This window comes from Procambarus clarkii, chromosome 46, assembly GCF_040958095.1.
Source record: "Procambarus clarkii isolate CNS0578487 chromosome 46, FALCON_Pclarkii_2.0, whole genome shotgun sequence".
NCBI lineage: Eukaryota > Metazoa > Arthropoda > Malacostraca > Decapoda > Cambaridae > Procambarus > Procambarus clarkii.
The window spans coordinates 13,627,187-13,699,275 of record NC_091195.1 but is presented as its reverse complement, the minus strand read 5'-3'; the positions used below and the strand labels follow the sequence as shown (position 1 = coordinate 13,699,275).

Sequence of the window (72,089 nt, the reverse complement as noted above, 5' to 3'; positions counted from 1 at the left end):
GGCGGCTGTTGTGTTGTTAGGAGACAGGTAGGCCAACGAGTCCATGGACATGTGGACAGGCCATTGTGCCTCTTGTTGGTTGGGGTTACCCCTGGCGTTTACTGGTAGAGGAGGGGCAGGAATGGTGATTGCTGCTTGTTGACGGGCTGTTGTCACCGTTTCCCTTGCTTGCTTGATTGCATCCTGTTTATGGGGGACACAAATGAGAGATTGCAATGTGTGCACCATTGCATAGTGCACATTTGGGTGTTGGGCTTGTGCATTCCCTGTAGTTGTGTTCCCCTGCACATCTGCTGCACTTGGAGATTTCAATGTTGCATGCACTGGAATAGTGGTCATACAGGAAGTATTTGAAGCATTGTTTGAGCTTGTGAAACCTCTGTAGGGTGATTTTGTCAGGGCCAGACTTGATGCCAAATGCAGAAAACCACCAATCAGGATGCAATCAATGGTGGAATCACCATTCCTGCCCCTCCTCTACCAGTAAACGCCTGGGGGTAACCCCAACCAACAAGAGGCACAATGGCCTGTCCACATGTCCATGGACTCGTTGGCCTACCTGTCTCCTAACAACACAACAGCCGCCGGCCAGGCCCAAGCACAAACAGGCAGGCAGGGAGAGAATAAGGAGGATGAGGATGGGTGGGATGGGTTTATTTGGACATCATTCTGCTGTAAGCGTCTGTAGAGCTGGGTTGGGTCACAGTTCAATTGCCAAGGCCTCAACGGCGCGAATTGGCGACGAGAGAACTTGTAGCTGACTGAGAGCGAGTCTGGCTGCTGAGCGGCCGGCCGGCTGTGATTGGCTGGCTGGCGCACCAATCCTGAGAGAGGTGGGCGGGGCCAAGGCGCGGACGTCCCTGTAGATGGCGGGAGCTCCTGGGCTTTATGTCGTTGTGTGTTTATGCCTTTATGCTCTAAGTGGGCTCCCATACGAGGAATAGTTGAGAGTTTACAGGGTTAACAACACTGTAAACCAGACATGACACGGCTGAACTCATCGAAACTTAAAATGTTGAAGAATTTGTTGATCATTCTGTCCTCGTCGAGGCTACTCGAGAGATAGTGGCCAGAATCAGAATCAGAATAATACAGGAGAAGATGCCCATTGGGGCGAGCTTGGAAGTGGGGACAGAAGAAGATAAGGGGGGGTGAGAGGAAGAAGATTTGTAGGAGAAAAAGTGCCAGGGCTAAACCCAGCTGCGTGTCGTTAGGTTGCGGCATTCGAGGCAGGGACTCAGTCGGGTGTTTTCAGTGACAACAGCAGGGACATCACAAACTCACAACATCACAGTGATTGGCTCAAGTGCGTCAGGGCTGAACTTTTTACGGATGGTTTGTGCTGGTTGTTGAGAGCTGAATATGTAATGATGGTGGATGCTGGGTGTTGAGAGCTAAAGTTTAACGAAATACAGAGTTAGGAGGAGGATCATGGATGGTAGAGAAGAGGTCATGATTGTTTCGTGGTAGTCTGAGAGTGTAATGGAGAAAATCAATGTGTTGTTCATGATAAGTGAGTAGTCTATCAATTTGTTTGTCTGATACAGTTTTCCAGTAGGTATTTAGGGCAGGAATGTTCGTACTTTCATGGAGACTTTGACTGGTATTTAACTCTTGCCATCGGGTGTTGAGTACCCATCCTAGTGCTCTATTCTGTATTCTTTGAAGCTTTATTTTGTTAGTACGTGCAGATAGAGAAAGAGCTAGTGACGCATATGTTAGGAGAGGTCTAATAAGTGCTTTGTAAAGGTGCATTTTTGTGTCAGGTTTTGCAAATCTAAGTCTGTACAGTTTTTTCATGGCTTGAAGAGCTATTGCATGTTTCTGTGTAATGTGTGTGTGAAAGAGTAGTTGTCGATCAAATGTGAGTCCAGGGACTGTGGAGGAGGGAGATACAGAGATATAAGTAGGATTTTGAGTGTATGAATAGAGTTTAAGAGGAATAGGGCGAATACTTCTTTTGCAGAAAAAGTAGGTGATTTTAGATTTGCTGGAGTTGGTTTTTATACGCCATTTGTACTCCCACTCAGTCACAACATCAAGTTCTGTTTGTGCTCTGTTTGTTAGTGTATCAATGGTGTTGCTGGTGACAAGGTGAGAGACATCATCGGCGTAGCATATGGTTAATGAAGTGTGATGAACAGGGTCAGGAATGTCGTTTATGTATAGGATGTAGAGTGTTGGGGCAAGAACAGAACCTTGGGAAACACCGGCATGTAAGTTGAAGTAGTCAGAGTGTTGTCGGAGGAACTTAATTCTCATTGTCCTATTGTCTAAGTAGTTAGAAAGAAGTTTGGTGGTGATAAGAGGAAGATTAAAGTTGTTGCATAGTTTGAATTTTAAGCCGTCATGCCAAACAGTGTCAAAGGCCTTCTCAACGTCCTTAGTGATGAGTGCAGTCTTAAGTCTTTGGTGCTGATTGATACTGAGGTAGTTAGTCATGATGTTTAAGGCGTCATGAGTGGACCGGTGAGGCCGAAATCCAAACTGTTTGTTAGTGAGTAAGTCATTGTATTCAAGGTGGGTTCTAAGTCTCTGGTTGATCAGCCTTTCAAAGACTTTGCCAAGTGTCTCTAGAAGGCTGATGGGTCTGAAGTTCTTTGGGTCAGTGTGGGGTTTCCCAGGTTTTGGAATAAGAACGGCTGTGGCAGACTTAAAGTTGAGTGGAAAGTATCCAGAGGCAAGGGAGGCGTTGAATAGGTTAGTGATAGCAGTAATGATAGAAGCAGGGAGTTGTCTAAGAAGGATATGTCCAATGCCAGACGCACCAGGGGCTCTACGACGAGTGCCCATGAGAGCTGTCTTGACATCAGCTAGAGTTAGGGGAGTCTGTAGTTCAGTGTTTGAATTGAGATTTTCAAGGTGGATGAGGTCGTCTGGTGTAGTTGCTTGTCTATTTTGGTGTATCCAGTCTTCGACTATTTCAATGTTGGGGCGTGCAAATGGTTCAGGAGGATGTGGGTGAAAGATTTGTTCCCAATGGTGTTTAAAAATGTTGAGTACTTCATCAGGATCAGTGATTTTGTTGTTATTATGTAGAAGGTATTTAAACGGTGTGTGAGTTGATCCTTGTAATCGTTTGATTTGTTTCCAGAATTCTTGAGGTGTCAGTTTTCTGTATTGTTCTGCTTGTTCTATGAGGTGTTTCCAATGTTTTGTGTGATCTTCATCTAGGCTGTTAAGGATGTGGTTTTTTAATGCTGTTAGGTCCCATAGTATTTGTCCATGATGATGTATGTTTTGTAAGAATCTAGTGTGATAGCAAGCTAAGAGGCGTTTTGAGCGAATGGAGGGGGTGAAAGTGAAATGTGGTTTGTGTGTTGTTTTAGGAATATAGATGTTTGCTGCATGAATGATGGTGTCTTCTATGTTGCGTGCTTGTGTGTCGATGTCAGTGTGATGTTTGTCATTGTATTCATAAGTGAGATCAGTGTCATCAATGTGTTGTTTGAACATGTCCCAGTTTGCCCTAAGGTATGAGAATTGAGGAGTGCTGGGGATGAGAATAGGATTTGTGGAGACTGTGAGAATTAAGGGAATATGATCAGAGCCCGTAATGAGCCCTGGTGAAATGAAGTGTTGCAAGTTGCTGCCATGTCTGTTAGTGAATATGAGATCAGGCCTGCCAGAACCTGTATGTGTGAAACAAGTGGGGAAATTAGGGCCAAGAAAGAATAGATGTTTTTGGGTGTATATTTGGTGAAGCTGTCTGCCATGCTGATTTGTGGTATTGTGGTGGAATGTAGGATGTTGTGCATTGAGGTCTGCAAGCAGAAAAACAGGCAAGTGAGTGTGGTTGAAGAGAGTTATGAAATCTTGCATGGGAATGTCGGTGTTAGGACGGGTGTAGGTTGTGCAGATGATGAGAGACCCCATTTGTGTGTGAACTTTAATGGCTAGGAAATGTTTGTGAAGCCAATGAGTGTGTAGGAGTTCGTGTTTGTATGAAGAACGGATGAGTATTGCAACTCCTTCATGTGCTTCATCTGGTGACTGGTATGAGGAGTAGATATAATGTTTGATTTTATATGAGTTCGTAATGTATGTGCTATTTAATAATAGCACATCAGGTCTCTCGATCTCAATAAAATCTGACACCATGTGTCTAATGGAGAAATATGCCCGAACATTAAATTGGATGATCTTTATGAATTTTTAGGTTTTGATGGGGTGCTGGTGGGGTTTTGTGCATGTACAGGAGCATGAGGTTTGCGTGATTCAATGACTTGGGCAGTTACTGAGGAGGGTGCATCTTGGAGGAGGGTGGTAGGAATTGTGGGAAATTGACAGCGGGAGGTGGGAGTAAGAGAACGGGTTGCTGAGCGGGCTCGGGACGAGATGAGATGAGTTACAGAAGAAATGACTGTAGTTGTTGGGGGATGGAGGAAGGCAGAAGGCTTGTTGGCAGGAACCGGGTGAGAGGTATCAGAGGTTGTAGTGTTTGAAGTCAGATTAGAAGTGGAGGGGACAATGTTGGGAGAAGAGGGTGAAGGTGCTTTTGACATGGATGATTCAGTTTGGGATAGTCCAGGATGTGCTGTTTGGTCAGTGGCACCGTTTTCTGTAGCAGTCAGGAGTGGGTTGGGAGGACATTGTGGGGGAACTGTAGAATTTTCCTCAGCTGAAGTCGTGGTGTTTTGTGGAGTGAGGACTGTAGGCGAGAATGGAGCAGAGCGCAATAGCTGAGTAGGAGGAACAGAGATACTAGGAAGGCCGTTATGAGTGAGAAAAATAGGAAGATAGTCAGCAAAGTCACGGCCATCGTCCTTGGCCTTCAAGTAAGCAGCTTGTACACAGGCAGTGACTCGTTCATATGAAAGGTTCTGAAGAGGAGAATAAGGTGAAGGTGGTGGGTGAGGGAAGAGAGGTGGAGAGGACTGAGTTTGTTGTGCAGTATTATGGAGATGATGTTGCTGGTGAGGTGAAGCATTAAGGACACTGGCATAGAACATTGAGGTGGCTGATGCTGTTTGGTGATGAGATAAGTTATGGGAGGTTGAAGAAGAATGAGGTTGTGCTTGAGTGCGAGGTTGGTTATAGCGAAGAGATTTTAGGGTTTGCTTTCTCAAAGTGCAAGATTTGTCAACTGCTGAGTGAGCACCTTGGCAATTGGTGCATTTTAGGATAGGGGCAGAGCACGGAGTATAAAAATGACCTTCAGCATAGCATTTGGAGCAAATTTTTGGGCTTTTACATTTTCGTGTTTCGTGATTATAATTGTAACATTTGAAACATTGTAGCAAAGGAAGATAGTCAACTGGACTAATGAGATAGGGAGGAGTGCTGGTGTTGAGGATTTTAATTCCATGGTGCAAGAGTTTTTGAGCTTCTGTAGGGGAGGAACATTGGATCTTGAGGTGTTTTGTATTGGGCACTGGGTATATCTCCATTACAGTAATAGCATTTCTGTGTGAGATGTCTTGAGAGAGATTGATAGTATTAGGTGCTGATAGGACAGAGCTGTCGACATTTCTTACAAGGACAGAGCATTTAGTTTTTTGTTCAATAGTGCGGACAGGAGTCAGTGAAGCTTGTGTGAGTTTACTGAAAGTAGGTTCCTTGAAACAGGCAAAAAGGTCGTCTTCTGAGGCAATGAGAAATTTGATGGTGTTTGTGTTGGCGTGTTTGATATGGTTAGTGGCTGGTGTGCCAGTGGCATTGTAAAAGGTAGTGATGCAGTCAATAGTGTCTATGGGTGTATTCCCAGTGTAGGTCATCCGTAGACAGTGAGCCATTGTGACTCACTATCTACTGAGAGTCCCGTGTTTTGTGCTAATCACTGTGATTCCATAAGCTCAGTGGGGGTCAGTGTGTAGGCCAGGTCTAAGACCTGGCCTAAGGGTCTCACCACGAACAAACACCGTGTTCCGGAAGGTTGCAACCCCCAGTTATGGTGGGCTCGCACGATCACGAGATTCCACAACTGGCTCGGCAGTGTCAGAAACGGAAGAATTTTAGGAGAGGAGAAAAAGAATGCACCTATGCCATGACGCAGCTGCAAAAGGTGAACTTCCGTCTTCTCACCTGGGCCTGTTCTGGCTCGAAGTGGGGCTGTTCACCTAAATGCAGTCCGACCTGGACACAAGCACATTGGACAACACACAGAAGATGCCACGAGGAAGATGTCACTGCTTAGGACTAGATGGTGGCTGGGAAGCGCCTGGTTCTGCTCCAATACACTGCTGGCTGGAACTGGTTTTTGGCTGCACCGAAGTGCTCGACGAGGCTGGAGATAACAGCTGCTGTAGGACAGCGAGACGATGCTGGCTTGCTTTATGGCTGGCGAGCTGATCGATCCATCCACTCACGCACTCTAAGAGGTATCAGACGTTGGTAGAGTGGGCGTGCGTAGCGCTCAAGCAGAGGGCCGCCTAAGTCACACTGCGAGCGAGACGATGCTACTCTTGCAACGATGCTGATTGGTTTGAAGTAGTGGCCCTAAGGCAAATTCAGGTAAATATGAAGACGTTGGACTTGACGGTGTGAGAATAGCTTGAGCTGCTTCAACTCTACGTGTGTAAATCATATCTCAATAAATTTATTTTAATTTCAAAACAAGAAATACATTTTGAAATAAATTTATTTATATATTAAAACATTAGTAGCCAAATATAAACAGATCTAACAGAGAACTGTAGTAAGATCAGGTTCAGTCTCGTGTCCTGTATACAGCTCTGCTGTATTGTGTTGAATACTTATCTCTGAAAGTATTACATGTAATACAGGCCCAGAGGAATCTTTACCGACCTTCCTTTCTCTCTCATAATTTTATAATTTCATCACGAAATTCATTAACCGTTTTGTCTTTTAAGGCAATCAGAAATCACTTGATTGTAAAATATTTGTTTTGTCTTAAATCCTGTTAATAATATGATGGTTAGAGCACTAGTTCTTGGTCTGGTCTGGGACAGGCAGCCATCTCTGGGACACCCAGCATCTTGCCACAGAGTATCCCAGCCATCTCTGGGACACCCAGCATCTTGCCACAGGGTATCCCAGCCATCTCTGGGGCACCCAGCATCTTGCCACAGGGTATCCCAGCCATCTCTGGGGCACCCAGCATCTTGCCACAGGGTATCCCAGCCATCTCTGGGACACCCAGCATCTTGCCACAGAGTATCCCAGCCATCTCTGGGGCACCCAGCATCTTGCCACAGGGTATCCCAGCCATCTCTGGGACACCCAGCATCTTGCCACAGAGTATCCCAGCCATCTCTGGGGCACCCAGCATCTTGCCACAGGGTATCCCAGCCATCTCTGGGACACCCAGCATCTTGCCACAGGGTATCCCAGCCATCTCTGGGACACCCATCATCTTGCCACAGGGTATCCCAGCCATCTCTGGGGCACCCAGCATCTTGCCACAGGGTATCCCAGCCATCTCTGGGACACCCAGCATCTTGCCACAGGGTATCCCAGCCATCTCTGGGGCACCCAGCATCCTGCAACAGAGTATCCCAGCCATCTCTGGGACACCCAGCATCTTGCCACAGAGTATCCCAGCCATCTCTGGGACACCCAGCATCTTGCCACAGAGTATCCCAGCCATCTCTGGGGCACCCAGCATCTTGCCACAGGGTATCCCAGCCATCTCTGGGGCACCCAGCATCTTGCCACAGAGTATCCCAGCCATCTCTGGGACACCCAGCATCTTGCCACAGGGTATCCCAGCCATCTCTGGGGCACCCAGCATCTTGCCACAGGGTATCCCAGCCATCTCTGGGGCACCCAGCATCTTGCCACAGGGTATCCCAGCCATCTCTGGGACACCCAGCATCTTGCCACAGAGTATCCCAGCCATCTCTGGGGCACCCAGCATCTTGCCACAGAGTATCCCAGCCATCTCTGGGACACCCAGCACCTTGCCACAGAGTATCCCAGCCATCTCTGGGACACCCATCATCTTGCCACAGGGTATCCCAGCCATCTCTGGGACACCCAGCATCTTGCCACAGGGTATCCCAGCCATCTCTGGGACACCCATCATCTTGCCACAGGGTATCCCAGCCATCTCTGGGACACCCATCATCTTGCCACAGGGTATCCCAGCCATCTCTGGGACACCCAGCATCTTGCCACAGGGTATCCCAGCCATCTCTGGGACACCCAGCATCTTGCCACAGGGTATCCCAATAATAGATGTAATTTGGAATGCTTTAACGTGACAATAGGACCATAGGATTAAGGACTTGCCCGAAACGCTACGCGTACTAGTGGCTGTACAAGAATGTAACAACTCTTGTATATATCTCAAAAAAAAAAAAAAACGTAATATTAAACTGAGCATAAACAGTTTTGACCAGCACATGCAAAAGTTTTGTTAAATTTTAAAAGCTCAAGTCTTCTTGTATCGTACTAAGTTTTTCTTAATTTATTAAGAAAATTAATATATTTTTTATCTACGTGGTTTATATACTTTAAACAAGACAGGTCTCAGGCCAGAGTCCTGAGGACCATTGGCAACTATGGTAATGTTGCACTTGAGTGTTGTATCTACGTGGTTTATATATACGGTAAACAAGACAGGTCTCAGGCCAGAGTCCTGAGGACCATTGACAACGTTTACCACTCGGATTTGTCTTACTCTGTTTCTGTTGAAAAAGTCATATCATATACCACTAGCAAGTTAATACCTCCAAACAACAGGCCTTAGAAAATGAGGGCAAATAAAAGTGTTTATATTGTTTAAAGTTATATGTTACTGTATTTCAAATAATGCATGTATTGACTTTAATAGTTGTAGTACTTTACTATATAAAATATAGTACAGTACTACTTACAGTATCAAAGCAGGCGTAGATATGGTAGTTTCTTTACTAAAGAAATTGTTCATTTAAGTGTGTAGAAGGACACTTACTGTATTAAACTACTTGAACAGTAAGCTGCTTACTGTACAAAAGATCTTGTACAGTACGTTACTTACTGTAATAAAGTAAGTGCCCAAAAGGCTTCCTACTGTATTAGAGCAAGTTTACAATTGGATACTGATAATATGAAAGTGCATATACGGTAAGCTGCTTAATGCATAATTGTAAGTTACAGTCGGCAACTTACTGTATTTAGTTGTACATTAAGCAACTTACAATAACACAGGTGTATATATGCTCCTGCTTGATCTTGAGGATAATAAGGTTAAGACAGACTAAAGTCAGCCAAAAATTCCCAAATGTCTAAAATCCCTAAAATGTTACAATAACTAAGATCTCGTAACAAATAAAGACCCAAAACTAATAATAGTGATCCAATAAACAATAGTAAAGAAAGTCATATTGATAATAAAGTGTAGAAAATGCTAATATATCAATTACATACCAAAACTTATTCATAAAATCAGGAGACAAATGCTTATCTATACCTTCCACTACAGACTGGAAGGCTGCTTATCTATACCTTCCACTACAGACTGGAAGGCTGCTTATCTATACCTTCCACTACAGACTGGAAGGCTGCTTATCTATACCTTCCACTACAGACTGGAAGGCTGCTTATCTATACCTTCCACTACAGACTGGAAGGCTGCTTATCTATATCTTCCACTACAGACTGGAAGGCTGCTTATCTATACCTTCCACTACAGACTGGAAGGCTGCTTATCTATACCTTCCACTACAGACTGGAAGGCTGCTTATCTATACCATCCACTACAGACTGGAAGGCTGCTTATCTATACCTTCCACTACAGACTGGAAGGCTGCTTATCTATACCTTCCACTACAGACTGGAAGGCTGCTTATCTATACCTTCCACTACAGACTGGAAGGCTGCTTATCTATACCTTCCACTACAGACTGGAAGGCTGCTTATCTATACCTTCCACTACAAACTGGAAGGCTGCTTATCTATACCTTCCACTACAGACTGGAAGGCTGCTTATCTATACCTTCCACTACAGACTGGAAGGCTGCTTATCTATACCTTCCAATACAGACTGGAAGGTTGCTTATCTATACCTTCCACTACAGACTGGAAGGCTGCTTATCTATACCTTCCACTACAGACTGGAAGGCTGCTTATCTATACCTTCCACTATATTTACACTATTCCATTACACATAAGGGGTATAACTAGCCGACCCCTCACAGTGTTCAAGAGAGAACTTGATAGGCTCCTCCTAAGGATACCTGATCAACCAGGCTGTGATTCATATGACAGGGTGCGAGCAGCCGCGTCCAACAGCCGGGTTGACCAGTCCAGCAACGTGGAAGCCTGGTCGAGGACCGGGCCGTGGGGACGCAAAGCCCAGAAACCACCTCAAAGAAGGTACCTCCAGCATACTATAATACATTCATACCTCTAATATAACAAAACTTATTCAAACTTTGTATACCAAAACTCATTCATACTACCATTATACAGAAATTCATTCATACCACCAATGCATCAAAACTCATTCATACCACTAGCATAACAAAACTCATTCATACCATCAGCATAACAAAACTCATTCATACCACTAGCATAACAAAACTCATTCATACCATCAGCATACTAAAACTCATTCATACCACAAGCATAGTAAAATCGAACGTCATTACTCAAACGTCAAAGCCGTCGGGTATTTGTCAACTGGGTGCCAAGTCATGTGGGAATAATATCAAATGACACTGCAGACGAAGCTGTAAAACTTGAAAGTAAGAGAAGAAATGTAGACATTTACATACCACAGAGTCTATCACATATTAAGAAAGTGATTAGAAATAGAGCAATGCAGAAGATGAACAGTGACCACAATACAGCCTTTGCAACATCAAGATTTGCAAGTTGATACAAGAATTCAACCAACAACAAACCACTTATTTTGATGAAAGGGATCGGTAGAACAACAAAAGAACACTCATCGCATTAGACTTGGACACCCATGTTCATGGGAAATAGGCTTACAGATTCCAGAAGATGAGAGGAAATGTCAGCACTGTGGAGAAATGCCCGACAGACCACTGGAACATTATCTAACACAGTGCACAGTTACATAATATACCAAAACTCACTCATACCTCCAGCATACCAAAGCTCATTAATACTGCAGCATACAACTCATTAATACAATGGACACAAGAAATCATTTAATCCACCATCATACACATTCATACCACCCACTTGTAGTCTACCAGTTGGTCGTTCTGGGGACCATGACCCCTGGTCTCCGACCATGTCTCCTGGCTGCTGGTCTGGTCTCCGACCATGTCTCCTGGCTGCTGGTCTGGTCACCGACCATGTCTCCTGGCTGCTGGTCTGGTCACCGACCATGTCTCCTGGCTGCTGGTCTGGTCACCGACCATGTCTCCTGGCTGCTGGTCTGGTCACCGACCAAGTCTCCTGGCTGCTGGTCTGGTCACCGACCATGTCTCCTGGTCTGGTCACCGACCATGTCTCCTGGCTGCTGGTCTGGTCACCGACCAAGTCTCCTGGCTGCTGTTCTGGTCACCGACCATGTCTCCTGGCTGCTGGTCTGGTCACCGACCATGTCTCCTGGTCTGGTCACCGACCAAGCCGCTATGGCTTGCTGCTCTGGTCATCCAGGCTGTTAGACACGTCTGCTCACAGCCTAAAGTCACAGCCCGGTTGATCAAGTAACCTTTGGATATATTTATCATACAACCAACACACAAAAACTTATACAAACCACAAACATACACATGGTCTTGTTGTATGTCTTACTAAACCCAACTTGTGATAAAACTTTGATAAACCCGTCAGTGATAAGAGTTCCAGCGAGGTCCTCGTATGTAGGAGGACATTCGTCTCAATGTTATGTACATCTGTAGATTACTGTACATCTACACATGTACATCTGTAGATTACTGTACATCTACACATGTACATCTGTAGATTACTGTACATCTACACATGTACATCTGTAGATTACTGTACATCTACACATGTACATCTGTAGATTACTGTACATCTACACATGTACATCTGTAGATTACTGTACATCTACACATGTACATCTGTAGATTACTGTACATCTACACATGTACATCTGTAGATTACTGTACATCTACACATGTACATCTGTAGATTACTGTACATCTACACATGTACATCTGTAGATTACTGTACATCTACACATGTACATCTGTAGATTACTGTACATCTACACATGTACATCAGTAGATTACTGTACATCTACACATGTACAGCAGTAGATTATTGTACATCTACACATGTACATCTGTAGATTACTGTACATCTACACATGTACATCTGTAGATTACTGTACATCTACACATGTACATCTGTAGATTACTGTACATCTACACATGTACATCTGTAGATTACTGTACATCTACACATGTACATCTGTAGATTACTGTACATCTACACATGTACATCTGTAGATTACTGTACATCTACACATGTACATCAGTAGATTACTGTACATCTACACATGTACAGCAGTAGATTATTGTACATCTACACATGTACATCTGTAGATTACTGTGCATCTACACATGTACATCAGTAGATTACTGTACATCTACACATGTACATCTGTAGATTACTGTGCCTCTACACATGTGCATCTGCAGATTACTGTGCCTCTACACATGTGCATCTGCAGATTACTGTGCCTCTACACATGTGCATCTGTAGATTACTGTACATCTGTAGATTACTGTACATCTACACATGTGCATCTGTAGATTACTGTATATCTACACATGTACATCTGTAGATTACTCTACATCTACACATGTGCATCTGTAGATTACTGTATATCTACACATGTACATCTGTAGATTACTCTACATCTACACATGTACATCTGTAGATTACTGTGCATCTACACATGTACATCTGTAGATTACTGTACATCTACACATGTACATCTGTAGATTACTGTGCATCTACACATGTACATCTGTAGATTACTGTACATCTACACATGTACATCAGTAGATTACTGTACATCTACACATGTACATCTGTAGATTACTGTACATCTACACATGTACATCTGTAGATTACTGTACATCTACACATGTACATTTGTAGATTACTGTACATCTACACATGTACATCTAATACTTGATGAGATGTAATCATCTCATTGAGAGATGTACATCATAATCATTGTCATATAATGTACATCTACATTGGTCTCGTGAGGCAGGTCTCAACAACCAGCTCCTCGTAAATGTGTCCTTGTACATTATTGGTCTCGTGAGGCAGGTCTCAACAACCAGCTCCTCGTAGATGTGTCCTTGAACATTATTGGTCTCGTGAGGCAGGTCTCAACAACCAGCTCCTCGTAGATGTGTCCTTGTACATTATTGGTCTCGTGAGGCAGGTCTCAACAACCAGCTCCTCGTAGATGTGTCCTTGTACATTATTGGTCTCGTGAGGCAGGTCTCAACAACCAGCTCCTCGTAGATGTGTCCTTGTACATTATTGGTCTCGTGAGGCTGGTCTCAACAACCAGCTCCTCGTAGTTGTGTCCTTGTACATTATTGGTCTCGTGAGGCTGGTCTCAACAACCAGCTCCTCGTAGTTGTGTCCTTGTACATTATTGGTCTCGTGAGGCTGGTCTCAACAACCAGCTCCTCGTAGATGTGTCCTTGTACATTATTGGTCTCGTGAGGCTGGTCTCAACAACCAGCTCCTCGTAGATGTGTCCTTGTACATTATTGGTCTCGTGAGGCAGGTCTCAACAACCAGCTCCTCGTAGATGTGTCCTTGTACATTATTGGTCTCGTGAGGCAGGTCTCAACAACCAGCTCCTCGTAGATGTGTCCTTGTACATTATTGGTCTCGTGAGGCAGGTCTCAACAACCAGCTCCTCGTAGATGTGTCCTTGTACATTATTGGTCTCGTGAGGCTGGTCTCAACAATCTGCCGTATATAAACATCATTAAAATTGTTAAGCGACGCACCGAGCTCTCGGAGGTACCTCTTGTTCTCCTTACTGTCCTCACGGTCCTCACTGCACCGGATCATAATCGAAAGGAAATCACCAGTGACGCCCCTCCGGTGAAGTTCTCGCAGGAGTCTCTCCACACCCACACCTGTAGATGAGAGGGAACATTGCAGCTCACACCTGGCAACTCTCCCCACCCACACCTGTAGATGAGAGGGAACATTGCAGCTCACACCTGGCAACTCTCCCCACCCACACCTGTAGATGAGAGGGAACATTGCAGCTCACACCTGGCAACTCTCCCCACCCACACCTGTAGATGAGAGGGAACATTGCAGCTCACACCTGGCAACTCTCCACACCCACACCTGTAGATGAGAGGGAACATTGCAGCTCACACCTGGCAACTCTCCCCACCCACACCTGTAGATGAGAGGGAACATTGCAGCTCACACCTGGCAACTCTCCACACCCACACCTGTAGATGAGAGGGAACATTGCAGCTCACACCTGGCAACTCTCCACACCCACACCTGTAGATGAGAGGGAACATTGCAGCTCACACCTGGCAACTCTCCCCACCCACACCTGTAGATGAGAGGGAACATTGCAGCTCACACCTGGCAACTCTCCCCACCCACACCTGTAGATGAGAGGGAACATTGCAGCTCACACCTGGCAACTCTCCCCACCCACACCTGTAGATGAGAGGGAACATTGCAGCTCACACCTGGCAACTCTCCCCACCCACACCTGTAGATGAGAGGGAACATTGCAGCTCACACCTGGCAACTCTCCCCACCCACACCTGTAGATGAGAGGGAACATTGCAGCTCACACCTGGCAACTCTCCCCACCCACACCTGTAGATGAGAGGGAACATTGCAGCTCACACCTGGCAACTCTCCCCACCCACACCTGTAGATGAGAGGGAACATTGCAGCTCACACCTGGCAACTCTCCCCACCCACACCTGTAGATGAGAGGGAACATTGCAGCTCACACCTGGCAACTCTCCCCACCCACACCTGTAGATGAGAGGGAACATTGCAGCTCACACCTGGCAACTCTCCACACCCACAGCTGTAGATGAGAGGGAACATTGCAGCTCACACCTGGCAACTCTCCACACCCACACCTGTAGATGAGAGGGAATATTGCAGCTCACACCTGGCAACTCTCCCCACCCACACCTGTAGATGAGAGGGAACATTGCAGCTCACACCTGGCAACTCTCCCCACCCACACCTGTAGATGAGAGGGAACATTTCAGCTCACACCTGGCAACTCTCCCCACCCACACCTGTAGATGAGAGGGAACATTGCAGCTCACACCTGGCAACTCTCCCCACCCACACCTGTAGATGAGAGGGAACATTGCAGCTCACACCTGGCAACTCTCCCCACCCACACCTGTAGATGAGAGGGAACATTGTAGCTCACACCTGGCAACTCTCCCCACCCACACCTGTAGATGAGAGGGAACATTGCAGCTCACACCTGGCAACTCTCCCCACCCACACCTGTAGATGAGAGGGAACATTGCAGCTCACACCTGGCAACTCTCCACACCCACACCTGTAGATGAGAGGGAATATTGCAGCTCACACCTGGCAACTCCCCACCCACACCTGTAGATGAGAGGGAACATTGCAGCTCACACCTGGCAACTCTCCCCACCCACACCTGTAGATGAGAGGGAACATTGCAGCTCACACCTGGCAACTCTCCCCACCCACACCTGTAGATGAGAGGGAACATTGCAGCTCACACCTGGCAACTCTCCCCACCCACACCTGTAGATGAGAGGGAACATTGCAGCTCACACCTGGCAACTCTCCCCACCCACACCTGTAGATGAGAGGGAACATTGCAGCTCACACCTGGCAACTCTCCACACCCACACCTGTAGATGAGAGGGAACATTGCAGCTCACACCTGGCAACTCTCCCCACCCACACCTGTAGATGAGAGGGAACATTGCAGCTCACACCTGGCAACTCTCCACACCCACACCTGTAGATGAGAGGGAACATTGCAGCTCACACCTGGCAACTCTCCCCACCCACACCTGTAGATGAGAGGGAACATTGCAGCTCACACCTGGCAACTCTCCACACCCACACCTGTAGATGAGATGGAACATTGCAGCTCACACCTGGCAACTCTCCCCACCCACACCTGTAGATGAGTGGGAACATTGCAGCTCACACCTGGCTACCCTCACCAACCACACCTGTAGATAGAAGTGAAAACTGAAGCCCACACCTGGCTACACCTCACACCCATCTCTTAACGAGGAGGAGAATTGTAGAGTTGCAGAGGAGGAGGAGGAGGGTAGTGATGCAGAGGAGGAGGGTAGTGGTGCAAAGGAGGAGAGTAGTGGTGCAGAGGAGGAGGAGGGTAGTGGTGCAGAGGAGGAGAGTAGTGGTGCAGAGGAGGAGGAGGGTAGTGGTGCAGAGGAGGAGGAGGGTAGTGGTGCAGAGGAGGAGGAGGAGGGTAGTGGTGCAGAGGAGGAGGAGGAGGGTAGTGGTGCAGAGGAGGAGGAGGGTAGTGGTGCAGAGGAGGAGGAGGGTAGTGGTGCAGATTAGGAGGGTAGTGGTGCAGAGGAGGAGGAGGAGGGTAGTGATGCAGAGGAGGAAGGTATTGGTGCAGAGGAGGAGGAGGGTAGTGGTGCAAAGGAGGAGGGTAGTGGTGCAGAAGAATAGGGTAGTGGTGCAGAGGAGGAGGAGGGTTGTGGTGCAGAGGAGGATGAGGGTAGTGGTGCAGAGGAAGAGGAGGGTAGTGGTGCAGAAGAGGAGGGTAGTGGTGCAGAGGAGGAGGGTAGTGGTGCAGAGGAGGAGGAGGGTAGTGGTGCAAAGGAGGAGGGTAGTGGTGCAGAGGAGAAGGAGGGTAGTGGTGCAGAGGAGGACGAGGGTAGTGCTGCAGAAGAGGAGGAGGGTAGCGGTGCGGAGGAGGAGGGAAGTGGTGCAGAGGAGGAGGAGGGTAGTGGTGCAGAGGAGGAGGAGGGTAGTGGTGCAGAAGAGGAGGAGGGTAGTGGTGCAGAGGAAGATGAAGGTAGTTGTGCAGAGGAAGAGGAGGGTAGTGGTGCAGAGAAGGAGGAGGGTAGTGGTGCAGAGGTGGAGGGTAGTGGCGCAGAGGAGGAGGAGGAGGGTAGTGATGCAGAGGAGGAAGGTATTGGTGCAGAGGAGGAGGGTAGTGGTGCGGAGGAGGAGGAGGGTAGTGGTGCATAGGAGGATGAGGGTAGTGGTGCAGATGAGGAGGGTAGTGGTGCAGAGGAGGAGGGGGGTAGTGGTGCAGAGGAGGAGGAGGGTAGTGGTGCAGAGGAGGAGGAGGGTAGTGGTGCAGAGGAGGAGGAGGAGGAGGGTAGTGGTGCAGAAGAGGAGGGTAGTGGTGCAGAGGAAGAGGAAGGTAGTTGTGCAGAGGAAGAGGAGGGTAGTGGTGCAGAGGAGGAGGAGGGTAGTAGTGCAGAGGAAGAGGAAGGTAGTTGTGCATAGGAGGATGAGAGTAGTGGTGCAGAGGAGGAGGGTAGTGATGCAGAGAAGGAGGAGGGTAGTTGTGCAGAGGAGGAGGAGGGTAGTGGTGCAGAGGAGGAGGAGGGTAGTGATGCAGAGGATGAGGGTAGTGGTGCAGAGGAGGAGGGTAGTGGTGCAGAAGAGGAGGAGGGTAGTGGTGCAGAGGAAGAGGAGGGTAGTGGTGCAGAGGAGGAGGAGGAGGAGGAGGAGGAGGGTAGTGGTGCAGAGGAAGATGAGGGTAGTGGTGCAGAGGAAGAGGAGGGTAGTAGTGCAGAGGAGGAGGAGAAGGAGGGTAGTGATGCAGAGGAAGAGAAGGGTAGTGATGCAGAGGAGGAGGAGGGTAGTGGTGCAGAGGAGGAGGAGGGTAATGGTGCAGAGGAGGAGGAGGGTAGTGGTGCAGAGGAGGAGGAGGAGAAGGAGGGTAGTGGTGCAGAGGAATAGGAGGGTAGTGGTGCAGAGGAGGAGGGAAGTGGTGCAGAGGAGGAGGAGGGTAGTGGTGAAGAGGAGGAGGAGGGTAGTGGTGCAGAGGAGGAGGGTGGTGGTGCAGAGGAGGAGGGAAGTGGTGCAGAGGAGGAGGAGGGTAGTGGTGAAGAGGAGGAGGAGGGTAGTGGTGCAGAGGAGGAGGAGGGTAGTGGTGCAGAGGAAGAGGGTAGTGGTGCAGAGGAGGAGGGAAGTGGTGCAGAGGAGGAGGAGGGTAGTGGTGAAGAGGAGGAGGAGGGTAGTGGTGCAGAGGAGGAGGAGGGTAGTGGTGCAGAGGAAGAGGGTAGTGGTGCAGAGGAGGAGGGAAGTGGTGCAGAGGAGGAGGAGGGTAGTGGTGAAGAGGAGGAGGAGGGTAGTGGTGCAGAGGAGGAGGGTGGTGGTGCAGAGGAGGAGGGAAGTGGTGCAGAGGAGGAGGAGGGTAGTGGTGCAGAGGAGGAGGAGGGTAGTGGTGCAGAAGAGGAGGAGGGTAGTGGTGCAGAGGAAGATGAAGGTAGTTGTGCAGAGGAAGAGGAGGGTAGTGGTGCAGAGAAGGAGGAGGGTAGTGGTGCAGAGGTGGAGGGTAGTGGCGCAGAGGAGGAGGAGGAGGAGGGTAGTGATGCAGAGGAGGAAGGTATTGGTGCAGAGGAGGAGGGTAGTGGTGCGGAGGAGGAGGATGGTAGTGGTGCATAGGAGGATGAGGGTAGTGGTGCAGATGAGGAGGGTAGTGGTGCAGAGGAGGAGGGGGGTAGTGGTGCAGAGGAGGAGGAGGGTAGTGGTGCAGAGGAGGAGGAGGGTAGTGGTGCAGAGGAGGAGGAGGAGGAGGGTAGTGGTGCAGAAGAGGAGGGTAGTGGTGCAGAGGAAGAGGAAGGTAGTTGTGCAGAGGAAGAGGAGGGTAGTGGTGCAGAGGAGGAGGAGGGTAGTAGTGCAGAGGAAGAGGAAGGTAGTTGTGCATAGGAGGATGAGAGTAGTGGTGCAGAGGAGGAGGGTAGTGATGCAGAGAAGGAGGAGGGTAGTTGTGCAGAGGAGGAGGAGGGTAGTGGTGCAGAGGAGGAGGAGGGTAGTGATGCAGAGGATGAGGGTAGTGGTGCAGAGGAGGAGGGTAGTGGTGCAGAAGAGGAGGAGGGTAGTGGTGCAGAGGAAGAGGAGGGTAGTGGTGCAGAGGAGGAGGAGGAGGAGGAGGAGGAGGGTAGTGGTGCAGAGGAAGATGAGGGTAGTGGTGCAGAGGAGGAGGAGGGTAGTAGTGCAGAGGAGGAGGAGAAGGAGGGTAGTGATGCAGAGGAAGAGAAGGGTTGTGATGCAGAGGAGGAGGAGGGTAGTGGTGCAGAGGAGGAGGAGGGTAATGGTGCAGAGGAGGAGGAAGGTAGTGGTGCAGAGGAGGAGGAGGAGAAGGAGGGTAGTGGTGCAGAGGAATAGGAGGGTAGTGGTGCAGAGGAGGAGGGAAGTGGTGCAGAGGAGGAGGAGGGTAGTGGTGAAGAGGAGGAGGAGGGTAGTGGTGCAGAGGAGGAGGGTGGTGGTGCAGAGGAGGAGGGAAGTGGTGCAGAGGAGGAGGAGGGTAGTGGTGAAGAGGAGGAGGAGGGTAGTGGTGCAGAGGAGGAGGAGGGTAGTGGTGCAGAGGAAGAGGGTAGTGGTGCAGAGGAGGAGGGAAGTGGTGCAGAGGAGGAGGAGGGTAGTGGTGAAGAGGAGGAGGAGGGTAGTGGTGCAGAGGAGGAGGAGGGTAGTGGTGCAGAGGAAGAGGGTAGTGGTGCAGAGGAGGAGGGAAGTGGTGCAGTGGAGGAGGAGGGTAGTGGTGAAGAGGAGGAGGAGGGTAGTGGTGCAGAGGAGGAGGGTGGTGGTGCAGAGGAGGAGGGAAGTGGTGCAGAGGAGGAGGAGGGTAGTGGTGCAAAGGAGGCGGATGAGGGTAGTGGTGAAGAGGAGGAGTAGGGTAGTGGTGAAGAGGAGGAGGGTAGTGGTGCAGAGGAGGAGGAGGGTAGTGGTGAAGAGGAGGAGGGTAGTGGTGAAGAGGAGGAGGGTAGTGGTGCAGAGGAGCAGGGTAGTGGTGAAGAGGAGGAGGGTAGTGGTGCATAGGAGCAGGGTAGTGGTGAAGAGGAGGAGGGTAGTGGTGCAGAGGAGGAGCAGGGTAGTGGTGCAGAGGAGGAGGAGAGTAGTGGTGCAGAGTAGGAGGAGGGTAGTGGTGTGGAGGAGGAGGAGGAGGAGGGTAGTGGTGCAGAGGAGGAGGAGGGTAGTGGTGCGGAGGAGGAGGAGGGTAGTGGTGCAGAGGAGGAGGAGGAGGATGAGGAGGAGGGTAGTGGTGCAGAGGAAGATGAGGGTAGTGGTGCAGAGGAGGAGGAGGGTAGTAGTGCAGAGGAGGAGGAGAAGGAGGGTAGTGATGCAGAGGAAGAGAAGGGTAGTGATGCAGAGGAGGAGGAGGGTAGTGGTGCAGAGGAGGAGGAGGGTAGTGGTGCAGAAGAGGAGGAGGGTAGTGGTGCAGAGGAGGAGGAGGGTAGTAGTGCAGAGGAGGAGGAGAAGGAGGGTAGTGGTGAAGAGGAAGAGGAGGGTAGTGGTGCAGAGGAGGAGGGTAGTGGTGCAGAGGAGGAGGAGGGTAGTGGTGCAGAGGAGGAGGAGGGTAGTGGTGCAGAGGAGGAGGAGGGTAGTGGTGCAGAGGAGGAGGGTAGTGGTGCAGAGGAAGAGGAGGGTAGTGGTGCAGAAGAGGAGGAGGGTAGTGTTGCAGAGGAGGAGGAGGGTAGTGGTGCAGAGGAGGAGGAGGGTAGTGGTGCAGAGGAGGAGGAGGGTAGTGGTGCAGAGGAGGAGGAGGGTAGTGGTGCGGAGGAGGCGGGTAGTGGTACAGAGGAGGAGGAGGGTAGTGGTGCAGAGGAGGAGGGTATTGGTACAGAGGAGGAGGAGGGTAGTGATGCAGAGGAGAAGGAGGGTAGTGGTGCAGAGGAGGAGGGTAGTGGTGCAGAGGAGGAGGAGGGTAGTGGTGAAGAGGAGGAGGAGGGTAGTGGTGCAGAGGAGGAGGGTGGTGGTGCAGAGGAGGAGGGAAGTGGTGCAGAGGAGGAGGAGGGTAGTGGTGCAAAGGAGGCGGAGGAGGGTAGTGGTGAAGAGGAGGAGTAGGGTAGTGGTGAAGAGGAGGAGGGTAGTGGTGCAGAGGAGGAGGAGGGTAGTGGTGAAGAGGAGGAGGAGGGTAGTGGTACAGAGGAGCAGGGTAGTGGTGAAGAGGAGGAGGGTAGTGGTGCAGAGGAGCAGGGTAGTGGTGAAGAGGAGGAGGGTAGTGGTGCAGAGGAGGAGCAGGGTAGTGGTGCAGAGGAGGAGGAGAGTAGTGGTGCAGAGTAGGAGGAGGGTAGTGGTGTGGAGGAGGAGGAGGAGGGTAGTGGTGTGGAGGAGGAGGAGGAGGAGGGTAGTGGTGCAGAGGAGGAGGAGGGTAGTAGTGCAGAGGAGGAGGGTAGTGGTGCAGAGGAGCAGGGTAGTGGTGCAGAGGAGGAGGGTAGTATCACTACCACTCTCCACCACTGCCACACACCACTCTCCACCACTGTCACACACCACTCTCCACCACTGCCACACACCACTCTCCACCACTGTCACTCACCACTCTCCACCACTGTCACACACCACTCTCTAACACTGTCACACACCACTCTCCACCACTGTCACTCACCACTCTCCACCACTGTCACACAACACTCTCCACCACTGCCACTCACCACTCTCCACCACTGCCACTCACCACTCTCCACCACTGTCACTCACCACTCTCCACCACTGCCACTCACCACTCTCCACCACTGCCAGTCACCACTCTCCACCACTGTCACTCACCACTCTCCACCACTGTCACACACCACCCTCCACCACTACCACACACCACTCTCCATCACTGCCCCTCACCACTCTCCACCACTGTCATGAACCACTCTCCACCACTGCCACTCACCACTCTCCACAACTGCCACTCACTACTCTCCACCACTGCCACTCACCACTCTCCACCACTGTCACTCACCACTCTCCACCACTGTCACACAACACTCTCCACCACTGCCACTCACCACTCTCCACCACTGTCACACACCACTCTCCACAACTGCCACTCACCACTCTCCACCACTGCCCCTCACCACTCTCCACCACTGCCCTTCACCACTCTCCATCACTGCCCTTCACCACTCTCCACCACTGTCACTCACCACTCTCCACCACTGTCACACACCACTCTCCACCACTGCCACAAACCACTCTCCATCACTGCCCCTCACCACTCTCCACCACTGCCCCTCACCACTCTCCACCACTGCCCTTCACCACTCTCCATCACTGCCCTTCACCACTCTCCATCACTGCCGCACACCACTCTCCACCACTGTCACACACCACTCTCCACCACTGCCACAAACCACTCTCCATCACTGCCCCCCACCACTCTCCACCACTGCCCCTCACCACTCTCCACCACTGCCCTTCACCACTCTCCATCACTGCCCTTCACCACTCTCCATCACTGCCGCACACCACTCTCCACCACTGTCACACACCACTCTCCACCACTGTCACTCACCACTCTCCACCACTGCCACACACCACTCTCCTCCACTGCCACACACCACTCTCCACCACTGTCACACACCACTCTCCACCACTGTCACACACCACTCTCCACCACTGCCACACACCACTCTCCATCACTGCCACACACCACTCCCCACCACTGCCTCACACCACTCTCCACCACTGTCACACACCACTCTCCACCACTGTCACACACCACTCTCCACAACTGTCACACACCACTCTCCACCACTGTCACACACCACTCTCCATCACTGTCACATACCACTCTCCAACACTGCCACACACTACTCTCCAACACTGCCACTCACCACTCTCCATCACTGTCACACACCACTCTCCATCACTGTCACACACCACTCTCCACCACTGCCACAAACCACTCCCCACCACTGTCACACACCACTCCCCACCACTGTCACATACCACTCTCCACCACTGTCACATACCACTCTCCATCACTGCCCCTCACCACTCTCCACCACTGCCCCTCACCACTCTCCACCACTGCCCTTCACCACTCTCCATCACTGTCACACACCACTCTCCACCACAGTCACACACCACTCTCTACCACTGTCACACACTACTCTCCACCACTGTCACACACCACTCTCCACCACAGTCACACACCACTCTCCACCACTGTCACACACCACTCTCCACCACTGCCACACACCACTCTCCACCACTGTCACACACCACTCTCTACCACTGTCACACACTACTCTCCTCCACTGTCACACACCACTCTCCACCACAGTCACACACCACTCTCCACCACTGTCACACACCACTCTCCACCACTGCCACACACCACTCTCCACCACTGTCACACACCACTCTCCACCACTGTCACACACCACTCTCTACCACTGTCACACACCACTCTCCACCACTGTCACATACCACTCTCCACCACTGTCACACACCACTCTCCAACACTGCCACACACTACTCTCCAACACTGCCACTCACCACTCTCCACCACTGCCACACACCACTCTCTACCACTGTCACTCACCACTCTCCACCACTGTCACTCACCACTCTCCAACACTGTCACACACCACTCTCCAACACTGCCACACACCACTCTCCACAACTGTCACACACCACTCTCCACCACTGTCACACACCACTCTCCATCACTGTCACATACCACTCTCCAACACTGCCACACACTACTCTCCAACACTGCCACTCACCACTCTCCATCACTGTCACACACCACTCTCCATCACTGTCACACACCACTCTCCACCACTGCCACAAACCACTCCCCACCACTGTCACACACCACTCCCCACCACTGTCACATACCACTCTCCACCACTGTCACATACCACTCTCCATCACTGCCCCTCACCACTCTCCACCACTGCCCCTCACCACTCTCCACCACTGCCCTTCACCACTCTCCAACACTGCCACACACTACTCTCCAACACTGCCACTCACCACTCTCCATCACTGTCACACACCACTCTCCATCACTGTCACACACCACTCTCCACCACTGCCACAAACCACTCCCCACCACTGTCACACACCACTCCCCACCACTGCCACACACCACTCTCCACCACTGCCACAAACCACTCTCCATCACTGCCCCTCACCACTCTCCACCACTGCCCCTCACCACTCTCCACCACTGCCCTTCACCACTCTCCATCACTGCCCTTCACCACTCTCCATCACTGCCGCACACCACTCTCCACCACTGTCACACACCACTCTCCACCACTGTCACTCACCACTCTCCACCACTGCCACACACCACTCTCCTCCACTGCCACACACCACTCTCCACCACTGTCACACACCACTCTCCACCACTGTCACACACCACTCTCCACCACTGCCACACACCACTCTCCATCACTGCCACACACCACTCCCCACCACTGCCTCACACCACTCTCCACTACTGTCACACACCACTCTCCACCACTGTCACACACCACTCTCCACAACTGTCACACACCACTCTCCACCACTGTCACACACCACTCTCCATCACTGTCACATACCACTCTCCAACACTGCCACACACTACTCTCCAACACTGCCACTCACCACTCTCCATCACTGTCACACACCACTCTCCATCACTGTCACACACCACTCTCCACCACTGCCACAAACCACTCCCCACCACTGTCACACACCACTCCCCACCACTGTCACATACCACTCTCCACCACTGTCACATACCACTCTCCATCACTGCCCCTCACCACTCTCCACCACTGCCCCTCACCACTCTCCACCACTGCCCTTCACCACTCTCCATCACTGTCACACACCACTCTCCACCACAGTCACACACCACTCTCTACCACTGTCACACACTACTCTCCACCACTGTCACACACCACTCTCCACCACAGTCACACACCACTCTCCACCACTGTCACACACCACTCTCCACCACTGCCACACACCACTCTCCACCACTGTCACACACCACTCTCTACCACTGTCACACACTACTCTCCACCACTGTCACACACCACTCTCCACCACAGTCACACACCACTCTCCACCACTGTCACACACCACTCTCCACCACTGCCACACACCACTCTCCACCACTGTCACACACCACTCTCCACCACTGTCACACACCACTCTCTACCACTGTCACACACCACTCTCCACCACTGTCACATACCACTCTCCACCACTGTCACACACCACTCTCCAACACTGCCACACACTACTCTCCAACACTGCCACTCACCACTCTCCACCACTGCCACACACCACTCTCTACCACTGTCACTCACCACTCTCCACCACTGTCACTCACCACTCTCCACCACTGCCACACACCACTCTCTACCACTGTCACTCACCACTCTCCACCACTGTCACTCACCACTCTCCACCACTGTCACACACCACTCTCCACCACTGTCACACACCACTCTCCACCACTCACACACCACTCTAAACCACTGCCACTCACCACTCTCCACCACTGCCACTCACCACTCTCCAGCACTGCCACACACACTCTCCACCTCAGCCACACACCACTCTCCACCACTGCCACACACCACTCTCCATCACTGCCTCATACCACTCTCCACCACTGCTACTCACCTCTCTCCACCACTCACACACCACTCTCCACCACTGCCACTCACCACTCTTCACCACTGCCACTCACCACTCTCCACCACTGCCACTCACCTCTCTCCACCACTCACACACAATTCTCCACCACTCACACACCACTCTCCACCACTACCACTCACCACTCTCCACCACTGCCACTCACCCCTCTCCACCACTGCCACACACCACTCTTCACCACTGCCACTCACCCCTCTCCACCACTGCCACATACCACTCTCCACCACTGCCACTCACCACTCTCCACAACTCACACACAACTCTCCACCACTGCTTCTCACCACTCTCCACCACTGCCACTCAACCCTCTCCACCACTGCCACACACCACTCTCCACCACTGTCACTCACCACTCTCCACCACTGTTACACACCACTCTCCACCACTGCCACACACCACTCTCCACCACTGTCACTCACCACTCTCCACCACTGTCACTCACCACTCTCCGCCACTGCCACACACCACTCCCCACCACAGCCACACACCACTCTCCACCACTGCCCCTCAACACTCTCCACCACTGTCACACACCACTCTCCACCACTGCCACACTCCACTCCCCACCACTGCTACACACCACTCTCCACCACTGCTCCTCAACACTCTCCACCACTGCCCCTCACTCTCCACTACTGCCACACACCACTCTCCATTAATGCCCCCTCACCACTCTCCACCACTCACACACCACTCTCCACCACTCTCACACACCACTCTCCATTAATGCCCCCTCACCACTCTCCACCACTCACACACCACTCTCCACCACTGTCACACCACTCTCCACCACTCACACACCACTCTCCACCACTCACACACCACTCTCCACCACTCACACACCACTCTCCACCACTCACACACCACTCTCCACCACTCACACACCACTCTCCACCACTCACACACCACTCTCCACCACTCACACACCACTCTCCACCACTCACACACCACTCTCCACCACTCTCACACACCACTCTCCATTAATGCCCCCTCACCACTCTCCACCACTCACACACCACTCTCCACCACTGCCACTCACCACTCTCCACAACTCACACACCAATCTCCACCACTGTTACACACCACTGCCACACACCACTCTCCACCATTGTCACACACCACTCTCCACCAATTTCACACACCACTCTCCACCACTGCTACACACCACTCTCCACCACTGCTACACACTACTCTCCACCACTGCCACACACCACTCTCTATCACTGTCACACACCACTCTCCACCACTGCCACACACCACTCCCCACCACTGCTACACACCACTCTCCACCACTGCTACACACTACTCTCCACCACTGCCACACACCACTCTCTATCACTGTCACACACCACTCTCCACCACTGCCACACACCACTCCCCACCACTGCTACACACCACTCTACACCACTGTCACACACCACTCCCCACCACTGCTACACACCACTCTCCACCACTGTCACACACCACTCTCCACCACTGTCACACACCACTCTCCACCACTGCCACACACCACTCTCTATCACTGTCACACACCACTCTACACCACTGTCACACACCACTCTCCACCACTGCTACACACCACTCTCCACCACTGCCACACACCACTCCCCAGCACTGCTACACACCACTCTCCACCACTGCCACACACCACTCCCCACCACTGCTACACACCACTCTCCACCACTGTCACACACCACTCCCCACCACTGCTACACACCACTCTCCACCACTGTCACACACCACTCTCCACCCCTGCCACACAACACTCCCCACCACTGCTACACACCACTCTCCACCACTGCCACACACCACTCCCCACCACTGCTACACACCACTCTCCACCACTGCCACACACCACTCCCCACCACTGCTACACACCACTCTCCACCACTGCCACACACCACTCCCCACCACTGCTACACACCACTCTCCACCACTGTCACACACCACTCTCTATCACTGTCACACACCACTCTCTATCACTGCCACACACCACTCTCCACCACTCACACACCACTCTCCACAACTGCCACTCACCACTCTCCACCACTGCCCCTCACCACTCTCCACCACTGCCACACGCCACTCTCCACCACTATCACACACCACTCTCTACCACTGTCACACACCACTCTCCACCACTGTCACATACCACTCTCCACCACTGTCACACACCACTCTCCAACACTGCCACACACTACTCTCCAACACTGCCACTCACCACTCTCCACCACTGCCACACACCACTCTCTACCACTGTCACTCACCACTCTCCACCACTGTCACTCACCACTCTCCAACACTGTCACACACCACTCTCCAACACTGCCACACACTACTCTCCAACACTGCCACTCACCACTCTCCACCACTGCCACACACCACTCTCCACCACTGCCCCTCACCACTCTCCACCACTGTCACACACCACTCTCCACCACTGTCACACACCACTCTCCATCACTGTCACACACCACTCTCCACCACTGTCACACACCACTCTCCACCACTGTCACACACCACTCTCCATCACTGTCACACACCACTCTCCACCACTGTCACACACCACTCTCCACCACTCACACACCACTCTCCACCACTCACACACCACTCTCCACCACTCACACACCACTCTCCACCACTCACACACCACTCTCCACCACTCACACACCACTCTCCACCACTCACACACCACTCTCCACCACTCTCACACACCACTCTCCATTAATGCCCCCTCACCACTCTCCACCACTCACACACCACTCTCCACCACTGCCACTCACCACTCTCCACAACTCACACACCAATCTCCACCACTGTCACACACCACTCTCCACCACTGTCACACACCACTCTCCACCACTGCCACACACCACTCTCCACCACTGTCACACACCACTCTCCACCAATTCCACACACCACTCTCTATCACTGTCACACACCACTCTCCACCACTGCCACACACCACTCCCCACCACTGCTACACACCACTCTCCACCACTGCTACACACTACTCTCCACCACTGCCACACACCACTCTCTATCACTGTCACACACCACTCTCCACCACTGCCACACACCACTCCCCACCACTGCTACACACCACTCTACACCACTGTCACACACCACTCCCCACCACTGCTACACACCACTCTCCACCACTGTCACGCACCACTCTCCACCACTGTCACACACCACTCTCCACCACTGCCACACACCACTCTCTATCACTGTCACACACCACTCTACACCACTGTCACACACCACTCTCCACCACTGCTACACACCACTCTCCACCACTGCCACACACCACTCCCCAGCACTGCTACACACCACTCTCCACCACTGCCACACACCACTCCCCACCACTGCTACACACCACTCTCCACCACTGTCACACACCACTCCCCACCACTGCTACACACCACTCTCCACCACTGTCACACACCACTCTCCACCCCTGCCACACAACACTCCCCACCACTGCTACACACCACTCTCCACCACTGCCACACACCACTCCCCACCACTGCTACACACCACTCTCCACCACTGCCACACACCACTCCCCACCACTGCTACACACCACTCTCCACCACTGCCACACACCACTCCCCACCACTGCTACACACCACTCTCCACCACTGTCACACACCACTCTCTATCACTGTCACACACCACTCTCTATCACTGCCACACACCACTCTCCACCACTCACACACCACTCTCCACAACTGCCACTCACCACTCTCCACAACTGCCACTCACCACTCTCCACCACTGCCACACACCACTCTCCACCACTGCCCCTCACCACTCTCCACCACTGCCACACGCCACTCTCCACCACTGTCACACACCACTCTCTACCACTGTCACACACCACTCTCCACCACTGTCACATACCACTCTCCACCACTGTCACACACCACTCTCCAACACTGCCACACACTACTCTCCAACACTGCCACTCACCACTCTCCACCACTGCCACACACCACTCTCTACCACTGTCACTCACCACTCTCCACCACTGTCACTCACCACTCTCCAACACTGTCACACACCACTCTCCAACACTGCCACACACTACTCTCCAACACTGCCACTCACCACTCTCCACCACTGCCACACACCACTCTCCACCACTGCCCCTCACCACTCTCCACCACTGTCACACACCACTCTCCACCACTGTCACACACCACTCTCCATCACTGTCACACACCACTCTCCACCACTGTCACACACCATTCTCCAACACTGACACACACCACTCTCCATCACTGTCACACACCACTCTCCACCACTGTCACACACCACTCTCCATCACTGTCACACACCACTCTCCACCACTGCCACACACCACTCTCCACCACTGTCACACACCACTCTCCACCACTGTCACATACCACTCTCCACCACTGTCACAGACCACTCTCCGTCACTGCCTCATACCACTCCCCACCACTGCCACTCACCACTCTCCACCACTGTCACACACCACTCTCCACCACTGTCACACACCACTCTCCACCACTGTCACACACCACTCTCCACCACTGTCACACACCACTCTCCACCACTGCCACACACCACTCTCCACCACTGTCACTCACCACCATTCCACCACTGTTACACACCACTCTCCACCACTGCCACACACCACTCTCCACCACTGTCACACACCACTCTCCACCACTGCCACTCACCACTCTTCACCACTGCCACTCACCACTCTCCACCACTGCCACTCACCTCTCTCCACCACTCACACACAATTCTCCACCACTCACACACCACTCTCCACCACTGCCACTCACCACTCTCCACCACTGCCACTCACCCCTCTCCACCACTGCCACACACCAGTCTTCACCACTGCCACTCACCCCTCTCCACCACTGCCACATACCACTCTCCACCACTGCCACTCACCACTCTCCACAACTCACACACAACTCTCCACCACTGCTTCTCACCACTCTCCACCACTGCCACTCACCCCTCTCCACCACTGCCACACACCACTCTCCACCACTGTCACTCACCACTCTCCACCACTGTTACACACCACTCTCCACCACTGCCACACACCACTCTCCACCACTGTCACTCACCACTCTCCACCACTGTCACTCACCACTCTCCGCCACTGCCACACACCACTCCCCACCACAGCCACACACCACTCTCCACCACTGCCCCTCAACACTCTCCACCACTGTCACACACCACTCTCCACCACTGCCACACTCCACTCCCCACCACTGCTACACACCACTCTCCACCACTGCTCCTCAACACTCTCCACCACTGCCCCTCACTCTCCACTACTGCCACACACCACTCTCCATTAATGCCCCCTCACCACTCTCCACCACTCACACACCACTCTCCACCACTCTCACACACCACTCTCCATTAATGCCCCCTCACCACTCTCCACCACTCACACACCACTCTCCACCACTGTCACACCACTCTCCACCACTCACACACCACTCTCCACCACTGTCACACCACTCTCCACCACTCACACACCACTCTCCACCACTCACACACCACTCTCCACCACTCACACACCACTCTCCACCACTCACACACCACTCTCCACCACTCACACACCACTCTCCACCACTCACACACCACTCTCCACCACTCACACACCACTCTCCACCACTCACACACCACTCTCCACCACTCTCACACACCACTCTCCATTAATGCCCCCTCACCACTCTCCACCACTCACACACCACTCTCCACCACTGCCACTCACCACTCTCCACAACTCACACACCAATCTCCACCACTGTTACACACCACTGCCACACACCACTCTCCACCATTGTCACACACCACTCTCCACCAATTTCACACACCACTCTCCACCACTGCTACACACCACTCTCCACCACTGCTACACACTACTCTCCACCACTGCCACACACCACTCTCTATCACTGTCACACACCACTCTCCACCACTGCCACACACCACTCCCCACCACTGCTACACACCACTCTCCACCACTGCTACACACTACTCTCCACCACTGCCACACACCACTCTCTATCACTGTCACACACCACTCTCCACCACTGCCACACACCACTCCCCACCACTGCTACACACCACTCTACACCACTGTCACACACCACTCCCCACCACTGCTACACACCACTCTCCACCACTGTCACACACCACTCTCCACCACTGTCACACACCACTCTCCACCACTGCCACACACCACTCTCTATCACCGTCACACACCACTCTACACCACTGTCACACACCACTCTCCACCACTGCTACACACCACTCTCCACCACTGCCACACACCACTCCCCAGCACTGCTACACACCACTCTCCACCACTGCCACACACCACTCCCCACCACTGCTACACACCACTCTCCACCACTGTCACACACCACTCCCCACCACTGCTACACACCACTATCCACCACTGTCACACACCACTCTCCACCCCTGCCACACAACACTCCCCACCACTGCTACACACCACTCTCCACCACTGCCACACACCACTCCCCACCACTGCTACACACCACTCTCCACCACTGCCACACACCACTCCCCACCACTGCTACACACCACTCTCCACCACTGCCACACACCACTCCCCACCACTGCTACACACCACTCTCCACCACTGTCACACACCACTCTCTATCACTGTCACACACCACTCTCTATCACTGCCACACACCACTCTCCACCACTCACACACCACTCTCCACAACTGCCACTCACCACTCTCCACAACTGCCACTCACCACTCTCCAACACTGCCACACACCACTCTCCACCACTGCCCCTCACCACTCTCCACCACTGCCACACGCCACTCTCCACCACTGTCACACACCACTCTCTACCACTGTCACACACCACTCTCCACCACTGTCACATACCACTCTCCACCACTGTCACACACCACTCTCCAACACTGCCACACACTACTCTCCAACACTGCCACTCACCACTCTCCACCACTGCCACACACCACTCTCTACCACTGTCACTCACCACTCTCCACCACTGTCACTCACCACTCTCCAACACTGTCACACACCACTCTCCAACACTGCCACACACTACTCTCCAACACTGCCACTCACCACTCTCCACCACTGCCACACACCACTCTCCACCACTGCCCCTCACCACTCTCCACCACTGTCACACACCACTCTCCACCACTGTCACACACCACTCTCCATCACTGTCACACACCACTCTCCACCACTGTCACACACCACTCTCCACCACTGTCACACACCACTCTCCATCACTGTCACACACCACTCTCCACCACTGTCACACACCACTCTCCACCACTCACACACCACTCTCCACCACTCACACACCACTCTCCACCACTCACACACCACTCTCCACCACTCACACACCACTCTCCACCACTCACACACCACTCTCCACCACTCACACACCACTCTCCACCACTCTCACACACCACTCTCCATTAATGCCCCCTCACCACTCTCCACCACTCTCACACACCACTCTCCATTAATGCCCCCTCACCACTCTCCACCACTCACACACCACTCTCCACCACTGCCACTCACCACTCTCCACAACTCACACACCACTCTCCACCACTGTCACACACCACTCTCCACCGCTGCCACACACCACTCTCCACCACTGTCACACACCACTCTCCACCAATTCCACACACCACTCTCTATCACTGTCACACACCACTCTCCACCACTGCCACACACCACTCCCCACCACTGCTACACACCACTCTCCACCACTGCTACACACTACTCTCCACCACTGCCACACACCACTCTCTATCACTGTCACACACCACTCTCCACCACTGCCACACACCACTCCCCACCACTGCTACACACCACTCTACACCACTGTCACACACCACTGCTACACACCACTCTCCACCACTGTCACACACCACTCTCCACCACTGTCACACACCACTCTCCACCACTGCCACACACCACTCTCTATCACTGTCACACACCACTCTACACCACTGTCACACACCACTCTCCACCACTGCTACACACCACTCTCCACCACTGCCACACACCACTCCCCAGCACTGCTACACACCACTCTCCACCACTGCCACACACCACTCCCCACCACTGCTACACACCACTCTCCACCACTGTCACACACCACTCCCCACCACTGCTACACACCACTCTCCACCACTGTCACACACCACTCTCCACCCCTGCCACACAACACTCCCCACCACTGCTACACACCACTCTCCACCACTGCCACACACCACTCCCCACCACTGCTACACACCACTCTCCACCACTGCCACACACCACTCCCCACCACTGCTACACACCACTCTCCACCACTGCCACACACCACTCCCCACCACTGCTACACACCACTCTCCACCACTGTCACACACCACTCTCTATCACTGTCACACACCACTCTCTATCACTGCCACACACCACTCTCCACCACTCACACACCACTCTCCACAACTGCCACTCACCACTCTCCACAACTGCCACTCACCACTCTCCAACACTGCCACACACCACTCTCCACCACTGCCCCTCACCACTCTCCACCACTGCCACACGCCACTCTCCACCACTGTCACACACCACTCTCTACCACTGTCACACACCACTCTCCACCACTGTCACATACCACTCTCCACCACTGTCACACACCACTCTCCAACACTGCCACACACTACTCTCCAACACTGCCACTCACCACTCTCCACCACTGCCACACACCACTCTCTACCACTGTCACTCACCACTCTCCACCACTGTCACTCACCACTCTCCAACACTGTCACACACCACTCTCCAACACTGCCACACACTACTCTCCAACACTGCCACTCACCACTCTCCACCACTGCCACACACCACTCTCCACCACTGCCCCTCACCACTCTCCACCACTGTCACACACCACTCTCCACCACTGTCACACACCACTCTCCATCACTGTCACACACCACTCTCCACCACTGTCACACACCACTCTCCACCACTGTCACACACCACTCTCCATCACTGTCACACACCACTCTCCACCACTGTCACACACCACTCTCCACCACTCACACACCACTCTCCACCACTCACACACCACTCTCCACCACTCACACACCACTCTCCACCACTCACACACCACTCTCCACCACTCACACACCACTCTCCACCACTCACACACCACTCTCCACCACTCTCACACACCACTCTCCATTAATGCCCCCTCACCACTCTCCACCACTCTCACACACCACTCTCCATTAATGCCCCCTCACCACTCTCCACCACTCACACACCACTCTCCACCACTGCCACTCACCACTCTCCACAACTCACACACCAATCTCCACCACTGTCACACACCACTCTCCACCACTGTCACACACCACTCTCCACCGCTGCCACACACCACTCTCCACCACTGTCACACACCACTCTCCACCAATTCCACACACCACTCTCTATCACTGTCACACACCACTCTCCACCACTGCCACACACCACTCCCCACCACTGCTACACACCACTCTCCACCACTGCTACACACTACTCTCCACCACTGCCACACACCACTCTCTATCACTGTCACACACCACTCTCCACCACTGCCACACACCACTCCCCACCACTGCTACACACCACTCTACACCACTGTCACACACCACTGCTACACACCACTCTCCATCACTGTCACACACCACTCTCCACCACTGTCACACACCACTCTCCACCACTCACACACCACTCTCCACCACTCACACACCACTCTCCACCACTCACACACCACTCTCCACCACTCACACACCACTCTCCACCACTCACACACCACTCTCCACCACTCACACACCACTCTCCACCACTCTCACACACCACTCTCCATTAATGCCCCCTCACCACTCTCCACCACTCTCACACACCACTCTCCATTAATGCCCCCTCACCACTCTCCACCACTCACACACCACTCTCCACCACTGCCACTCACCACTCTCCACAACTCACACACCAATCTCCACCACTGTCACACACCACTCTCCACCACTGTCACACACCACTCTCCACCGCTGCCACACACCACTCTCCACCACTGTCACACACCACTCTCCACCAATTCCACACACCACTCTCTATCACTGTCACACACCACTCTCCACCACTGCCACACACCACTCCCCACCACTGCTACACACCACTCTCCACCACTGCTACACACTACTCTCCACCACTGCCACACACCACTCTCTATCACTGTCACACACCACTCTCCACCACTGCCACACACCACTCCCCACCACTGCTACACACCACTCTACACCACTGTCACACACCACTGCTACACACCACTCTCCACCACTGTCACACACCACTCTCCACCACTGTCACACACCACTCTCCACCACTGCCACACACCACTCTCTATCACTGTCACACACCACTCTACACCACTGTCACACACCACTCTCCACCACTGCTACACACCACTCTCCACCACTGCCACACACCACTCCCCAGCACTGCTACACACCACTCTCCACCACTGCCACACACCACTCCCCACCACTGCTACACACCACTCTCCACCACTGTCACACACCACTCCCCACCACTGCTACACACCACTCTCCACCACTGTCACACACCACTCTCCACCCCTGCCACACAACACTCCCCACCACTGCTACACACCACTCTCCACCACTGCCACACACCACTCCCCACCACGGCTACACACCACTCTCCACCACTGCCACACACCACTCCCCACCACTGCTACACACCACTCTCCACCACTGCCACACACCACTCCCCACCACTGCTACACACCACTCTCCACCACTGTCACACACCACTCTCTATCACTGTCACACACCACTCTCTATCACTGCCACACACCACTCTCCACCACTCACACACCACTCTCCACCACTGCCACACACCACTCTCCACCACTGCCCCTCACCACTCTCCACCACTGCCACACGCCACTCTCCACCACTGTCACACACCACTCTCTACCACTGTCACACACCACTCTCCACCACTGTCACATACCACTCTCCACCACTGTCACACACCACTCTCCAACACTGCCACACACTACTCTCCAACACTGCCACTCACCACTCTCCACCACTGCCACACACCACTCTCTACCACTGTCACTCACCACTCTCCACCACTGTCACTCACCACTCTCCAACACTGTCACACACCACTCTCCAACACTGCCACACACTACTCTCCAACACTGCCACTCACCACTCTCCACCACTGCCACACACCACTCTCCACCACTGCCCCTCACCACTCTCCACCACTGTCACACACCACTCTCCACCACTGTCACACACCACTCTCCATCACTGTCACACACCACTCTCCACCACTGTCACACACCACTCTCCACCACTGTCACACACCACTCTCCATCACTGTCACACACCACTCTCCACCACTGTCACACACCATTCTCCAACACTGACACACACCACTCTCCATCACTGTCACACACCACTCTCCACCACTGTCACACACCACTCTCCATCACTGTCACACACCACTCTCCACCACTGCCACACACCACTCTCCACCACTGTCACACACCACTCTCCACCACTGTCACATACCACTCTCCACCACTGTCACAGACCACTCTCCGTCACTGCCTCATACCACTCCCCACCACTGCCACTCACCACTCTCCACCACTGTCACACACCACTCTCCACCACTGTCACACACCACTCTCCACCACTGTCACACACCACTCTCCACCACTGTCACACACCACTCTCCACCACTGTCACACACCACTCTCCACCACTCACACACCACTCTAAACCACTGCCACTCACCACTCTCCACCACTGCCACTCACCACTCTCCAACACTGCCACACACACTCTCCACCTCAGCCACACACCACTCTCCACCACTGTCACACACCACTCTCCACCACAGTCACACACCACTCTCCACCCCTGTCACACACCACTCCCCACCACTGTCACACACCACTCTCCACCACTGCCACACACCACTCTCCATCACTGCCTCATACCACTCTCCACCACTGCTACTCACCTCTCTCCACCACTCACACACCACTCTCCACCACTGCCACTCACCACTCTTCACCACTGCCACTCACCCCTCTCCACCACTGCCACTCACCTCTCTCCACCACTCACACACAATTCTCCACCACTCACACACCACTCTCCACCACTGCCACTCACCACTCTCCACCACTGCCACTCACCCCTCTCCACCACTGCCACACACCACTCTTCACCACTGCCACTCACCCCTCTCCACCACTGCCACATACCACTCTCCACCACTGCCACTCACCACTCTCCACAACTCACACACAACTCTCCACCACTGCTTCTCACCACTCTCCACCACTGCCACTCACCCCTCTCCACCACTGCCACACACCACTCTCCACCACTGTCACTCACCACTCTCCACCACTGTTACACACCACTCTCCACCACTGCCACACACCACTCTCCACCACTGTCACTCACCACTCTCCACCACTGTCACTTACCACTCTCCGCCACTGCCACACACCACTCCCCACCACAGCAACACACCACTCTCCACCACTGCCCCTCAACACTCTCCACCACTGTAACACACCACTCTCCACCACTGCCACACTCCACTCCCCACCACTGCTACACACCACTCTCCACCACTGCTCCTCAACACTCTCCACCACTGCCCCTCACTCTCCACTACTGCCACACACCACTCTCCATTAATGCCCCCTCACCACTCTCCACCACTCACACACCACTCTCCACCACTCTCACACACCACTCTCCATTAATGCCCCCTCACCACTCTCCACCACTCACACACCACTCTCCACCACTGCCACTCACCACTCTCCACAACTCACACACCAATCTCCACCACTGTTACACACCACTGCCACACACCACTCTCCACCACTGTCACACACCACTCTCCACCAATTCCACACACCACTCTCTATCACTGTCACACACCACTCTCCACCACTGCCACACACCACTCCCCACCACTGCTACACACCACTCTCCACCACTGCTACACACCACTCTCCACCACTGCCACACACCACTCTCTATCACTGTCACACACCACTCTCCACCACTGTCACACACCACTCTCCACCACTGTCACACACCACTCTCCACCACTGCCACACACCACTCTCTATCACTGTCACACACCACTCTACACCACTGTCACACACCACTCTCCACCACTGCTACACACCACTCTCCACCACTGCCACACACCACTCCCCAGCACTGCTACACACCACTCTCCACCACTGCCACACACCACTCCCCACCACTGCTACACACCACTCTCCACCACTGTCACACACCACTCCCCACCACTGCTACACACCACTCTCCACCACTGTCACACACCACTCTCCACCCCTGCCACACACCACTCCCCACCACTGCTACACACCACTCTCCACCACTGCCACACACCACTCCCCACCACTGCTACACACCACTCTCCACCACTGCCACACACCACTCCCCACCACTGCTACACACCACACTCCACCACTGCCACACACCACTCCCCACCACTGCTACACACCACTCTCCACCACTGTCACACACCACTCTCTATCACTGTCACACACCACTCTCTATCACTGCCACACACCACTCTCCACCACTCACACACCACTCTCCACAACTGCCACTCACCACTCTCCACAACTGCCACTCACCACTCTCCACCACTGCCACACACCACTCTCCACCACTGCCCCTCACCACTCTCCACCACTGCCACACGCCACTCTCCACCACTGTCACACACCACTCTCCACCACTGCCACACTCCACTCCTCACCACCGCTACACACCACTCTCCACCACTGTCACACACCACTCTCCACCACTGCCACACACCACTCTCCACCACTGCTACACACCACTCCCCACCATTGCTACACACCACTCTCCACCACTGCTCCTCAACACTCTCCACCACTGCCCCTCACCACTCTCCACTACTGCCACACACCACTCTCCATTAATGCCCCCTCACCACTCTCCACAACTCACACACCAATCTCCACCACTCTCACACACCACTCTCCATTAATGCCCCCTCACCACTCTCCACCACTCACACACCACTCTCCACCACTGCCACACACCACTCTCTATCACTGCCCCTCACCACTCTCCACCAATGCCACACAAAACTCTCCACCACTCCCACACAACACCTTCCACCACTGTCACACACCAATCTCCACCACTCTCACACACCACTCTCCATTAATGCCCCCTCACCACTCTCCACCACTCACACACCACTCTCCACCACTGCCACACACCACTCTCCACCACTGTCACACACCACTCTCCACCACTGCCACACACCACTCTCCACCACTGTCACACACCACTCTCCAACACTGTCACACAAAAGTTTCCACTACTGCCACTCACCACTCTCCACCACTGTTACACACGTCTCTCCAACACTGTCACACAGCACTCTCCACCCCTGTCACACACCACTCTCCACCACTTCCCCCTCACCACTCTCCACCACTGTCACACACCACCTTCCACCACTGTCACACACCACTCTCCACCACTGCCACACACCACTCTCCACCACTGTCAAACACGACTCTCCACCACTGCCACACACCACTCTCCACCACTGTCAAACACAACTCGCCACCAGTACCACACACCACTCTCCACCACTGCCACACACCACTCTCCACCACTGTCAAACACAACTCTCCACCACTGCCACACACCACTCTCCACCACTGTCACACACGACTCGCCACCAGTACCACACACCACTCTCCACCACTGCCACACACCACTCTCCACCACTGTCACACACCACTCTCCACCACTTTCGCACACCACTCTCCACCACTGCCACACACTACTCCCCACCACTGTCACACACCACTCTCCACCACTGTCACACACCACTCCCCACCACTGTCAAACACCACTCTCCACCACCGCCACTCACCACTCTCCACCACTCACACACCACTCTCCACCACTGCCACTCACCCCTCTCCACCACTGCCACTCACCACTCTTTACCACTGCCACTCACCACTCTCCACCACTGCCACTCACCACTCTTTACCACTGCCACTCACCACTCTCCACCACTGCCACTCACCACTCTCCACCACTCACACACAACTCTCCACCACTGCTACTCACCACTCTCCACCACTCACACACCACTCTCCACCAATGCCACTCACCACTCTCCACCACTGCCACTCACCACTCTCCACCACTGGCAAACCCCACTCCCCACCACTGCCACACACCACTCTCCACCACTGCCCCTCAACACTCTCCACCACTGTCACACACCACTCTCCACCACTGCCACACACCACTGCCACACACCACTCTCCACCACTGTCACATACCACTCTCCACCACTGCCACACACCACTCTCCACCACTGTTACACACCACTGCCACACACCACTCTCCACCACTGTCACACACCACTCTCCACCACTGCCACACACCACTCTCCACCACTCTCACACACCACTCTCCACCAATGCCACACACCACTCCCCACCACTGCTACACACCACTCTACACCACTGTCACACACCACTCTCTATCACTGTCACACACCACTCTCCACCAATGCCTCACACCACTCCCCACCACTGCTACACACCACTCTACACCACTGTCACACACCACTCTCTATCACTGTCACTCACCACTCTCCACCACTGCCACACACCACTCTCCACCACTGTCACACACCACCCTCCACCACTGCCACACACCACTCACCACCACTGCTACACACCACTCCCCACCATTGCTACACACCACTCTCCACCACTGCTCCTCAACACTCTCCACCACTGCCCCTCACCACTCTCCACTACTGCCACACACCAATCTCCACCACTCTCACACACCACTCTCCATTAATGCCCCCTCACCACTCTCCACCACTCACACACCACTCTCCACCACTGCCACTCACCACTCTCCACCACTCACACACCACTCTCCACCACTCACACACCACTCTCCACCACTGCCACACACCAATCTCCACCACTCTCACACACCACTCTCCATTAATGCCCCCTCACCACTCTCCACCACTCACACACCACTCTCCACTACTCACACACCACTCTCCACCACTGCCACACACCACTCTCCACCACTTCCACACACCACTGTCACACACCACTCTCCACCACTGCCACACACCACTCTCCACCACTGTCACACACCACTCTTCACCACTGCCCCTCACCACTCTTCACCACTGCCACACACCACTCTCCACCACTGCCACACACCACTCTCCACCACTGCCACACACCACTCTCCACCACTGTCACACACCACTCTCCACCACTGTCACACACCACTCTCCACCACTGTCACACACCACTCTCCACCACTGTCAAACACCACTCTCCACCACTGTCACACAACACTCTCCACCACTGTCACGCACCACTCTCCACCACTGTCACACACCACTCTCCACCACTGTCACACACCACTCTCCACCACTGCCACACACCACTCTCCACCACTGCCACACACAACTATCCACCACTGTCACACACCACTCTCCACCACTGTCACACATCACTCTCCACCACTGTCACACACCACTCTCCTCCACTGCCCTTCACCACTCCCCACCACTGCCACACACCACTCTCCACCACTGTCACACACCACTCTCCACCACTGTCACTCACCACTCTCCACCACTGTCACACACCACTCTCCACCACTGCCTCACACCACTCTCCTCCACTGCCCTTCACCACTCCCCATCACTGTCACACACCACTCTCCATCACTGTCACACACCACTCTCCGTCACTGTCACACACCACTCTCCACCACTGCCACACACCACTCTCCATCACTGCCACACACCACTCTCCACCACTGTCACTCACCACTCTCCACCACTGCCCCTCACCACTCTCCACTACTGCCACACACCACTCTCCACCACTGTCACACACCACTCTCCACCACTGCCCCTCACCACTCTCCACTACTGCCACACACCACTCTCCATCACTGTCAAACACCAATCTCCATCACTGCCACACACCACTCTCCACCACTGTCACACACCACTCTCCACCACTGTCACACACCACTCTCCACCACTGCCACACACCACTCTCCACCACTGTCACACACCACTCTCCACCACTGCCACACACCACTCTCCACCACTGCCACACACCACTCTCCACCACTGTCACACACCACTCTCCACAACTGCCACACACCACTCTCCACCACTGTCACACACCACTCTCCACCACTGCCACACACCACTCTCCACCACTGTCACACACCACTCTCCACCACTGCCACACACCACTCTCCACCACTGCCATACACCACTCTCCACCACTGTCACACACCACTCTCCACCACTGTCACACACCACTCTCCACCACTGTCACACACCACTCTCCACCACTGTCACACACCACTCTCCACCACTGTCACACACCACTCTTCACCACTGCCACACACCACTCTCCACCACTGTCACACACCACTCTCCACTACTGGCACACACCACTCTCCACCACTGCCACACACCACTCTCCACCACTGTCACACACCACTCTCCACCACTGTCACACACCACTCTCCACCACTGTCACACACCACTCTCCACCACTGCCACACACCACTCTCCACCACTGTCACACACCACTCTCCACCACTGTCACACACCACTCTCCACCACTGTCACACACCACTCTCCACCACTGTCACACACCACTCTCCACCACTGCCACACACCACTCTCCACCACTGTCACACACCACTCTCCACTACTGGCACACACCACTCTCCACCACTGTCACACATCACTCTCCACTACTGCCACACACCACTCTCCACCACTGCCATACACCACTCTCCAACACTGTCACACACCACTCTCCATCACTGCCACACATCACTCTCCACCACTGTCACACACCAGTCTCCACCACTGTCACACACCACTCTCCACAACTGCCACTCACTACTCTCCACCACTGCCACTCACCACTCTCCACCACTGCCACACACCACTCTCCACTACTGCCACACACCACTCTCCACTACTGCCACTCACCACTCTCCACCACTGCCACACACCACTCTCCACCACTGTCACACACCACTCTCCACCACTGTCACACACCACTCTCCACCACTGTCACACACCACTCTCCACCACTCCACCTTCCGTAATCTTCCTACTCCTACCTTAAACTTCCTTCTCGTTCCTGCCTTCCTTATTTTTCCTAATCCTTCTATGTTCTTCAACCATCAATATCCACTAACAACAGCCAACAGCCACCACCAACACCTTCTCCTCCTCGATCTTCTCATTCTTCCTCCTCGACCTTCTCCTCTTTCTTCCTTGACCTTCTCCTTCCTCCTCGACCTTCTCCTTCCTCCTCGATCTTCTCCTTCCTCCTCGACCTTCTCCTTCCTCCTCGACCTTCTCCTTCCTCCTCGACCTTCTCCTACGTCCTCGACCTTCTCCTTCCTCCTCGACCTTCTCCTTCCTCCTCGACCTTCTCCTCTTTCTTCATTGACCTTCTCCTTCCTCTTCGACCTTCTCCTTCCTCCTCGACCTTCTCCTTCCTCTTCGACCTTCTCCTTCCTCCTCGACCTCCTCCTGCCTTCTCTTTCTCCTCCTTACTCCTCCTCCTTCCTCCTCGACCTCCTCCTCTAACTACAACAACCAACCACCATTACTATCAGTGCTCAACTGCAGGCCATTCTGGCGTGTTTGGAGGAAGTACGTCATGACGACAAAGATGTTTTTGTATTTGTCGATAGCCGAGGAGCACTTGAGTCCTTAAACAGTCGAAATCCAGTCTTCATGTCCATAGTTGAGGATTGTAAGAAAAGGATAACTGAGATACAGCTGAAAGGTCACAATGTGAAATTCATGTGGATTCCATCTCATGTTGGAATAGTGCTCAACGAGGTGGCGGATGACTTGGCCAAACATGCCACATCAAAACCACAAGTTGACATTGAATGCGAATTCACAATGAGACAAATAAGAAGCAAAATCAGAAATATTCAGCCACAGGCAGAAGTGGCGAGGAGAGGTATAATGTATGAGGGAAGTCAAACCATGCAACACTACATGTACGTGAGTCAAAACACCCATTTCACTTATGGCAAAAGGAGAAATGCTTGGAGTGACTGTGCACATGCGGCTCAGGCTTGGGTACAAATATTACTGGGAATATGGGATAGGTGTTCATGATAATGACCCGAAGTGTAAACTATGTGGTATGTTAAGGTCTCACACCCTTGCCCATTATGTTCTTGATTGTCCGTTGATTAATGTATATAGAAACATTGAGATAAGGACTGTTCCTGAACAAATAGCCTGGATGTGTCACAACGGAAAGGTTGATGGTATTCTGGAGAGATACAAGAATTTTGCACCAAGACTGTAATATTTTGTTGAATTATCTGCATGTCTCTTGCAAATTGTCTATACAGTATACCTAAGTCATAAAAGTATTTGTGTGTACGTCTGATACCATACTACTTGTGTAAAGGAGGAAATGTATATGTTTATCTCTCAGAATGTTCGGTAATATGTTTATTGTTTGTGATGTGTGTCTATATATGTATGAACACGTTGTACTGAACGGGGAGAGAATAGCTTGAGCTACCTCATCCCTTTGTGAGTATTTTACCTCAATAAACTTATTTCAATTTCAATTTCAACTACTATCAATAACTATAACCATCAATAACCATCAACCTAAACAATCATCAACCACCTCAATCATCAACAACCACAACAATCAACCACCACTACTATCAACAACAACCATAAACCAACACCAACCACAACAATCAACCACCCCTACCACCAACAACAATCAAACACCACTACTGCCAAATATAATCAACCACCACTACCACAAAATACAACAATCAACCACCAATATCACGAACCTCAACAACTACCAGTACAGTCAACCACAAACGACCACAACCACCATCTACCACTGTCCTCAACCACTACTATCAACAACCACTACCATTAACCACAACTATCAACCACCAACAACCATAAACCACCACCAACAACCTCAACAATCAACCACCACTACCACCAACAATCAACCACCACTACCACCAACAATCAACCACCACTACCACCAACAATCAACCACCACTACCACCAACAATCAACCACCACTACCACCAACAATCAACCACCACTACCACCAACAATCAACCACCACTACCACCAACAATCAACCACCACTACCACCAACAATCAACCACCACTACCACCAACAATCAACCACCACTACCACCAACAATCAACCACCACTACCACCAACAATCAACCACCACTACCACCAAACAACACAATAAACCACCACCCACGCGAACTATAACCAACAATCGCCACTACATAAAGTACAACAATCAACCACTACCATCACGAACCACAACAACCACCACTGCAATTAACCCCCCAACCACACCCATCAACCACCACAACAATCAACCACCACAACCATCAACCACCACAATAATTAACCACCACAACCATCAACCACCTCAACAATCAACCCCCACAACCATTAACCACCACAACAATCAACCACCACAACCATTAACCACCACAACAATCAACCACCACAACCATCAACCACCACAACCATCAACCACCACAATAATTAACCCCCACAACCATTAACCACAACAACAATCAACCCCCACAATAATTAACCACCACAACAATCAACCACCACAACCATTACCCACCACAACAATCAACCACCACAACCATCAACCACCACAACCATCACCCACCACAACAATCAACCACCACAATAATCAACCACCAAAACCATCATCCATCACAACAATCAACCACCACAACCATCAACCACCACAACAATTAACCACCACAACCATCAACAAACACTACCATCATCCACCGCAACCATCAACCACAACTATTATCCACCACTAGAACCAACCACTACCACCAACAATAAACATCACCCACCACTGCCACCAATCACAACCTACCACCACAGCCACCAACCACAACCCAGCAACAATTCCACCACCACTACCATGGATTCTCCATTAAGTGAAAGTAATGAATAAAATATTTTTAACCTACCTTTTATTATGCTTCAATTTTATTTCTAGTATATGTAAAAATATATTTTTTAAATATTTCTACATTTTTTATATATATTCCATCAATCAGGAAAACGATTTTTATGCAACATTTAAGGTTGCGACACGGTCTCAAAATTGTTTAGCCAAAGTTGTGCAGTAAGTTGTGGCAACTTATTTACAACCACACAATAACGTAGCTAATACATGAAAACAAACATTGTCACACCTGGCTACTCTCCCGACCCATACCTGTAGATGAGAGGGAACACGGAAGCCCACACCTGGCTACTCTCCCGACCCACACCTGTAGATGCGAGGGAACACTGAAGCCCACACCTGGCTAATCTCCCCACCCACACCTGCAGATGGGAAGGAACACGGAAGACCACACCTGGCTACTCTCTCCACCCACACCTGTAGATGCGAGGGAACACGGAAGCCCACACCTGGCTACTCTCCCCACCCACACCTGCAGATGGGAAGGAACACGGAAGCTCACACCTGGCTACTCTTCCGACCCACTCCTGCACATGAGAAGTAAAACTAAAGCCCACACCTGGCTACTCTCTCCACCCACACCTGTACATGAGAGGGAACACTAAAGCCCACACCTGGCTACTCTCTCCACCCACACCTGCACATGAGAGGGAACAATAAAGCCCACACCTGGCTACTCTCCCCACCCACACCTGCAGATGGGAAGGAACACGGAAGACCACACCTGGCTACTCTCCCCACCCACACCTGTAGATGAGAGGGAACACTAAAGCCCACACCTGGCTACTCTCCCGACCCACACCTGCACATGAGAGGGGACACTGATGCCCACACCTGGCTACTCTCCCGACCCACACCTGTAGATGAGAGGGAACACGGAAGCCCACACCTGCCTACTCTCCCGACCCACACCTGCACATGAGAGGGAACACTAAAGCCCACACCTGGCTACTCTCCCTCCCCACACCTGTAGATGAGAGGGAACACGGAAGCCCACACCTAGCTACTCTCCCCACCCACACCTGCACGTGAGAGGGAACACTAAAGCCCACACCTGGCTACTCTTCCGACCCACACCTGCACATGAGAGGGAACACTAAAGCCCACACCTGGCTACTCTCCCCACCCACACCTGTCTATGTCACACACTCATGCCAAAGAAAACTTATATCAAGTAAATCTAGCTTGTATTAAGCAAGACAATGTTGGGCTAAATATTGATCAGTGTTATCTTATAAGCAGTGAAGCTTGCTTAATGAATATTCTTGGTCGCTAAACGGTGCTCAAAGTTACTCAAGAAGCCTTATAAGTTCTCTAATTCATGACTTTTAATGTAAAAATATTTTTGAAACCACTGGAAGCACTGTGAATTAAACAACTGAGTTACAGATATTCACGTGTTAAAATGTCGTCAATACGTACTGGTGAGACGCGTGTCATGGAAGTCCAGGCGACTATACCCTCCTCTTGAGGGAGGACGCAGCTGAGCCGCCAGGTGGCAGCACCAGTCTATGGCGGGGTCGTCATCAGTGAGGCCCCGGATGATGGTCAGGCGGAGCGTCCTTCCCTGGTACGGCAGACTGCCCAGGGTGTCCGGGTCCACGTAGCCCGTGGCGTCCAGGGTGTCCGGGTCCACGTAGCCCGTGGCGTCCAGGGTGTCCGGGTGCACGTAGCCCGTGGCGTCCAGGGTGTTCGGGTCCCCGTAGCCCGTGGCGTCCAGGGTGTCCGGGTGCACGTAGCCCGTGGCGTCCAGGGTGTCCGGGTCCCCGTAGCCCGTGGCGTCCAGGGTGTCCGGGTTCACGTAGCCCGTGGCGTCCAGGGTGTCCGGGTCCACGTAGCCCGTGGCGTCCAGGGTGTCCGGGTTCACGTAGCCCGTGGCGTCCAGGGTGTCCGGGTCCACGTAGCCCGTGGCGCCCAGGGTGACCGGCTCCACGTAGCCCGTGGCGTCCAGGGTGTCCGGGTCCACGTAGCCCGTGTCGTCCAGGATAATGCCTGAAGACATACACTGAGATACAGTCACTGTCGTTACTGGTATGTTCTAAGATATAACAAGAAGACATACTGAGCCATCCACTCACCTTACTGCTGGGTTTATTACCTGATGACAAGTCCGTATTTTGGACAGTATTAATAGCATCTAAACTATGTATTAATAGCTTTTAAAAGCCACGGTCAAGGTCATCTGTATCAATGGTCAAGGTCATCTGTATCAATGGTCAAGGTCATCTGTGTCAATGGTCAAGGACACAGTCAAGGTCATCTGTGTCAATGGTCAAGGTCACAGTCAAGGTCATCTGTATCAATGGTCAAGGTAATCTGTATCAATTGTCAAGGTCACAGTCAAGGTTATCTGTATAAATTGTCAAGGTCACAGTCAATGTAATCTGTATCAATTGACAAGGTCACAGTCAATGTAATCTGTATCAATTGTCAAGGTCACAGTCAATGTAATCTGTATCAATTGTCAAGGTCATCTGTATCATGGTCAAGGTCACAGTCAAGATCATCTGTATCAATGGTCAAGGTCATCTGTATCAATTGTCAAGGTCACAGTCAAGGTCATCTGTATCATGGTCAAGGTCATCTGTATTATGGTCAAGGTCACAGTCATGGTCATCTTTATCAATGGTCAAGGTCTCATTAGAAGGTCATATAAACCTAGTCAGGGTCACAGTGAAAGGTCATCTGGACCAAGTATCAAGGTCACAGGGATAGATGGGTCACCTGAATTAAGGATCAAAGTTACGGTAGGTCTAATTAACCAAGGATCAAGGTCACAGTGAAAGGTCATCTTGCACAGGAATTAGGTCACAGTGAAAGGTCATCTTGCACAGGAATTAGGTCACAGTAAAAGGTCATCTTGAACAGGAATTAGGTCACAGTGAAAGGTCATCCTGAACAGGAATTAGGTCACAGTGAAAGGTCATCCTGAACAGGAATTAGGTCACAGTAAAAGGTCATCTTGAACAGGAATTAGGTCACAGTAAAAGGTCATCTTGAACAGGAATTAGGTCACAGTGAAATGTCATCCTGAACAGGAATTAGGTCACAGTAAAAGGTCATCTTGAACAGGAATTAGGTCACAGTAAAAGGTCATCTTGAACAGGAATTAGGTCACAGTGAAAGGTCATCCTGAACAGGAATTAGGTCACAGTAAAAGGTCATCTTGAACAGGAATTAGGTCACAGTAAAAGGTCATCTTGAACAGGAATTAGGTCACAGTGAAATGTCATCCTGAACAGGAATTAGGTCACAGTAAAAGGTCATCTTGAACAGGAATTAGGTCACAGTAAAAGGTCATCTTGAACAGGAATTAGGTCACAGTGAAAGGTCATCTTGAACAGGAATTAGGTCACAGTGAAATGTCATCCTGAACAGGAATTAGGTCACAGTAAAAGGTCATCTTGAACAGGAATTAGGTCACAGTAAAAGGTCATCTTGAACAGGAATTAGGTCACAGTAAAAGGTCATCTTGAACAGGAATTAGGTCACAGTGAAATGTCATCCTGAACAGGAATTAGGTCACAGTAAAAGGTCATCTTGAACAGGAATTAGGTCACAGTGAAAGGTCATCTTGAACAGGAATTAGGTCACAGTGAAAGGTCATCTTGAACAGGAATTAGGTCACAGTGAAAGGTCATCTTGAACAGGAATTAGGTCACAGTGAAATGTCATCCTGAACAGGAATTAGGTCACAGTAAAAGGTCATCTTGAACAGGAATTAGGTCACAGTGAAAGGTCATCTTGAACAGGAATTAGGTCACAGTGAAAGGTCATCTTGAACAGGAATTAGGTCACAGTGAAAGGTCATCTTGAACAGGAATTAGGTCACAGTGAAATGTCATCCTGAACAGGAATTAGGTCACAGTAAAAGGTCATCTTGAACAGGAATTAGGTCACAGTGAAAGGTCATCTTGAACAGGAATTAGGTCACAGTGAAAGGTCATCTTGAACAGGAATTAGGTCACAGTGAAAGGTCATCTTGAACAGGAATTAGGTCACAGTGAAATGTCATCCTGAACAGGAATTAGGTCACAGTAAAAGGTCATCTTGAACAGGAATTAGGTCACAGTGAAAGGTCATCTTGAACAGGAATTAGGTCACAGTGAAAGGTCATCTTGAACAGGAATTAGGTCACAGTGAAAGGAGATCTGTACCACGAGTCAAAGTCAAAGTGGTAAGTCATCTGAACCAAAAGTTTGGCGTCGCTAAATACTTCATGAAATTATTTATGCACAAGAATATATACAGCAGCGGAATGTTTCGAACATTTATTATTCATGGAGTAGTCGCCCTTAATAAGTCTATATTTGTAATCAAAGTAGAAGGTTTGTCACCCTTAAGGTGACTATACTTGTAAACAATATCAGGTGTTTGTCACCCTTAAGGTGACTATATTTGTAAACAATATAAGGTGTTTGTCACCCTTAAGGTGACTATATTTGTAAACAATATAAGGTGTTTGTCACCCTTAAGGTGACTATATTTGTAAACAATATATGGTGTTTGTCACCCTTAAGGTGACTATATTTGTAAACAATGTAAGGTGTTTGTCACCCTTAAGGTGACTATATTTGTAAACAATATAAGGTGTTTGTCACCCTTAAGGTGACTATATTTGTAAACAATATCAGGTGTTTGTCGCTCTTAAGGTGACTATATTTGTAAACAATATAAGGTGTTTGTCACCCTTAAGGTGACTATATTTGTAAACAATATAAGGTGTTTGTCGCCCTTAAGGTGACTATATTTGTAAACAATATAAGGTGTTTGTCACCCTTAAGGTGACTATATATGTCAACAATATCAGGTGTTTGTCACCCTTAAGGTGACTATATTTGTAAACAATATATGGTGTTTGTCACCCTTAAGGTGACTATATTTGTAAACAATATAAGGTGTTTGTCACCCTTAAGGTGACTATATTTGTAAACAATATAAGGTGTTTGTCACCCTTAAGGTGACTATATTTGTAAACAATATATGGTGTTTGTCACCCTTAAGGTGACTATATTTGTAAACAATGTAAGGTGTTTGTCACCCTTAAGGTGACTATATTTGTAAACAATGTAAGGTGTTTGTCACCCTTAAGGTGACTATATTTGTAAACAATATATGGTGTTTGTCACCCTTAAGGTGACTATATTTGTAAACAATGTAAGGTGTTTGTCACCCTTAAGGTGACTATATTTGTAAACAATGTAAGGTGTTTGTCACCCTTAAGGTGACTATATTTGTAAACAATATAAGGTGTTTGTCGTCCTTAAGGTGACTATATTTGTAAACAATATAAGGTGTTTGTCACCCTTAAGGTGACTATATATGTCAACAATATCAGGTGTTTGTCACCCTTAAGGTGACTATATTTGTAAACAATATATGGTGTTTGTCACCCTTAAGGTGACTATATTTGTAAACAATATATGGTGTTTGTCACCCTTAAGGTGACTATATTTGTAAACAATATAAGGTGTTTGTCACCCTTAAGGTGACTATATTTGTAAACAATATAAGGTGTTTGTCACCCTTAAGGTGACTATATTTGTAAACAATATATGGTGTTTGTCACCCTTAAGGTGACTATATTTGTAAACAATATAAGGTGTTTGTCGCTCTTAAGGTGACTATATTTGTAAACAATATAAGGTGTTTGTCGCTCTTAAGGTGACTATATTTGTAAACAATATCAGGTGTTTGTCGCCCTTAAGGTGACTATATTTGTAAACAATATCAGGTGTTTGTCGCTCTTAAGGTGACTATATTTGTAAACAATATCAGGTGTTTGTCGTCCATAAGATGAATATATTTGTGAACAATATCAGGTGTTTGTCACCCTTAAGGTGACTATATTTGTAAACAATATCAGGTGTTTGTCGCTCTTAAGGTGACTATATTTGTAAACAATATCAGGTGTTTGTCGTCCATAAGATGAATATATTTGTAAACAATATCAGGTGTTTGTCTCCCTTAAGGTGATTATGTTTGTAAACAATATAAGGAGTCTTTCGTCCATAAGGTTGTAAACATATATGTAAACAATGTAAATCTGAATTACTATATTAAACATGACGAATGAAGCCCTTTGCGTAATTTTGGTATCAATAAATAACCCTAAAAATTATGGTGGAAAATATGAATATTTACCAAGACGCTGCAGGTGAGGAAGGTGAGGCAGGTGACGGATGAGGACGGGCAGTTGCTGTAGTGTGAGGCGCAGGATGAGGGTCTCGAGGGTGTGAGGCAGGAGGGGTATGGCTGCCTCAGACAAGTCACCACGAAACCCCTCTAAGGTACACTTACTGCCGGGGACTGTCAGCCTCTCCAAACATTGTTTTGGTATATCTCTTGTCTCTTTGCTGTCTAAACTATCGTAAAGATCTAAGGTTATGGGTACCTTCATTTTTGCCAGCACTGACAGTGGAGACAGGCGCTGCTTTAGTTGGGGTGTATCCTTTATGTTTAGGTAAATGTTCTTAGGTGTCACCTTCTTAAGAACAAGCGGCAGGACAACCCACGAGTCAACATTCACTATTCTCCATTCTTGTACTGTACGCAGCTTCTCACACACGGCTTGGATGACGTGCTCACTCCCGCGGGACTCTGCTACATGCTTCAACAGCTCGTCAGGCTCAGGTGTAACTATCACACACAGGTCAATTATGTGAGTAATGAACCTGTGCTCAACTCCCCGGGCACACAGCACCCCGGTAGTGCGGACTAAAATGTTCCACCATCTGTTACACGCCCAAAGCTCATCCTTCACGTCGCGAATATCAAACGTTGACCATCTCAGGTGTTCTCCCAAGGAACCCTTTTTCTTACGTACAACATCCACCAAGAGGTCAATGATTATAGACCTTTCCCCTGACACACGGTGTGATGCTGGATCACCTCGGTCTTGCTCAGCCTTCAACAAGAGATCGACCAGCCTCCTGCTGGCACAATACTCCTGGTACCTGGCGTGAAAATAGCCAAACACCCACACCACATTGAGGCCCCGACGGTAGCTGGTTCTTGTGAAATAGTTGGACAAGACCTCCTCCTGCGGCAGTCCCAGAGTGTCACACTTCTCCCTAATCTCCGCTTCCGTCTCCGGCCAAAGGTCGTACTCCTTCCTCAGGACCCCTTTTAAACTAATCTCTTCTAAGAACCTCAAAAACTTTCTCACATTTTCGTCACATTTTCCTTTGGGTTCGGTCACGTGTTTGTCTGTGAGTCTGGACACTAATTTGTTGGTTATGAAGTCATGAATCTTCTCGTAGACTTGAGTGTTTGTGGTGAGGTTGTTAAATTCTTCTGGAGCCTCGACACACAGCAGCGCCAACAAGGTCAAGGTGAGTGGAGTGTTGAGGTACTCACCCAGGAACTGACTCATCTGCTCCAGCTGCTGGGTAAACCTCCCTGTGATGACACTCCGTTGGCACTCTTCCTCCACCAGCACCTTGATGGTTCTCTCGGCGAACTCCACGCGACGTTCTGGAGTGATGCCCAAGACGAGGATGTTGCAGCGAGGTCTGGTGTGTGGGACGAGCTGTGACAGTTGTTGGTCCCACCCCGGCCGTGTGGTTATCACCAACCTCACATCCTTGCCAGGCAGGTGCAACAGCTCCTTCACCAGCCTTCCTGAATGGTCGTTGACCTCGTCGTAGCCGTCAATCAGGACTAATATATTTAAGCTCAAGATTATCTCCTTAAACAGCTGGAAGTCGACACCAGAATCACTAAGTGTTTGAGTCAGTAACTGGCGGAGGAGACCATCGAAGGTATTAAGATGTGTGTCCCTGCACTGTACATAGAAAACGAGGTCCACAGTGCCCAGGTGACGTATGGCAGCAGGGTCCTCTACCCACTTCTCGAGGATGAGCTTGAGTAAAGTTGTCTTGCCCATACCACCTTCCCCCGTCAGGATGACACACTGAGGGACTCTTCCGTCCTCTCGTCTCATACTCAAGATGTCTTCATAGTTTATATCCTGACCCTTGGCAGCGTGGGAGGGTCTTGCCCCTATGACGGGATCTTCAAGGAGTCGCAGTCGTGTAAAAGCAAGACTTGGGTTGTAGTTAATGTTGAGGAGGAGCCAGGGTGCGGGAACAATCTGGTACAGCAGTTTATACCCGTCAGTTAGCTCCTGCTTGCTCATCTGCTTAACCTCTTCTCTGATGTGGCTTTTGAACATCTTAATCTCCTGGCGGAGCTGTGGCAAGTACGCCACATCTGAGGGATCCAGCGGCTCTCTGACCTTCGCTAGCAGACCACCAATATACTTGGTGACATCTCTGGTCACGTGGTCCACATCCTGGCTGTTTGTCCCACACCGGACGCCGGCCTCAGCCAGCATCTTAGCCAATAAGTCACTGAGCTCCGTCAGTGTTGATGTAAGATCTTGCTCTGACATTCCCACATTATCATGGGCCAACGTGTTTCGGTGTTGCTTCAGGCTGTAAATGAGGTGTTCAAGTGATGGTCCCCGAGGCCCTGGAGTGGTCCACGTGGGGTCATTCATCTCAGCCAGACCACACACACGTTGCAGGAGTTTATACAACAGGGTGATGTCAAAAGTTGCCGCGTCAGTGGAAGCTTCGAGTGTCTTCCTCTGGTGATCATCGAAGACACGCCTGTACTGAGCATTGGTGTACCCCAAGTCCTGAGTGAGGTAAGTCACTACTGGGAAGGTGCCCCGGTACGACCACATAAACACACTTGCTAGCGCGTCTCGTCCTGCCTTAGTCACAGCCAGTCCATACCGCAGTCTGTTCACATCTTCCGGTTGGATAACAGGACTCGAGGCCGCCATATTGGGCCGTATGATTCTCACCTCACACAACTGTTGTCAAGTTTCACACAAGCAGTAAATGTCCCACGCTGGTTTTGTTATTATATTATGTTTAAAAACATAACATTGTTTCTCACTGTCGGAGACGGGCAGCTTGTTAGGCTTGTGTAGGCCTTCCTAAGCCAACGACAGACCTTCCTCAGGATGCATCCCTCAACAGTTGACTAATTTCCAGGTTAATATTTACTGCTAGGTGAACAGAGGTATCAGGAGGCTGAGCATCTCACACTGCCAGGGAATCAAACTCGGATGTAATCGGTGATGATCCGACTGCATTAACCATAATACAGTCACTTAATTTACCAAAAATATAAGTGATTTCCAAATAAACCAAATTTTACAAAATGTGTTCACATGTTAATGCAATATTCGGTTCCAGCTTTATTTGTTATTTTCAATTTGTTCTTTAACTAGTTAATTTCTTCTGTCTTTATACTCTTCAGAATTCTGTCATCTGGAAGAACAATTTAACGTTATTAAAACAAGATGTTAGTGTTAAACATTGGGCCAGAAATACATTTTTGAGATCACTAAAACAAATAAAATTCCAAAGTCTGCCTCCTGCATTTTGTTATATTTTATAACTTAAAACTTGTCAATATTTTGACCTAACTCCTGTGATCATTGTGGTGTTGGCTTCTGGTTTAGGTAGAGTAATGGTGCTCATTTTCTCACACAGAAATATACGGTGTAGCATTTAGTAATGTTATTCTCTGCCTTTATCTTGCTCTTGTAAGGACCTATTTAGATTATGCAGTTCAGTTTGGTCAACATACAATATACTGGACATAATTTATCTTGAACCCGTAAAGAGAAGAATGACAAAGTTGATCTCAGGAATTAGAAATCTCCCTTATTAAGAGAGATTAAGGAAGCTATGTTTACACATTCTTCGGAAAGTATAGTTGATATTATTGATGTTGTCAAAAGGATGAAAAGTTATATCGAAGGTAGTAATAATAAGTTGTTAACTATATCAACACAAAACAGAACAAGAAATGATAAATCTGTATCAATAAGAAATAATGTCTGCTTCTCTGTCTATGCGAGCTAGAAGACCCTACTCAGGGAGCTAGCCTCACCTAATTTCTAACAGTAATTCCTGCTGGGTATGTGCCCAACAGGGAATGGCATATATGTAGGGAGTACAACTTTAAAGAGTACCAAAGCTACCCCCCCTACCACGAACTTTGCTATATCATATTAATTAGGCTTTGAATTATTTATTTATTTTCTTGCAAGGGTTCCCAGCTGAGCTTCTGTGTAGATCGCCCTCTCCCCCTCCGCTCTCTTGTGGACAATATTCACAGTATAATGTTAACAACTTACATGGAGTTTACTACAAGTAAACTTCCGTCCCCTGAGAGTCTCTTATAGGAGCAATGATGGCGGGCCGCGTAGAGGCTCATCATATAAAATGGCCGCCTAAAGGCACATAAAATGGCCGCCTAGAGGCACATAAAATGGCCGCCTAGAGGCACATAAAATGGCCGCCAGGAGGCACATAAAGGGCCGCCTAGAGGCACATAATGGGTCGCCTAAAGGCAAATAAAATGGCCGCCTAGAGGCAAATAAAACGGCCGCCTTGAGGCAAAAAAAAATGGCCGCCTAGAGGCTCTTAAAATTGGCCCCATAAAAGCCCATAAACGGGTCGCCTACAGGCACAAAATGGGCCTCCTAGAGGGACATAAAATGGCCACCATGAGGCCAAAAAAAGTCCGCCTTGAGGCACATAAAATGGCCACCTGGAGGCCCAAAAAAGCCGCATAGAGACACAAAAAAGGGCCGCCTAGAGGCACATAAAGGGTCCGCCTAGAGACACATAAAGGGGCCGCCAAGAGGTGCATAAAGGGGCCGCCTAGAGGTGCATAAAGGGGCCGCCTAGAGGTACATAAAGGGCCGCCTTGAGGTACATAAAGGGGCCGCCTAGAGGTACATAAAGGGGCCGCCAAGAGGTACATAAAGGGGCCGCCTAGAGGTACATAAAGGGGCCGCCTAGAGGTGCATAAAGGTGCCGCCTAGAGGCACATAAAGGGGCCGCCTAGTGGTACATAAAGGGGCCGCCTAGTGGTACATAAAGGGGCCGCCAAGAGGTGCATAAAGGTGCCGCCTAGAGGTGCATAAAGGGGCCGCCTAGAGGTACATAAAGGGGCCGCCTAGTGGTACATAAAGGGGCCGCCTAGAGGTGCATAAAGGTGCCGCCTAGAGGCACATAAAGGGGCCGCCTAGTGGTACATAAAGGGCCGCCTAGAGGCACTTAAAGGGGCCGCCTAGAGGTGCATAAAGGTGCCGCCTAGAGGTGCATAAAGGGGCCGCCTAGAGGTACATAAAGGGGCCGCCTAGTGGTACATAAAGGGGCCGCCTAGAGGTGCATAAAGGTGCCACCTAGAGGCACATAAAAGGGCCGCCTAGAGGTGCATAAAGGGGCCGCCTAGAGGCACATAAAGGGGCCGCCTAGTGGTACATAAAGGGCCGCCTAGTGGTACATAAAGGGGCCGCCTAGAGGTACATAAAGGGGCCGCCTAGAGGTGCATAAAGGGGCCGCCTAGAGGTGCATAAAGGGGCCGCCTAGAAGTACATAAAGGGCCGCCTAGAGGTGCATAAAGGGCCGCCTAGAGGCACATAAAGAGGCCGCCTAGAGGTGCATAAAGAGGCCGCCTAGAGGTACATAAAGGGGCCGCCTAGAGGCACTTAAAGGGGCCGCCTAGAGGCACTTAAAGGGGCCGCCTAGAGGCACTTAAAGGGGCCGCCTAGAGGCACTTAAAGGGGCCGCCTAGAGGCACTTAAAGGGGCCGCCTAGAGGCACTTAAAGGGGCCGCCTAGAGGCTTTTAAAGGGGCCGCCTAGAGGCACTTAAAGGGGCCGCCTAGAGGCACTTAAAGGGGCCGCCTAGAGGCACATTAAGGGCCGACTAGAGGCACATAAAGGGCCGCCTAGAGGTACATAAAGTGGCCGCCTAGAGGTACATAAAGTGGCCGCCTAGAGGTACATAAAGTGGCCGACTAAAGGCACATAAAGGGGCCGCCTAGAGGTACATAAAGTGGCCGCCTAGAGGTACATAAAGTGGCCGCCTAGAGGTACATAAAGGGCCGCCTAGAGGTACATAAAGGGGGCCGCCTAGAGGCACATAAAGAGGTGCATAAAGGGTCGTCTAGAGGCACATAAAGGGGCCGCCTAGAGGCACATAAAGAGGTACATAAAGGGCCGCCTAGAGGCACATAAAGAGGTACATAAAGGGGCCGTCTAGAGGCACATAAAGGGGCGGCCTAGAGGCACATAAAGGGGCCGCCTAAAGGTATATAAAGAGCCGCCTAGAGGCACATAAAGAGCCGCCTAGAGGCACATAAAGGGCCGCCTAGAGGCACATAAAGAGCCGCCTAGAGTAACATAAAGGGACAACCTAGAGGCACATAAATAGGTCGCCTAGAAGTACATAAAGGGCCGCCTAGAAGTACATAAAAAGGCCGCCTAGAGGTACATAATGAGGTCACCTACAGGCACATATAGGCGCCGCCTAGAGGTGCATAAAGGGGGCCGCCTAGAGGCGCATAAATGGGCCGCCTAGAGGCACATAAAGGGCCGCCTAGAGGTACATAAAGGCCAACCTAGAGGTGAATAATGCGGCCACCTAGAGGTACATAAAGAGCCACCTAGAGGTGCATAAAGGGGCCGCCTAGAGGCGCATAAAGGGGCCGCCTAGAGGTACATAAAAGGGCCGCCTAGAGGCACATAAAGGGCCGCCTAGAGGTACGTAAATGGGCCGCCTAGAGGTACATAAAGGGCCGCCTAGAGGTACATAAAGGAGCCGCTGAGAGGCACATAAAGGGGCCGCCTAGAGGTACATGAAGGGGCCGCCTAGAGGAACATAAAGGGGCCGCCTAGAGGTACATAAAAGGGCCGCCTAGAGGTACATAAAGGAGCCGCCTAGAGGCACATAAAGGGGCCGCCTAGTGGTACTTAAAAAGCCACATAGAGGAACATAAAGGGCCGCCTAGAGGTAGATAAAGGGGCCGCCTAGAGGTACATAAATGGCCGCCTATAGGTACATAAAGGGCCGCCTAGAGGCATATAAAGGGGAGCCTTGAGGTACATAAAGGGCCGCCTAGAAGTACATAAAGGGGCCACCTTGAGGTACATAAATGGCTGTATAGAGGCACATAAAGGGGCGCCTAGAGGCACATAAATGGCCGCCTAGAGGTGCATAAAGGGCCGCCTAGAGGTACATAAAGGGCCTCCTAGAGGCACATTAGGGGCGCCAAAAGGCACATAAAGGGCCCGCCTAGAGGTACATAAAGGGGCCACCTAGAGGTGCATAAAAGGTCGCCTATGGGTATATAAAGGGCCGCCTAGAGGCACATAAAAGGCCGCCTACAGGCACATAAAGGGCAGCCTAGAGGTATATAAAGGGCCACCTAGTGGTACATAAAAGGCCGCCTAGAGGTGCATAAAGCGCCGCCTAGAGGCACATAAAGGGCCGCCTAGAGGTATATAAAGGGCCGCCTAGAGGCACATAAAAGGCCGCCTAGAGGCACATAAAGGGCCGCCTAGAGGTATATAGGCGGCCCTTCCATAGGCGCCCATAGCAATATGGAAGTTGTAGTGAAGGACCTGGTGACTCTAGTGGGAGCCCTGAGGACAGAGTTGGACTCTGCGGGAGGAGGTGCGTCAGCTTAAAAAACAACGAGAAGTAACGAAGGAGGAGACCAGCAGTAAAGGGACCTCGTCTTGGAGAGTTGCGAAAGACAGGGGCCTTAAGAAGACTTTGATAAAGCCGCCTTCAAACGCCATAGCAACTTCTAATTCATTTGACGTTTTGGAGGACGAGTGCTGTGGAGAGACTGTGGATCGCGCAAAAGGGAAAGCAACGAAGAGAAAGGAAGCGCAGGCCCCTCAGAAAGTAAAGGAAGTACCTAAGCAAACATTAGTTGTGGGAGATTCCCAGATAAGGTATTTGGATAGAACGTTTTGTGCTAGAGATAGGGGGAACAGGTTAAGGGTTTGCTATCCCGGAGCTGGCATTGGTGATATTATAAACAACATGGATGATATTATGGCTGGTAATGGGAACAATCCCATTATTTGCATTAGCGTGGGAGGAAATGATGTTGGTCGAGTCAGGAGTGAGGAACTGATTCAGAGGTATAAAACAGCCATAGAGTTAGTTAGGAGCAAGGGAGGAATCCCGATCATATGTGGCATTCTTCCAAGAAAGGGAGTGGGAAATGAATGGATATCGAGGGCACTTGGTGTCAATTGCCGGCTGGAAAGATATTGCAAATCAAATGCAATATCTTTCATAGACAACTGGGAACACTTCTATGGAAGAAATGAAATGTATGCTCGTGATGGGGTGCATCTATCGAGAGCTGGGGTTGTTGCTGTTGCGAACTCGCTAGAAGAAGTGGTTAGAGGTGTTTGTTTGGGTTTAAACTGTTAGTAGATAGAGGTATGGGAATTGATTTGGAGGAAGGAGGTAATAAAAGTATGTGTTTGTGGGAGAAAGGAATTGGCAAAACGATCAGGGAAAGAGAAGGTCCGCAAAATAACAATTCACTTAGGGTATATTACACTAACAGTAGAAGTCTAAGAAATAAAATTAACGAATTAAATGCTCTTGTCTGCACAGAAAAAATAGATATTATTGCACTTACCGAAACGTGGATGAATGTAGAAAATAGAGAACTATTAGCTGAATATCAAATATATGGATTTAAACTATTTCACACAGATAGATATATTAGACGAGGAGGTGGAGTAGCCATATATGTTAGGGATAATTTGAAATGTAGTCTCAAAGAGGGAATCAAAACAGAGCCACACACAGAAACTATTTGGATTGAATTAAACGAAAAAGCTAATAATATTATAATAGGAGTAATATATAGGCCACCAAATTTAGACAGAATGGAAGCAAAGCATCTATGGGATGAAATATCTAGAGCATCTAGATCTAACAGTATTTATGTCATGGGTGACTTTAATTTTAGCGGAATAAACTGGTTGAACAAAACAGGGAATAGTGAAGCAGAAGATTTTCTAGAATTAATTGACGATTGCTTTCTTACGCAACACATTAAGGAACCAACACGGGAAAATAATATTTTAGATTTAGTGTTAACTAACAGGGAAACGCAAATTAATGACATCGAAATAGGGAGTGAGCTAGGGAGCAGTGATCACAAAGAAATCAGATTTAGCATAGAATGGAATAGACCAGTAGGAGAAAATTCTGTTAAAGTGCCAGATTTTCGAAAAGCTGATTTTAATAGCCTAAGAAATTTTTTGGGTCAAATTGATTGGAAAGGCTTGGGTATGGGGTGTGGGCCGGTCTTGGAGCGAGACATGAACCCAGCGATAGGTGACTTAAATGGGGATTTCGATGTGGATTCAATATATAACTTATTTAAGAATATTCTAAACAAAGCACAGGAACGTAGTATACCATACAAATTGAATAGATCGTATACTAATGACCCAAAGTGGATAACAAAGAATTTGAAGAACCTTATAGGTAAAAAGAGAGCTTGGTACAAAAGGATTAAAAATGGGGAGGTCACTTTAGAACAGGAATTCGTACAACTGGTTAGAAATGTTAAAAAAGAGATAAGGAAAGCAAAAAGAAACTATGAAGTTCGCATAGCAGGGCAAGCAAAGACAAATCCTAAAGGGTTTTTTCAGTTATATCGTACTAAGACTAGGGAAAGGATAGGTCCATTAAAAACTGAGACAGGTCAAATAACAGATAGTGATGAAGAGATGAGTAGTATTTTTAATAAATATTTTGTATCTGTATTTACTAAAGAGGAACTTAACAATATGCCTTCAGCCGAACAAGTCTATGTGGGTGGGGACGAGGACAGGTTGACGAGTTTAGCAGTTACCAGGGAGGATGTTCTTAAACAAATAGTAAAACTCAAACCAAACAAATCCCCAGGGCCGGATGAAGTGTTTGCTAGGGTGCTTAAAGAATGCAAAGAGGAGCTTTGTGACCCACTGTCAACCATATTTAATAAATCAATAGAGTCAGGCAGAGTGCCAGAGTTTTGGAAAGTTGCTAATGTGATACCAGTTTTTAAGAAAGGAGATAGATCACTTGCGTCTAACTATCGACCAATTAGCCTAACGTCTATTGTGGGAAAGTTACTCGAATCTATAATAGCAAATAAAATTCGTCTTCATCTTGAAAAACATAAATTAATAATTGAGTCGCAACATGGTTTTATAAATGGCCGTTCATGTTTAACAAATTTGTTATCTTTTTATTCTAGCATTGTTGAGGCAGTTGATAGTGGTAAGGATTGCGATGTTGTATACCTTGACTTTAGCAAAGCTTTTGATACAGTGCCACATGAAAGACTGATTAAAAAAATAGAGTCTCATGGTATTGGGGGTGCTATATTAAGCTGGATTAGGGCATGGCTATACCAAAGGAAACAGAGAGTTAGTATAAATGGAATCAAGTCAGAGTGGGAAAATGTTGTAAGTGGAGTGCCTCAAGGCTCTGTCCTGGGACCTCTGTTGTTTATAATATATATAAATGATTTAGATTCAGGTTTGAGTAGCAACATTTGCAAATTTGCCGATGATACGAAAATCGGTAGGGAAATTAATTCGGAGGAGGACTCACTATCACTTCAAGTTGATCTAGATAGGGTTTTGAAATGGTCAAAGGATTGGCAGATGCAGTTTAATGCTGATAAATGTAAAGTTCTGAGGTTAGGTAATGATGATAGAGTTACAAGATACGAGCTAGATGGTGTTGTGATCGCGAAGTCGGATTGCGAAAGGGATCTGGGAGTTATGATTAGTAAGAATTTAAAACAAAAGGATCAATGCATAAATGTTCGTAATAAGGCAAATCGGACACTTGGATTTATTAATCGCAGCGTTAGTAACAAGACACCTGGTGTGGTTCTCAAGCTATATCTTGCTCTAGTTAGGCCCCATTTAGATTATGCAGTTCAGTTTTGGTCGCCATATTATAGAATGGATATAAATTCACTTGAACGTGTCCAGCGTAGGATGACTAAGTTAATTCCCCAAATTAGAAATCTTTCATATGAAGAAAGATTAACAAAGCTTAAGTTGCATTCACTGGAAAGGCGAAGAGTTAGGGGTGACATGATAGAGGTTTACAAGTGGATGAATGGACATAACCGGGGGGATATTAATAGGGTATTAAAAGTATCAACACAGGACAGAACACGAAACAATGGATATAAATTGGATAAGTTTAGATTTAGGAAAGACTTGGGTAAATACTGGTTCAGTAACAGGGTTGTTGATTTGTGGAACCAATTGCCGCGTAACATTGTGGAGGTGGGGTCCCTCGATTGTTTCAAGCACGGGTTGGACAAGTATATGAGTGGGATTGGGTGGTTATAGAATAGGAGCTGCCTCGTATGGGCCAATAGGCCTTCTGCAGTTACCTTTGTTCTTATGTTCTTATATAAAGGGCCACCTAGAGGTACATAAAAGGCCGCCTAGAGGTACATAAAGGGCCTCCTAGAGGCACATAAAGGGCCGCCTAGAGGTATATAAAGGGCCGCCTAGAGGCACATAAATGGCCGCCTAGAGGCACATAAAGGGCCGCCTAGAGGCACACAAAGGGCCGTCTAGAGGCATATAAAGGGGCCGCTTAGAGGTACATAAAGGGCCCGACTAGAGACACATAAAGGGGCCGCGTAGAGGCACATAAAGGGCCGCCTTGAGGTATATAAAGGGCCGCCTAGAGACACATAAAGGGGCCGCGTAGAGGCACATAAAGGGCCGCCTAGAGGTATATAAAAGGCCGCCTAGAGACACATAAAGGGGCCGCGTAGAGGCACATAAATGGGCCGTTTAGAGGCACATAAAAGGACCGCTTGGAGGCACATAAATGGGCCGCTTAGAGGTACATAAAGGGCCCGACTAGAGACACATAAAGGGGCCGTTTAGAGGCACATAAATGCCGCCTAGAGGCACACAAAGGGCCGCCTAGAGGCATATAAAGGGGCCGCTTAGAGGTACATAAAGAGGCCGCCTAGAGGTACATAAAGGGCCGCTAGGAGGTACATAAAGGGCCGCTAGGAGGTACATAAAGGGCCGCTTGGAGGTACATAAAGGGCCGCTTGGAGGTACATAAAGGGCCGCTAGGAGGTACATAAAGGGCCGCGTGGAGGTACATAAAGGGCCGCTTGGAGGTACATAAAGGGCCGCGTGGAGGTACATAAAGGGCCGGTTGGAGGTACATAAAGGGCCGCGTGGAGGTACATAAAGGGCCGCCAGGAGGTATATAAAGGGCCGCCTAGAGACACATAAAAGGCCGCCTATAGGAACATAAAAGGCCGCCTGGAGGTATATAAAGGGCCGCCTAGAGGCACTTAAAGGGCCACATGGAGGTACGTAATGGGCCGCCTAGAGGTGCATAAAGGGGCCGCCTAGAGGTACATAAAGGGCCGCCTAGAGGTACATAAAGGGACCTCCTAAATGCACATAAAGGGCTGCCTAGAGGCACATAAAAAGGCCGCCTATAGGTACATAATGAGGCCGCCTAAATGCACATAAAGGGCTGCCTGGAGGTACATAAAGGGGCCGCTTAGAGGTACATAAAGGGCCGCCTAGAGGTACATAAAGAGGCCGCCTAGAGGCACATAAAGGGCCGCTTAGAGGTACATAAAGGGCCGCTAGGAGGTACATAAAGGGCCGCGTGGAGGTACATAAAGGGCCGCTTGGAGGTACATAAAGGGCCGCGTGGAGGTACATAAAGGGCCGCTTGGAGGTACATAAAGGGCCGCGTGGAGGTACATAAAGGGCCGCCAGGAGGTATATAAAGGGCCGCCTAGAGACACATAAAAGGCCGCCTATAGGAACATAAAAGGCCGCCTGGAGGTATATAAAGGGCCGCCTAGAGGCACTTAAAGGGCCACATGGAGGTACATAATGGGCCGCCTAGAGGTGCATAAAGGGGCCGCCTAGAGGTACATAAAGGGCCGCCTAGAGGTACATAAAGGGACCTCCTAAATGCACATAAAGGGCTGCCTAGAGGCACATAAAAAGGCCGCCTAGAGGTACATAAAGAGGCCGCCTAAATGCACATAAAGGGCTGCCTGGAGGTACATAAAGGGGCCGCTTAGAGGTACATAAAGGGCCGCCTAGAGGTACATAAAGAGGCCGCCTAGAGGTACATGAAGGGGTCGCTGAGAGGTACATAAAGGGCTGCCTAGAGGTACATAAAGGGCCGCCTAGAGGTACATAAAGGGCCGCCTGGAGGTACATAAAGGGCCGCCTGGAGGTACATTAAGGGCCGCCCAGAGGTACATAAAGGGCTGCCTAGAGGTACATAAAGGGGCCGCCTAGAGGTACATAAAGGGCCGCCTAGAGGTACATAAAGGGCAGCCTAGAGGCACATAAAGGGCCGCCTAGAGGCACATAAAGGCCGCCTAGAGGCACATAAAGGGCCGCCTAGAGGCACATAAAGAGCCTCCTAGAGGTACATAAAGGGCCGCCTAGAGGCACATAAAGGGCCGCCTATAGGTACATAAAGGGCCGCCTAGAGGCATAAGAACAAAGGTAACTGCAGAAGTCCTATTGGCCCATACGAGGCAGCTCCTATCTATAACCACCCAATCCCACTCATATACTTGTTCAACCCGCGCTTGAAACAATCGAGGGACCCCACCTCCACCACGTTACGCGGCAGTTGGTTCCACAAATCAACAACCCTGTTACTGAACCAGTATTTACCCAAGTCTTTCCTAAATCTAAACTTATCCAATTTATACCCATTGTTTCGTGTTCTGTCCTGTGTTGATACTTTTAATACCCTATTAATATCCCCCCGGTTATGTCCATTCATCCACTTGTAAACCTCTATCATGTCACCCCTAACTCTTCGCCTTTCCAGTGAATGCAACTTAAGCTTCGTTAATCTTTCTTCATATGAAAGATTTCTAATTTGGGGAATTAACTTAGTCATCCTACGTTGGACACGTTCAAGTGAATTTATATCCAATCTATAATACGGCGACCAAAACTGAACTGCATAATCTAAATGGGGCCTAACTAGAGCAAGATATAGCTTGAGAACCACACCAGGTGTCTTGTTACTAACGCTGCGATTAATAAATCCAAGTGTCCGATTTGCCTTATTACGAACATTTATGCATTGATCCTTTTGTTTTAAATTCTTACTAATCATAACTCCCAGATCCCTTTCGCAATCCGACTTCGCAATCACAACACCATCTAGCTCGTATCTTGTAACTCTATCATCATTACCTAACCTCAGAACTTTACATTTATCAGCATTAAACTGCATCTGCCAATCCTTTGACCATTTCAAAACCCTATCTAGATCAACTTGAAGTGATAGTGAGTCCTCCTCCGAATTAATTTCCCTACCGATTTTCGTATCATCGGCAAATTTGCAAATGTTGCTACTCAAACCTGAATCTAAATCATTTATATATATTATAAACAACAGAGGTCCCAGGACAGAGCCTTGAGGCACTCCACTTACAACATTTTCCCACTCTGACTTGATTCCATTTATACTAACTCTCTGTTTCCTTTGGTATAGCCATGCCCTAATCCAGCTTAATATAGCACCCCCAATACCATGAGACTCTATTTTTTTAATCAGTCTTTCATGTGGCACTGTATCAAAAGCTTTGCTAAAGTCAAGGTATACAACATCGCAATCCTTACCACTATCAACTGCCTCAACAATGCTAGAATAAAAAGATAACAAATTTGTTAAACATGAACGGCCATTTATAAAACCATGTTGCGACTCAATTATTAATTTATGTTTTTCAAGATGAAGACGAATTTTATTTGCTATTATAGATTCGAGTAACTTTCCCACAATAGACGTTAGGCTAATTGGTCGATAGTTAGACGCAAGTGATCTATCTCCTTTCTTAAAAACTGGTATCACATTAGCAACTTTCCAAAACTCTGGCACTCTGCCTGACTCTATTGATTTATTAAATATGGTTGACAGTGGGTCACAAAGCTCCTCTTTGCATTCTTTAAGCACCCTAGCAAACACTTCATCCGGCCCTGGGGATTTGTTTGGTTTGAGTTTTACTATTTGTTTAAGAACATCCTCCCTGGTAACTGCTAAACTCGTCAACCTGTCCTCGTCCCCACCCACATAGACTTGTTCGGCTGAAGGCATATTGTTAAGTTCCTCTTTAGTAAATACAGATACAAAATATTTATTAAAAATACTACTCATCTCTTCATCACTATCTGTTATTTGACCTGTCTCAGTTTTTAATGGACCTATCCTTTCCCTAGTCTTAGTACGATATAACTGAAAAAACCCTTTAGGATTTGTCTTTGCTTGCCCTGCTATGCGAACTTCATAGTTTCTTTTTGCTTTCCTTATCTCTTTTTTAACATTTCTAACCAGTTGTACGAATTCCTGTTCTAAAGTGACCTCCCCATTTTTAATCCTTTTGTACCAAGCTCTCTTTTTACCTATAAGGTTCTTCAAATTCTTTGTTATCCACTTTGGGTCATTAGTATACGATCTATTCAATTTGTATGGTATACTACGTTCCTGTGCTTTGTTTAGGATATTCTTAAATAAGTTATATATTGAATCCACATCGAAATCCCCATTTAAGTCACCTATCGCTGGGTTCATGTCTCGCTCCAAGACCGGCCCACACCCCATACCCAAGCCTTTCCAATCAATATGACCCAAAAAATTTCTTAGGCTATTAAAATCAGCTTTTCGAAAATCTGGCACTTTAACAGAATTTTCTCCTACTGGTCTATTCCATTCTATGCTAAATCTGATTTCTTTGTGATCACTGCTCCCTAGCTCACTCCCTATTTCGATGTCATTAATTTGCGTTTCCCTGTTAGTTAACACTAAATCTAAAATATTATTTTCCCGTGTTGGTTCCTTAATGTGTTGCGTAAGAAAGCAATCGTCAATTAATTCTAGAAAATCTTCTGCTTCACTATTCCCTGTTTTGTTCAACCAGTTTATTCCGCTAAAATTAAAGTCACCCATGACATAAATACTGTTAGATCTAGATGCTCTAGATATTTCATCCCATAGATGCTTTGCGTCCATTCTGTCTAAATTTGGTGGCCTATATATTACTCCTATTATAATATTATTAGCTTTTTCGTTTAATTCAATCCAAATAGTTTCTGTGTGTGGCTCTGTTTTGATTCCCTCTTTGGGACTACATTTCAAATTGTCCCTAACATATATGGCTACTCCACCTCCTCGTCTAATATATCTATCTGTGTGAAATAGTTTAAATCCATATATTTGATATTCAGCTAATAGTTCTCTATTTTCTACATTCATCCACGTTTCGGTAAGTGCAATAATATCTATTTTTTCTGTGCAGACAAGAGCATTTAATTCGTTAATTTTATTTCTTAGACTTCTACTGTTAGTGTAATATACCCTAAGTGAATTGTTATTTTGCGGACCTTCTCTTTCCCTGATCGTTTTGCCAATTCCTTTCTCCCACAAACACATACTTTTATTACCTCCTTCCTCCAAATCAATTCCCATACCTCTATCTACTAACAGTTTAAACCCAAACAAACACCTCTAACCACTTCTTCTAGCGAGTTCGCAACAGCAACAACCCCAGCTCTCGATAGATGCACCCCATCACGAGCATACATTTCATTTCTTCCATAGAAGTGTTCCCAGTTGTCTATGAAAGATATTGCATTTGATTTGCAATATCTTTCCAGCCGGCAATTGACACCAAGTGCCCTCGATATCCATTCATTTCCCACTCCCTTTCTTGGAAGAATGCCACATATGATCGGGATTCCTCCCTTGCTCCAAACTAACTCTATGGCTGTTTTATACCTCTGAATCAGTTCCTCACTCCTGACTCATAAGAACATAAGAACATAAGAACAAAGGTAACTGCAGAAGGCCTATTGGCCCATACGAGGCAGCTCCTATTCTATAACCACCCAATCCCACTCATATACTTGTCCAACCCGTGCTTGAAACAATCGAGGGACCCCACCTCCACAATGTTACGCGGCAATTGGTTCCACAAATCAATAACCCTGTTACTGAACCAGTATTTACCCAAGTCTTTCCTAAATCTAAACTTATCCAATTTATATCCATTGTTTCGTGTTCTGTCCTGTGTTGATACTTTTAATACCCTATTAATATCCCCCCGGTTATGTCCATTCATCCACTTGTAAACCTCTATCATGTCACCCCTAACTCTTCGCCTTTCCAGTGAATGCAACTTAAGCTTTGTTAATCTTTCTTCATATGAAAGATTTCTAATTTGGGGAATTAACTTAGTCATCCTACGCTGGACACGTTCAAGTGAATTTATATCCATTCTATAATATGGCGACCAAAACTGAACTGCATAATCTAAATGGGGCCTAACTAGAGCAAGATATAGCTTGAGAACCACACCAGGTGTCTTGTTACTAACGCTGCGATTAATAAATCCAAGTGTCCGATTTGCCTTATTACGAACATTTATGCATTGATCCTTTTGTTTTAAATTCTTACTAATCATAACTCCCAGATCCCTTTCGCAATCCGACTTCGCAATCACAACACCATCTAGCTCGTATCTTGTAACTCTATCATCATTACCTAACCTCAGAACTTTACATTTATCAGCATTAAACTGCATCTGCCAATCCTTTGACCATTTCAAAACCCTATCAAGATCAACTTGAAGTGATAGTGAGTCCTCCTCCGAATTAATTTCCCTACCGATTTTCGTATCATCGGCAAATTTGCAAATGTTGCTACTCAAACCTGAATCTAAATCATTTATATATATTATAAACAACAGAGGTCCCAGGACAGAGCCTTGAGGCACTCCACTTACAACATTTTCCCACTCTGACTTGATTCCATTTATACTAACTCTCTGTTTCCTTTGGTATAGCCATGCCCTAATCCAGCTTAATATAGCACCCCCAATACCATGAGACTCTATTTTTTTAATCAGTCTTTCATGTGGCACTGTATCAAAAGCTTTGCTAAAGTCAAGGTATACAACATCGCAATCCTTACCACTATCAACTGCCTCAACAATGCTAGAATAAAAAGATAACAAATTTGTTAAACATGAACGGCCATTTATAAAACCATGTTGCGACTCAATTATTAATTTATGTTTTTCAAGATGAAGACGAATTTTATTTGCTATTATAGATTCGAGTAACTTTCCCACAATAGACGTTAGGCTAATTGGTCGATAGTTAGACGCAAGTGATCTATCTCCTTTCTTAAAAACTGGTATCACATTAGCAACTTTCCAAAACTCTGGCACTCTGCCTGACTCTATTGATTTATTAAATATGGTTGACAGTGGGTCACAAAGCTCCTCTTTGCATTCTTTAAGCACCCTAGCAAACACTTCATCCGGCCCTGGGGATTTGTTTGGTTTGAGTTTTACTATTTGTTTAAGAACATCCTCCCTGGTAACTGCTAAACTCGTCAACCTGTCCTCGTCCCCACCCACATAGACTTGTTCGGCTGAAGGCATATTGTTAAGTTCCTCTTTAGTAAATACAGATACAAAATATTTATTAAAAATACTACTCATCTCTTCATCACTATCTGTTATTTGACCTGTCTCAGTTTTTAATGGACCTATCCTTTCCCTAGTCTTAGTACGATATAACTGAAAAAACCCTTTAGGATTTGTCTTTGCTTGCCCTGCTATGCGAACTTCATAGTTTCTTTTTGCTTTCCTTATCTCGTTTTTAACATTTCTAACCAGTTGTACGAATTCCTGTTCTAAAGTGACCTCCCCATTTTTAATCCTTTTGTACCAAGCTCTCTTTTTACCTATAAGGTTCTTCAAATTCTTTGTTATCCACTTTGGGTCATTAGTATACGATCTATTCAATTTGTATGGTATACTACGTTCCTGTGCTTTGTTTAGAATATTCTTAAATAAGTTATATATTGAATCCACATCGAAATCCCCATTTAAGTCACCTATCGCTGGGTTCATGTCTCGCTCCAAGACCGCCCCACACCCCATACCCAAGCCTTTCCAATCAATTTGACCCAAAAAATTTCTTAGGCTATTAAAATCAGCTTTTCGAAAATCTGGCACTTTAACAGAATTTTCTCCTACTGGTCTATTCCATTCTATGCTAAATCTGATTTCTTTGTGATCACTGCTCCCTAGCTCACTCCCTATTTCGATGTCATTAATTTGCGTTTCCCTGTTAGTTAACACTAAATCTAAAATATTATTTTCCCGTGTTGGTTCCTTAATGTGTTGCGTAAGAAAGCAATCGTCAATTAATTCTAGAAAATCTTCTGCTTCACTATTCCCTGTTTTGTTCAACCAGTTTATTCCGCTAAAATTAAAGTCACCCATGACATAAATACTGTTAGATCTAGATGCTCTAGATATTTCATCCCATAGATGCTTTG

At 49.5% G+C, this 72,089-nt stretch overlaps 1 protein-coding gene across 1 annotated transcript; it reads right to left on the bottom strand.

Moving 5' to 3' along the window:
* Positions 1–12,103: 12,103 nt before the first annotated feature.
* LOC138350647 (uncharacterized) lies at positions 12,104–56,124 on the bottom strand. The gene is made up of 3 exons (XM_069301704.1): positions 52,988–56,124; positions 48,266–48,835; positions 12,104–14,009 (listed from the first exon to the last, which is right to left on the bottom strand). The coding sequence occupies exons 1-3, from the start codon at positions 55,635–55,637 to the stop codon at positions 13,747–13,749; spliced, it is 3,483 nt and encodes a 1,160-aa protein (XP_069157805.1). The 5' UTR covers positions 55,638–56,124; the 3' UTR covers positions 12,104–13,746.
* Between the last annotated feature and the right edge of the window lie 15,965 nt (positions 56,125–72,089).

Bases quoted from the DNA above. Each gene is read 5' to 3' on its own strand.
- LOC138350647 (XM_069301704.1), bottom strand. From the start codon at position 55,637: ATGGCGGCCTCGAGTCCTGTTATCCAACCGGAAGATGTGAACAGACTG. The intron at 48,836-52,987 runs GTAAATATTCAT...GTATGTCTTCAG, and splicing joins TCCTCACCTGCAGCGTCTTG to GCATTATCCTGGACGACACG. The intron at 14,010-48,265 runs GTACGTATTGAC...TCTCATCTACAG, and splicing joins CCATGACACGCGTCTCACCA to GTGTGGGTGTGGAGAGACTC.